A 72089-nucleotide genomic window follows, 5' to 3' on the forward strand; every position below is an offset into this window, starting at 1 on the left:
GAAGGACAGAGAATCTCAAATGGCAAGGAGAGCAAGGGAAGAGATTCCTTGATAGGGGCAACCATTATGGGGTTAATGAGAAATCTGGCACTAGGGAAATTCCTAGGAATCCACAAGGATGGCCCCAACTAAAAATCTAAGCAATAGAGAGAGTACCTTACCTGCCCGTCCCCTATAATGAGATTGGTGACTGCCTTAATTTCCATCTTAGAGCCTTCATCTAGTAACCGACGGAAGCAGAAGCAAAGATCTACAACTAAGCACTGGGCCAAACTCCTGGAGTCTAGTTATAGAGAGGGAGGAGAGGAAATATGAGCAAAGGGGTCAAGACCATGTTGGGAAACCCACAGAAAGAGATGACCTGAGCAAGTGGGAGCTCACTGAATCCAGACTGATAGCTTGGGAACCTGCATTAGATCTAACTAGGCCCCTGAATGTGAGTGACAGTTTGGGGGGCTTGGGCAGTTTAAGGGGCTACTGGAGTGGAAGCAGTAATTATCTCTAGTGCACGAACTGACTTTTTGGAGCCCATTCCCTATGAAGGCATAACTCATCAGCCATACATGGTGGAGGGTCTTGGTCTTGCCGCAAATGATGCAACAGATTTTGATGATTCCCCATGGGAAGCTTCACCCTTCCTAAAGAGTAGATGGGGAGTTTGGTGGGGAGAGGTTGGAGGGAGTCGGAGGATGGGAGGGAAAGGGAACTGGGATTGCTATGTAAAATAACATTGCTTTAAAAATAAAAAATACAGTACTTCTTACCCTGTAAAGAGAAAAGCCTTCCCACCAGCCTGGTTCCAGAGCTGCACCAGTCCCAAATAAACACACAGGAGGCTGTATTAATTATGAAGCTGTTGGCCTTGCTTGTTTCTTACTGTCTAGCTCTGACTTAAGTATTTACCCCATAATTTTTAATCTAAGTATTTCTCTTACCGGAGAAAAGTTTCCGGGCTTCTTATCCCTATGGCAGTTACATCTTGACTTCCTGTGTTTCTCCTACTCAGACAAAAAGAAAGGTCTTAACTTTAACATAGTCAAATTATATATAACAGAACAGTTATCAAGTAAGAACACAGCTACAATATTTGGTCTATCAACATTTAGCAAGATTTAAAGAAAATATCATCCATCCCATCCTTGTGGGTCCAAAGTCCTATATGTAGCTTATCTTGTATCATAACTAAGGAAAATTATAATTATAACTATCTGCCTTCAACTCTATCAAAGACCACAGAAGGATAATATGTAAACACTGCCTGGACAGTCACCAGAAGTTCCTCTGTAACGTTGGGGCATCCATCTTCAGCCCACAGGCCACAGTGTGTCCAGAAGGCTTCTCAGCAAAGCAGGAAATTTCAAACTGTCCGTTTGCATTGGCAGTCTGTCAGTCATTTTTCTGTGTCCTGCAGAAAGTCTCGTAGACTCTTCCATGAAGCAGGAACCCTGAAGGACTGTTGAGTTCAGCAGTCACTTTCTTGTGGGTTCTGCATGTCCAGTTTATACAGCAACAGTCAAGTAGCCTAGGCAAGAGTAGTTTCTTGCCCAAATGGCTAATCTTTCCATGTTGAAAGCAAACTCCACAACAAGTTTCTTGTATGCCCATCTTCCTCTCAGACGTAATTGATGATGCCAGAAGCAGACATTTCTCATTGTCAAGAAAAACCCTAAACTATTTTAAATGCCATTTTCTGAAGGTCTTTGAAAGGTTTGAAGACTATCTATTTCAAATATATCTCTGTATATCTAGAAAACCTAACTTACATAACTATAAGGTCTGACTATTATAAGTAACTATCTATAGTCTGTACTTAATTATGCATTATGTATTAAAAGAACAGTATAAGCACAATACTTAATCAAGAGAAATACACGCATCACAAAATTGACTTTGAATTTGTATCAATAAATGAAAAACCATACCAATACAAACTACTCATTTCCATGCCATAGTCCCCTTTTTCCTTTAAAAAGAGATTAGTTGTGATCATTAACTAATTATAAACAACCCCATTTAAATGAAAACAAATATTTATAAACAAGATGGGAATTAGGACGCCGCTCATTCCAAACGGCATCGTGCTGGAAGGGGGTGCTATTCATACCATGGGGATCATGATAAAACTCAGAAACCTGTATAAGTCCGTATTTTCAGAGTCTGTAAGACTGCATCATCTTAGCTGTTTCAATTGTTGGAACACTTGGCCCACTGCTTCCAGGGGTCTTGGTTCATCAAACCACAGAAGCCTGGAAGGAATCCTTAGCTTTTCATTTTCTGTAGAAACATAAACAATAACTCCTTTCCAAAGTAACATATCCTTATACTTAAATTTTGAAGTCAAGGCATTTTCAAAAGATATAAGTTGAATTAATTCAGCCACTGTTGGGAGCTGCAGAGTACCGTGCCTATAGATGGCGCTGGTTTCCACATTCCGCCAGCCTGACGGCGAGTGCTCTCAGTAAGTAAACAACTCCTTATTAGGAGTAAGGCCACGTACCCTTCTAAATCTGCTTGGTGACAACCTATCCTAGCGTGCCACCTGGGTGTAGTTGATTGGCTATCGCTGAGTATATTAAGCTCCAACTTCCTGTGGTCGGGGCCACTCCCTGTAAGTAAGTTTCCCAAATGAACTGTGAGAAGAAGATTCCTCGTTGCCACGTCATTCTTGTTGGTCGAGGGTGGTCGCGACAAAGTGGTGGCCCGTATGGGGGCGTTGGAACTTCTCACAGTCGGGGCGGTACCAGTAAGTTACCGAGGTAAGCGGGAAAATAAGGACCTCGGTAAAGAGGCGATAAGGTCTCCGGTTAGGAGCAATAAGGTCTCCGGTTAGGAGCAATAAGGTCTCAGGTTAGGAGCAATAAGGTCTCTGGTTAGGAGCAAGACAGTTCACAGCTAAGGCGAACTGAAAGTAAAAGGCCTCGCGTCTGCTTTAGCTTGCAGAGTGAGAGAAAAGTAAATGGACCCCGCTTTTGTGGTGATGATTTGGCTAGTGTTTACTATTGTAGTGTGGGCTCTTGTCTTTTGGTGCTGTTATCCAACTTGCACACCTCGGAGCACAACAACTAAAAGAGTAGACTTTAAAAAGGCATAATGGGATCGTCACAATCACATCCAATTTTTCTGGCTCTTCAGGAGCTGCTTCTTTCAAAAAGTTTAAACTTAAGCAAAGCCACATTGCAGAGGTTTTTGAGTGAATGCAATGCCATTGCACCCTGGTTCGCAGTTTCAGGGAACCTCTCTGTGGCTAGCTGGGATAAGCTGGGAAAAGACCTGGAGTTTGCTTGGAAAGAAGGAACGCTGAAACCATGCATTCGGCCAGTATGGCGGCTGATACGCACTTGTCTGGAGGATCAAGAGGGGAACAAAAAGGCTATAGAAAAAGGACAGGTTGCCCTCCAGATGCTCCAGGAAGAAAGATCAGAACAATCAGAAGGTGAGGTTGCGAAGAAGAGACAGAAAGGGAAAAAGAAACAAATCTATCCCTCCTTAAGGGAGCTGAGGAAAGAACTAGAAGAATCGGGGGAAGATTCAGAAACAGAGGAGGACCTCTCGGAGGATAAGGAAGAAGAGATTGTTGAGCTAATGGGAAAACATTCTTTAAGAACGCCGGAGACGCAGCACCCTAAAATGGCGACTGCAAAGCAAGGGCACCGCCCTACCGCTCCTCCACCCTACTGTTCACCAGAGGAACTACAAGTTCCTGGTTGCAATACTTTCTGCCCGGAAGTGTGGCACACTGTTCGTGCCGAGTTTCGGATTACCCGGCCACTGGCTTATCCAGTTTTCCAGGATGGTAACCAACAGAGATATCATGAGCCGCTTGACTTTAAAATAGTCAAAGCCCTGACAGAGTCGATACACACCTATGGCGTGAGAGCGGATTTTACAATTGCCCAGGTGGAAGCACTTAATCGCTTCTGCATGACACCTGGTGATTGGATGAATTTGGTAAGAGCTTGTCTATCGCCAGGACAATATTTAGATTGGAGAGCTTTCCAAATTGAATTTGCCAATGATCAAGGTGCGGCTAACCGCGCGGCTGGTAACCCTGCCTGGGATGTAGACATGTTACTTGGTCAGGGTCATTTTGCGCAACAACAAACAGGATATCCCCCTCAAGTGTATGATCAGGTTAACCAAATAGCCATTAGGGCTTGGAGGTCTCTGCCCAATAGAGGTGAAGTCAGTGGAAACCTTACAAAGATATTACAAGGCCCTATGGAACCCTTCTCAGATTTTGTGGCTAGGATGGTAGAAGCTGCAGGAAGAGTGTTTGGGGATCCAGATACTGCTATGCCATTGATTAAGCAGTTGGTTTATGAACAGTGCACAAAGGAGTGTAAGGTTGCTATAACCCCATATAAAGGTAAAGGCCTTGAAGTCTGTACAGAGTTAGGAGGTCCACTGACCAATGCAAGCCTAGCAGCTGCGGTGATGCAGCTAACTAAGAAAGGAGGAAATGCAGGGGCCTGTTTCAACTGTGGCAAACAAGGACGCCTCAAAAGGCAATGCCCTGAAAGAGGAAGTAGTAACAGAGGCAGTGGCTCCACCCAGCGGCCTAAGCCGGGGCTGTGCCCTAGGTGCAAGAAAGGAAATCATTGGGCTAGTGCCTGTAGATCAGTGAAAGACATTAACGGACAGCTTTTTGCTCAGGGATATGGAGGAGCTCGTCCAAAAAATGGACAGCGAGGCTCACGACCCCAGGGCCCGCAAATATATGGGGCCATGGAGAATCAAGCCCAAGAACAGAACCCCGAAACATGGCCCTCTCTTCAACATCCGAGGGATTGAGGAGAGCCACTTCAGGCTCCACAGGGCTGGACTTATGCTCCACCAGACTCGTATTAACACCCATTATGGGGGTCCAACTTGTAGACACTGACTTTAAAGGACCCCTTGAGCCTGGTTCAGTAGGCCTGCTTCTAGGAAGATCATCTGCAACCGTAAAAGGGCTATGAGTACATCCAGAAGTGATAGATCCTGATTACACAGGTGTGGTAAAGATTATGGTAGAATCCCTAAAGGGATTACAGCCATTTCTCCTGGAGACAGGATAGCACAGCTGCTGCTTCTGCCAAGCCTACATGATAAATTTCCAGCGCAAACCAGGGAGAGGGGAGAAGGAGGTTTTGGTCCCAGGGGATCAAAATTGACCTTCCTTGCCCTAGATCTCGACCAGCGCCCAACTTTAGAATTACTATTAGATGGTAAGAGAATTCTAGGTTTATTAGATCCTGGAGCTGACAAGAGCATCATAGCCACCAAACATTGGCCTCCTGGCTGGCCTATACAACTCTCTTCCCAAACTTTACAAGGGTTAGGCTATGCTAAGGCCCCTGACATCAGTGCCCGACAGTTGTCTTGGAGAGATCAGGAGGGGCACTCTGGGACATTTCAGGCTTATGTATTAGAGTTACCAATTTCACTGTGGGGTAGAGACTTACTAAAAAACATGGGTTTGAAGCTCACCAATGAATATTCTGAGACATCTCAAAACATCATGAAAGGAATGGGATACGTCCCAGGTCGGGTCTCAGAAAACATCTACAGGGTCACACTAGTCCCATTATTCCACAGCAAAGACCAAAGAACCTAGGTTTGGGTTTTTCCTAGGGGTCGCTGGGGGAGGTATTTCCATTACCTGGAAAACGGAGGAGCCAGTATGGGTTCCCCAGTGACCACTCTCTTCTGAAAAGCTGGAGGCTGCCAGAACTCTAGTGCAAGAACAGCTTAATTTGGGGCATATAAAGTTCTCTGTGTCTCCATGGAATACTCCCATCTTTGTAATTAAGAAAAGTTCTGGCAAGTGGAGATTGCTTCAGGATCTTAGAGCTATTAATCAGCAGATGCAAATTATGGGCCCAGTACAACATGGCCTTCCACTTTTAACCTCTTTGCCCGCAGCCTGGCCTATTATTTCTATAGATATTAAGGATTGTTTCTTTTCTATACCTTTATGTGCCAAAGATTCAAAGCGCTTTGCATTTACATTGCCTTCATGTAATCATGAGCAGCCCGATTTGAGATACGAATGGGTAATGCTGCCACAGGGAATGGCCAATAGTCCAACTATGTGTCAATTGTTTGTTGCAGAGGCTATCGCCCCTTTAAGGGAGGAGTTTCCAAAGATTAGATGTATCCATTATATGGATGACATTCTATTGGCTGCTAAGGATGAAGAAATGCTCAACAAGGCATACTTAGAATTGGTGAAATTACTTGAGATATGTAACTTAGTCATAGCTTCAGAAAAGGTACAAAGAAACACTGTTATTAATTATCTAGGGGCTAAGATTTTCCCTCATACAGTTATTCCACAGAAGATGGAGATTAGAAAAGATAATTTGAGAACCCTTAATGATTTTCGAAAGTTGCTAGGAGATATAAATTGGATCAGGTGTTATTTGAAATTACCTAATTATGAGTTAAAACCATCGTATAACATCCTCAATGGTGACTCAGCTTTAGATTCACCTAGGCAGTTAACCACTGAAGCCTGAGAAGCACTAAAGAAAGTAGAGACAGAATTACAAAATGCCAGCCTTAAACGCCAGCGAGAAAACATGGATATTCTTTTGTGTGTGCTTCCAACATTGTCTCACCTACTGCCTTGCTATGGCAAGATGGCCCATTGCTATGGATTCATTCCCGATCCTCCCCGGGAAAAACTGCTGAGCATTTTCCAACAGGGATTGCAGAATCAGCACAAAAGGGAATACAACAGTGTCTCCAGTACTTTGGGAGGATACCGAGTAAGATCATAATCCCAGATACAGCTCAACAAGTCAGGGTCATTTGTGGGACAGTAGATGAATGGGCCATTATATGCTGTGGATATTCAGGAGAATAGATAATCATTATCCAAAGCACCCTTTAAGGTCATTTTTTTAAGGAACTCCCGGTCATTTTTCCTAAGATGACTGCGACTACTCCTATTCCTGGAACCGTAAACATTTTCACTGATGGGTCGAAGACAGGCTGCGGGGCTTATATGATAGAACATCAGGATCCAATACAAGTTCAGTATCCACCTGGTTCCCCCCAGATTATTGAGTATAAAATTGTTCTTGAAGTATTTAGAAATTGCCCGTTTTCCTTTAATCTGATTTCTGATTCGGCATATGTTGTGAATGCTGTTAGAGCCCTGGAGGTTGCAGGACCTATTAAACCAAACAGTACAGTTTGCAAGCTCCTACAGTAATTGCAGAGGTTGATTTGGCATCGCGATCAGAAATTTTTTATACAGCATATTAGGGCTCATACTAACTTGCTAGGACCTTTATCAAATGGCAATGAAGCTGTAGATTTGTGCACTAGAAGAGAGTATGCCTTTTTCGCTTCCCCCCGTGGAGCCAGCGCAGCAATTTTGAAGATTTGGCAGATGGATGTCACTCATTTTTCTGGGTTTGGGAATCTTAAATACATTCACGTGTCCATGGACACATGTTCAGGCATTATTCACGCTATGCCTATGAGTGGAGAAAAGGCTCGCAATTGTCATTAGGCATTGCCTTGAAGCGTGGGCTGCCTGGGGTAAACCTCAGCAATTGAAAACAATCTCTTGCCTGCTCAGAACAAAAAGAGATTTTGGGATAACGGCGGCCCTAGCCACGGCAATAGCTGTGTCTGCCGCAGCGGCGACGACAGCTGCCGTTGCCATGGTTGCGATAATTCAGACTGCTGAGACAGTTAATGAAATTGTGGAGAAGACGGCCTCCACATTGGCCACTTTGAAATCTATTGATTTCATTTGAAAGCTGGCATCTTGACAGTAAATCAAAGAGTGGACCTTCTGCAAGAACAGGTGGATGACTTGGTAATATTGACCAACTTAGGATGTATTCATTCCCTCTCTTCTTTGTGTATTACCTCCAGGGTGGCTGAGAACTACACAAAAAAATAGTAACCTGAGCTGGCAATTGAGTGAATACCTCCCGGGGAATGGAGTAAGGAGTTTGAGAACCTGACAGATACCCTGATCATTTCCCTGAATGCTACGTGCCTGGATATGTCCACTGTCAATGCTGTTTTAAATATGCTTAAACAAGCTTTTAGTTATATTAAGGAATGGGCTGGCGTGGGTGTTATGCTTTCCATGATGTTGTTAGCCATTTTTGTCTGCCTGTGGTGTCTATGCAGGATTAGGAAGTCACAAAAATCCCAAGCTGCCATGTTGGTACAGGCCTTTGCTGCGCTGGACGCAGGACAATCACCTCAAGCATGGCTATCCATGCTGACAGACAAATAGGCATCTGTCTCGCCTTTGCTGAGTGAGTGATACGTATCCGACTCAGTCATGCTCAATGACGGGCACCTACCCTTCTTGCAAAACGAAAGTGTTCCCTTCAACCTAAGACATGAGCCTGTGAGGGTGACACAGAGACTCTGTGACGGGTAAGATAGGGACACTGGGGTTGAACCTAAGACAGAGATGACTGAAATCTAATAACAGATAGATACGGCTACTCCTCTTATATAAAAACAAAAAAGGGGGAACTGTTGGGAGCTGCAGAGTACCGCGCCTATAGATGGCGCCGGTTTCCACATTCCGCCAGCCCGACGGCGAGTGCTCTCAGTAAGTAAACAACTCCTTATTAGGAGTAAGGCCACGTACCCTTCTAGATCTGCTTGGTGACAACCTATCCTAGCTTGCCACCTGGGTGTAGTTGATTGGCTATTGCTGAGTATATTAAGCTCCGACTTCCTGTGGTCGGGGCCACTCCCTGTAAGCAAGTTTCCCGAATAAACTGTGAGAAGATTCCTCGTTGCTGCGTCATTCTTGTTGGTCGAGGGTGGTCGCAACAAGCCGCATTTATAATCAAGTGTACTTTAGCAGTTGTTCCTTCCTTAGCAATCAAAAAAATGAAAAACACAATAGCATACAGTATCCAGACTTTCTGTGTATTTTCCATCTTTACGTGGCTTATTTATTTATTTATTATTACTTTATTTCTTTTACTTTTATTTATTTTTCTCTGAGACAGGGTTTCTCTTTGGAAATCCGCCTGCCTCTGCCTCTGGAGTAAATCCTACCGGCTTGTGCCACCACAACCGGCTTCTCTATTTACCACTATGCCGTTTTTTTTCTCTCTCAATCCTATGTATATTTTTAAACATACTATACACCTTTAGAGGTTTTTCTTCATCCAAGTCTGACTTTACTGTAAATCTTTATGTTTTTCTGGCCACGTGTCTAATCTGTTAAAACTGAGGCTGTTTAAACTGCCGTTTTTCCAAGATGGCTGGCATAAGCTTGACTCCAGCTGCCAACTTGGAGATGTGGTCACTGCCACTTTCAGCTGTATGTACACACCTTTCAATCCTTAGCAGAGCCTCTTAAAAGAACCTTGGTGGGGTTTTTGTTTGTTTGTTTGTTTGTTTGTTTTTGCTTATGCTGAGCCAGGAAGACTCCCTTGAGCGAATCGCATGAGTCTCTGCTTGTCGCTAGCAAAACAGAGCCCACCTGAGAAAATGCGGCTACCAAAAACCCATACTTTTCTCCGTTCTTTTGTTTCTAAAATTCCTTTAAAGCTTTCGTCATTCTGCGTGCAAATTCATGATTCCACTACTGATCACCAGTATGTAAAGAGAAGCCTTCCCGCCAGCCTGGTTCCAGAGCCGCATCAGTCCCAAAAAAACACACAGGAGGCTGTATTAATTATGAAGCTGTTGGCCTTGCTTGTTTCTTACTGGCTAGCTCTGACTTAAGTATTTACCCCATAATTGTTAATCTAAGTATTTCTCTTACTAGAGCAAAGTTTCCAGGCTTCTTATTCCTATGGCAATTACATCTTGACTTCCTGTGTTTCTCCTACCCAGATTCCTCCTGGACTCCTAGTCCCACCTATCTTGCTTCCCTATTGGCCAACAGTGCTTTATTGACAAATACACAGGATTTCCCGACATTACCCTGCTTGTACATGATATCCAATACTGCTACTTATGCAGGCACATGATAATAAGAAAGTATTAATATGTGATTACATAATATTCATGACTTCTTCCATGCAGGAACACAATATCCAGGACTTCTCAAGTGGGTACCTCCTAAAGGGGACTGATAACCCTGACTGTTCATGATATCCAGTAAGTTTTCTCACGTGAGTAGCAATGTCATGGACTGCTCCCCAAAAGCTACACAGAATCCAGAACTTCTTCCCATGTAAGTACATTATACAAAAAATGTCTATGCGTGCTCATACAAGTTATTCAGTACTTAGTCCCATGAAGGCACAGGACATCTAGGACTTTGTCCCGTCCAGATACATGATATCATGCACTGTTCCTGGCTAGGTACTGCTGGAGTCCTGCTCCAGCAGGCTTCTGAGTGGCAGGAAAAAGGTATGAAGTCAGTGAAGAATGAAGTCTGACCAGCAGTTGTCTTTCTAATAGATGGCCCCAAATAGTTTGAGCTGCCTTTATTTATACAGGGTTCTGATGCATTCAAGCATGAGAAGTGTCCATTCACTTCTCTTTAACCATTTTCTAAGAATCATTAACATTTACCAATTTTAGTTTAATTTCCTCTGCTCCACTCCCTTCATTATCATTAATTTTACATTGCAAGACAAATGATTATACCTAGTCAGGCACATCTTACTCATACTGTGTCCTAGCCAGCAGTAAACATGAAGCTACAAAATAAAAGAAATTCAAGCTCTATGATTAGTCCTATATTTTTGCAATCAGTTGAATGTATGCTGCCATACCTAGGATATTATTTTCAGGGGTAAGTCAATTTATGAATATTTGTATATTGCTTTTATGTGGATGACAGTTGCCATCCTATTCTTTAAACATTCTGAAAATGGTAATGATGACCTAACTCTTTAACTGTTGGAACCAAGTTCTTATCCTTTCTGACAGTTTCTACATGTACTTTTACAGAGAGTTTTAGATTCCTTTATTGATATTTTGGCACTGAAAAAATATCTAACTATGCATGTCCTGGCACCAGGGAGACGTCTGACCTTTCATGCCCTTTATCTTTTCCTTATATGTTCCTATAAGTTTTTAATGTCATCTTTTAGGAAACTGTCTCCCAAGCTCTTACATTCTTTGGAATACACTTATCTTTTAAAAAAAAAGAATAGTTAAATAAGCAAGGATCATTAACCTTAGTAAGTTCCTCCTGCTTTCTCAGGATCACTGCATGTGGGTACATTATATTAAGACATTCATGCATGTGTCCATTATTTTTCAGGACTGCTTGCCAGGCAGGTACATGACATTCATGACTTTTTCTGTGTGGATACAACATTTACAGGACTTTCCCCTTGCGTGCACATGATATCCTCCAAGACTGCTCCACATGAGGTTACATAATATGCAGGGCTGCTTGTGACATCCAGGGTGTGATACCATGCTGATACATGATATCCAGGACTCCAAGTCCTGCTGGTATATGCTATCCAGGATGGCTTCCCATGTGGACACATGATATACAGGACTTCCCATGTGCATGCAAGATATCAAGGACTGATTCCCATGCAGCAGCATGATATCCAGAGCTGTTACTTACATGGATCTGTGAAATCCAGTACTTTGCATCATGTGAATACATGATATCCAGGATTTATTTCAATGCTTGAACAGGATATCAAGGGCTTCTTCCCTAGTGGGCACATATATTAATCAGGACTGTGTGCAATGCCAGTGCATGCTGTCCAGAAGTACTTACTTAGGTCCACTTCTAATCACTATGCATGACTTCCCAGATTTGTCCCATGTAGGTACATGATATTCAGGACTCCTACCCATGAGGGTAAATACACCCAGTACTTCTTCCCATACAATTGCATGATATCAAGAACATCCCACAATCTGGATAGCATGTCTAGAACTGCTTCACATATGGGTGCATGGCATGCAGGATTTCTTTCAACCCAGGACTCTTCACAGGTGGGTATATGATATACACAATTTCTTACCATGTACGTACAACATTTCCAGGACTGCTTCCTATGCAGGTTCATGGTACCAGGGAGTAAATCCCATATGGTAGCATGATATCCAGGACGTCTTACCATGACATATAGCATATTGGACTTCTTACCATGTGGGTAAATGGTACTCAGGATTCCTACCCAAGCGGGTCTATGATATCCAGGACTGCTTGTCATGTGGGGACATGATATACAGGACTTCTTACCATGCAGACATACGCTATCAAGGGCTGCTTCCCAAGGGGTTGTATTGTATATAGAACTGCTTCCCAGGCAGGGACATGACTTCCAGAAATGCTTCACATATGTATATGTGGTATCCCAGACTTCTCCCCATTCAGGTAAATGTGAAGAACTCACGTCTATGCAGAATAGCATATGCAGGGCTGCTTTCCATGTAGGTACATGATATCATGAAAAGTTTCCAATGTCAGTACATAGCATGCAGAACTTCCCACCATGTGGCTACATGACATCCGTAACTGTTTCCTGTGGGTCTTCATGACATCTGAGAGTGCTTCCCAAGTGGGTACATGATGTACAGATTTCTTCTGCTGCTAGAAAAAAAAAGATGAAAAGGACCCCATCCATTCAGGTGCCACACAGACAGGCCTTTGTCCCTGCTGGTGTACATTATTCAGGACTTATTCTTATGCAGGTACATGATATCCAGTGCTTCTTTCCATGTGGATACATAACATGAATTACTCCTTCCCATGAGGGACAATGATGTCCAGGACTTCTTCACACATGTGTTCAGTATTTGCAGGGCTGCTTCCCAGGCGGTGACATAACATTCAGTACTGATTACAGTGGTGGTACATGACACCCAGTGATTCATCTCATGTGGGTTCCACAAATCTAGAAATGATTTGCATACAGGTATATAATCTCCGGCATTTCTTCTGAAACTCCTGCCAACATATCCCTGACTTCTCCTCGGACCCACTGCGTCCCCCTCTTGGTGGCAGAGCTTGGGTGATGAACCTTCCTCACCGAGGCCTCCTGCCTCAACCACTCGAAGCCCAGCGGATGATCTCAGCTTTCCACCCTGTCTCCTGGCCACAACTAGCAAAGGGAATCCCCTGAAAACTCCAAATCACATCCACATTACTTGTTCATCCTAACCCTCAAAAGTGGCCCTTATACTCCCCCACAAACACACAAAAGACCATCTTTACAGTTGGCGGCATACTCCTCTCCTCTGCAATACTTCCCACATCTCCATCCATCTCCTCCCTCTCCCAGACATCCCACGCCTCCACCTGCTCTGCTTGCTTCTCCAAGGCTTCAAATTCCCCCCTGAACTTTCTGTTCTTCTATTGGACACCCAAACCTCTGGTGTAGCTCCAAAGAGACAGTGACTGATAGACAGCTCAGCAATCCTGCCACCCCTCTGGTGTCCACCAGGAGCCACCACCGCCACTGCCACCACCACAAATGCATTCACTGCCCCATCCGTTCAGTCCATTGCCAGAGCTCTGGTAACTCTCCAAAGCCAGCCTCCTCCTCCCACCATGGCTACAACCACAGTCAGCTGCTGCCTCAGCCCAGCCACAGCTCTTAGTGGCAGGGACTCACATGCCAGCCTGGCCTCTGCTTCCGTTTGTACACTCTCAAAACCCCCAGACCTCTCGTATTTTCTCCCCACGTCTTTATCAGCCCCACTGTATGGGATGCCACCTCTGCCTCCCTTGCTGCACAACAAAAGCCCCTCTGTATTAGACTCTAAGATTCTTCCTACATCTCCAAACCCCAAAATCCCTCCCTTAACCAGACCAGAAGTCTCAAACCCTTCCCCTATAATGAGATTGATGACTTCGTTAAGTGTCATCCCACAGCCTTCATCCAGTAGCTGATGGAAGCAGAAGCAGGGATTCACAGCCAAGCACTGAGCCAAACTCCTGGAATCCAGTTGTAGAGAGGGAGGAGTGATGAGTAAAGGTGTCAAGACCAGGCTGGGGAAACCCACAGAAACAGCTGACCTGAACAAGGGGGAGCTCATGGACCCCAATCTGACAGCTGGGGAACCAGCATAGGACCAAACCAAATCCCCTGAACGTGGGTGTCAATTAGGAAGACGGGTTATGGGGCCTCTGGCAGTGGAACCAGTATTTATTTCTAGTGCAAAATGAACTTTGGGAGCCCAATCCCCGCAGAGGGATACTCTCAGCCTAGATACGTGGGGGAGGGCCTAGGTCCTGCCTCAAATGATGTGACAGACTTTGAGGATCCCCCATTGGGGTTTTCACTCTACCTAGGGAGGGATGAGGATGGCATGGGGGGAGGGGGTTGGTGCGGGTATAGGAGAATGGGAGGGAGAGGGAACTGGGATTGATATGTAAAATAAGATTGTTTCCTATTTAAATAAAAATTTATTTTAAAAACCCTCAACTCTCCTCTCCCCAAGTCAGCTATCTTAGATTCTAACTCCAACCCATTAACACCCCACAGTAGACTACCTTTTCCATCTCTACTCCTTATCTCCACCCTCATAACCTAGTCCTACCCCTCTCTCAACGCCTAATTTACAGAACCTCCATCCCTTCTGCCATCTCAGAATCTATCCCTGCAAACTTCTCTCATCAGAGTTCATCGCTTGCACTTACTACCTGTGAGACAACAATCACACCAACATGCCAGCCTGTCAAGCTGCCCTTTCATCCCTTATGGCTTTCCTCACTTCCCCATAATCCAGATAACAACATACCCAACCCTCTTTCAACACAGGACAGTATTCACTATTTAATCAAATATTTCACTCTAATACTAAATCCCTTCTATCATTTCTCAGGACCTACCCAACTCTCACCCCAGCAGATAAGACATACAGAGCCTAACCCAAACATACAATGTGTGTCAGAAAACTAAACCCCTCCACTCTGCAACACCCTGCCTTTCCCACTCACCAAGTTATATAGGTCTGAAGTCATGACAGTCTAAGAAAATACAGGTTATGAAGGCCTGAGCATGTGGAGTCTTAAGTAAGCTGTTACAGTTTGTACGTGCTGGTTATGAAAATGTTAGAAGGTCTGAGCATGTGGAGTCTTAAGTAAGCTGTTACAGTTTGTACATGCTGGTTATGAAAATGTTAGAAGGTCTGAGCATGTGGAGTCTTAAGTAAGCTGTTACAGTTTGTACGTGCTGGTTATGAAAATGTTAGAAGGTCTGAAGATATGAAAGCTTAAGTATGCTGTTAGGGTCTGAGAAAGTAACTTAAGGTATATAAAAAGTTGTTTCAGATTTCTTTCCTTCTCTCTGTGCTATTGCTTGTGTCTCCAAACTTTTACTATGACTCAGAAACATAAATCTTCTCTTTCTACAACGTGTTCCAATACAGATAACAATCAATGGTAATGCTAACATACCTAAAACTTTTATCTCTTTTATAAATTAAATTTTTCTTATAAGCTTCAGGAAATAAACTTGAATCCACCTGCCATAAGTCAAGTGGACTCCAGATAGATAATCCTGTCAACTAACAGCTGAAACCTGACCTGTCTATTCCTGAGAGTGAGGCTCTCCCCTTTCCCTGGTTTTCAGACTCCCCTTCTCCAACTACCAGGATCATAAACCTAAGCATTTCAAATGAACACCCAAGATACAAATTTTCCATAAACTCCTTAACTTTACGTCTGCCCCTCGTCTGTCTGTCCCTACAGATTTCAAGTCAACTGCATCAGCTCTGGTACCAGCCCAAGCTTTCCCTTGGAGTCTACACCCTGGTCCAGTCTCACAGATTGCTCTTAGATGGTCCCACAGAACCGAGACACTGAAAGACACAGCCTGCTTTTCCTGGCCTCGACCAGTATTCCAGCTTCCTTGGGTCCACAACAATGATTCCCCGATGGCATGGCAACAGGGAGCAGCCCGAGAGAATGAGGTCCACCTAATGCAACCCCAACAACGCAATAACAAAACAAAAGGGTGTGAATGATGGTCCTCTAGCAGGCCCAACAAGGTCTATTTCCTGACTTGACCACTGATTCATTACTGAGACAATACCCCAAGGTCCAACAATCAAAACTTTTTATTTGGCTAATATGTCCAATCAGCATTCACCAGCTCACCTTATCACAGACTCCCCCTTTTTACCCTTAGAAACCCAGTCCTGTGGAAACACCATTGTTTCCTTGCTTGCCCTCCTGCTTTTCTTGTTTGTGCTTGCTGCCGCAGCCTCTGCAGCCCCCCACCATGCCCCTCTTGGGTAATAAATCTCCTTTGTGATGAGAGTTTGGTGTCTGGGTAAGTCCTGAATTGACTCTGAAGGGGCCGACTTCACTTATACGTCTTACTATGAGGAACTGTATGTAGAAGACTATGTCTCATGAGGGTCATGGTTTTCATTACCATTCCCCATGTAGGTACATGATATGGTTTTCTGCATCCCATTCACATACATTAAATACAGGCCTGTTTCCCTTGGGGGTATGCTGTATCCAGAACTCCTTCCCACACTCCCATAAGAGAAAAATATAGTATCCCTTCCTATTCTGGTATAAAATAAACAGGACTTTTGCCTGCTGTGGAATAATCTTTTTGTACACCATGAAGATGTGTCTTTGCCACGGTACCTTCTGATTAGTTTAGCAAAGAGTTGAATGGCAATAACTATGCAGAAGAGGGCAGTCAGGACTTCTTGGAAGAGAGAAAGGAAAAAGAATTGAACTGAAGCATGGGAAAGATGACAGAGGACCCAGAGAGGAAACAGGAGGTGTAAGATGGAAAAGTGGTTTTAAAAAGGCCATGAGGCAAAACATAGATTAACATAAATGGGCTAATTTAAGCTATAAGAGCTGGTGGGACAAGTTGAAACTATAGGCTGAGCTTTTGTAATTAATAATAAGTCTCTATGTCACTTTGAGGAGCTGGTGACACAAAGACAGCTCTGCCTATGAATAGCACCCAACGTGGGGCTCAAATATCCAAATGTAGGGCCTGAGAAAGCTAGAAATGGTTCTGGGCAAGGAACTGAATGTAGCTTCCTAGCCCTGTAGTCTCTCTGGTGCACTGGCACTCAGCAACACACAGAGGTATGGCTACTGCCTGTGGGCTGGAGCCGGCAGCCAGTGCTGTGTGCTGAGCTGAGCAATGTGGCACCTAACGTGGCAACTTAAGATTTGTCTCATGAAGTCTGAGAACACTGAAAATGCTCTGTAAAGCCAGGTGCAAATACAGAAAACTTCTAAAAAGGTACAGGATGCTTTAAAATGTGCTTAGATGCTGAAGGAAGAAAAGAAAATGGGTATAGACAGTTACAGAAAATAAAAAGTTTAAAAATAATGAAGTAATTTAAAAGAGAGTAAAGTAATAAAAGAAAGTAATCAATGTAAGAATGGAAAATATTATAACACAGGGAGTCTGGATCTTATATGTTGCTTTGTTAATTTTGAATTTTTTGAATGCTAATGAACAGAGAAAAACAGCTGCTGAGAGACACTGGATTATGGAAGGGACTGACAAATTAAATCAACCTATATACTTTAGGTCTTGGTTTCAAAATGGAAGTCAGAAAATGTATTGCTTTGGGGAAGAGGTTATGCTTTGATTTCCACAGAAAACAAAAGGCTGGTTTCACTCAAGGGTGATAGACATCAGGTTTGATTGGGGAGGACCCCTGAAAATCTTGGCTTCATACACAAAGAAATAAACTTAGAAAAGCTACAAACAAGGTGACACATATTTTACCTGCTCAAAGATAAGACAAAAATCATCTTTGGCTAACATGTGTACAATGCACTGTTCATTCTTATGTTAATGAAGATATGTATTTTACCTTTGAAAGTTTGCATGTTTTCAGATCAGGGGGAACAGATACCAATGAAAAGGGTAACCCAGATGATTCAGCCTCACAGAGAACCACTGTTGCAGTTTCCTCAAAAATATATATCTAAAACAACTTCAAAACTCAAAGCTGAGAGCTGAGATGGTCCATCCTTACAGAATATCCAGCCAGGACTTCAGCTAAGCTCTAGACTTTCCCATCACACAGAGACTAAATAAAAAATAATACAGCTTCATCCCAGAGATGTGGGGATGGTTCAACATACAAAAATCTATCGATGTAATCCACTATATAAACAAAATGAAAAAAAATATGGTCATCTCATTGGATGCTGAAAAAGACTTGGACAAAATTCAACACCCCTTCATGATAAAGGTCTTGGAGAGACCTAGACATAATAAAGGCAGTATACAGCAAGCCAACAGCCAACATAAACTAAATGGAAAGAAACTCAATGCTGTTTCCCTAAAAGCAGGAGCAAGAAAAGGCTGTCCATTCTCTCCATATCTATTCAATATTGTACTTGAAGTTCTAGCTAGAGCAATAAGACAGCAAAAGGAGATCAAGGGCATACAAATTGGAAAGGAAGAAGTCAAACTTTCACTGTTTGCAGATGATATGATATTTTACATAAGTGACCCAAAAAATTCTACTGGTGAACTCCTACAACTGATAAACACCTTCAGTAAAGTGGCAGGATACAAGATTAACTCAAGAAAATCAGTAGTTCTACTATAAACAGATGACAAATAGGCTGAGAAAGAAATCAGAGAAATATCACCCTTTATAAGAGCTACAAATAACATAATTATACCGTGGGGGTAATGCTAACCAAACAAGCGGAAGATCTGTATGACAAGAACTTTGAGTCTTTAAAGAAAGAAATTAAAGAAGATATCAGAAAATGGAAAGAACTCCCATGCTCTTGGATAGGTAGGATCAACATAGTAAAAATGGCAATGTTACCAAAAAGAATATGGAAAAAACAACTTTATATGGAAAAAACAAAAAATCTAGGATAGCTAACAGTCCTGTACAATAAGGGGACTTCTGGAGGTATCACCATCCCTGATTTCAAGCTCCATAACAGAGCTATAGTAATTTTAAAAAAGCTGGGTATTGGCTTAAAAATAGACATATGGATCTATAAAACTAAATCAAAGACGCTGACACAAACCCACACACCTATGAACACCTGATTTTTTACAAAGAAGCCAAAAATATACAATGGAAAATAAGAAAGCATCTTCAAGAAATGCTGGCATCACTGAATGTTGACATGTAGAAGAATTCAGATAGATCCATATTGCCCTGCACAAAACTCAAGTCTGAGTGGATCAAAGACCTCAACATAAATCCAATTATACTGAAGCTGATAGAATAGAAGGTGGGAAGTAGACTTGAATGAATTGGTACAGGAGACTGCTTTCTGAATATAACACCAGTAGCATAGACACTTGAATGCATTGGCACAGGAGACTGCTTCCTGAATATAACACCAGTAGCATAGACACTGATATTGACAATTAATAAATGGGACCTCTTGAACTCTTAACTTTAACCTCAAGCAAACCTTTTGGAAAAGGACAAAAGCAGCTACATCTTTCACTAAAATATCATAAGAGCAATTTCTAGGCAACATACTAAAATTCTTCTTTTCTGAAACCTCTTAAGTGAGCTCCCCTACCCCCTCCCAGTTTATTATCACGACAGGAAGCAAGGCAGCATGCAGGCAGACATGGCGTAGAGAAGGATCTGAGAGCTCTACATCTTGACTTACAGGCAACAGCAAGTGATGTGACTCACTGGGCATGGCCTAGGCACGTATGCAACCTCAAAGCCTAACTCCACAGTGACACACCTACTCCAAGAAGGCCACACCTCTTAATGGTGTCACTTCTTTTGGAGGCCATTTTCTTCCAAACCACTACAAGGGCTTTGTACCATACAAGTAGCACAGACTCAGCACTGTTCCTAATACTGGTACTTGGTGTCCTAAATTGCTTTCCATACAGATACATGATATCCAGGATCATTCCTCATGAAACACAGGACTGTTTCACATAAGGGTCCATGATATCAAAAGCTGCATTCCAAGCAAGTACATAATGTTTAGGACTTCTTCCCATGAGGATACCAATATCCAGGACTACTTCCCTTTAAAAAGGTACATGATATCCAGGATTACTTCCTATGCAGGTGCATTTTACTGAATAGTCATAACCGTGAGGTTACATGCTATCCAAGAATTCTCCATGGAATGCAAGACTTCTTCCCATGAAGGTAAATGATGTCCAGGACTGCTTCCCTGGTGGAACCATGATATCCAGGACTTCTCATGAAATATAGGACTGCTTCACATGCAAGCGTATGATATCCAGGACTTCTTCCTATGTGGGTACATAACCTAGGACTTTGTACCATACATGTAAAACATATCAAGGACTGGTTTTCATGTGGGTATGCGATATTCAAAACTGTTTAGCATGCTGGCACATGATATGGAGGACTTTCCCCATGCTGGTACAAGGTATCCAAGATGTCATGCTATATAGGTACCTAATATCCAGACCTGCTTCAGATGCCGGTGCTTGCTGTTCTAAAATGCTAGTCATGTGGGCACATGATATCCAGGATTGTTTCCCAGGTGATTAAATCCAGGACTCATTTCTATGAGGGTGTAAGATATCCAGGATTTTATCCCATGTGAGCACACCATACACAGGACTGCTTCCCATCCCGGTACATGATATCCTTAATTGCTTTCCTTAGTGCTACATGAGATGCAAGACTTACTCTCATGCAGGTGCAAGATATCAGTACATCTTCCCTTGCAGGTACCAATACACAGGGCTTTGTCCCAGTGGGTACTACACAGACAAGACTATTTCTACTGCTGGTTCACAGGATGCAGGAGCCAATATCCAAGACTCTTTCACATATAGGTACATGATACCCAGGACTTCTTTAAATGTGAGTATATAAAATACAGATTGTCTTCCCATGTGGATATATAATATCCAGGACATCACCATTGTGGGTACAATATTTTCAGAACTATTTCCCTTGTGGTTACATGATTTTGGACTGATTATCATGTAGGTACATGATATACAGGATTTCATCCCATAAGAACACATGATACCCAGGACACCTAACTATGTGGGTATGATATATAGGACTGTTTCCAATGAGGGTTAATGATAGCCAGAACTGCTTTACATGTGGCTACATGTTATATAGGACTTCTTCCTACGTAGGTACATGATATCCAAGACTTCTTCCCATATGAGCACATGGTATCCAGAACTGCTTATGATGTAGGTGTATGACACCCAAGACCCTTTCCCAAGTGGGTACATGACCTCCAGGACTGCCTCCAAGAGTTTTCCCACCTGTGTATTTCCAGGACTTCTTCCAATGCCAACAATTGTCTCTAGGAGTTCACATCATGCAGGTACATGATATTCAGGACTTCTATAAATATGGATAAAAAATATCCAGGACTCTGTCCCATCTGTGTACATGCTATCCACAACTGCTTCCCATGTAGGCGCATTATGTGTAGGAACTCTTTCCACGTGGGTATACAATATCCAGGACATCTTGTCATTCTGGATTAAGGTATATTAGACTTTGTCCTGTATGGGCAGCACAAAGACAGGACTGCTTCATGTGCAGGTCCATGCTATCTGGTACTTCTTCCTATACAGGTGCCAGTATCCATGATTTCTTCCCAAAAGATACATGCTATCTGGGACTTCTTCCCACGTATACATATGATATGCAGGGGTTCTCTCCATTTAATAAAACATTTTCAGGGTGACTTCTCATGGTACATGGTATACTGAACTGTTTCCCATGAGGTTACATAGGTCTGGGATTTCATCTTGTGTGGCTACAAGATATCCAATACTACTTCCCATGCAGGAAGATAATGTACATGACTCCCGCCATATGGGAAAATAATATCCAGGACTTCTTCCCAAATGGTTACCCCAAACACAGAATTGCTATGTTATTCCCAAATTCTTCCCATGTTGGAATTTGTTATGCAGGACTTCTCCCTGTGTTACCCAGGACTTCATTCTTTGTGGGTACTAATGTGGGATGCCCCTCTGTATACTGTGAATATGTTTTATTACCATAGATTAACAAAGAAGCTGTTTTGGCCAATAGCCAGTCAGAATAGAGCCAGGTAGGAAATCCAAACAGAGATACAGAGAAATAAAGCAGAGTGAGGGACAATGCCATGTAGCCACCAGAGGAGTAAGATGCCGGAGCATCACCAGTAAGCTGCTACCACATAGCAATACATAGATTAATAGAAATTGATTAATTTAAAGGAGAGAGCTAATTAGTAATACGCCTGAGCCATCGGCCAAATATTTATAATTAATATGAGCCTCTGAGTGGTTATTCGGGAGCTGGCAGGTGGGAGAGAAACTTCCAGCTGCAGAGTACCACATATCCAAGGCTTCTTTCCATGTGAACACATGATATCCAGGACTGCTTCCCAGGCAGGTACACACCATCCATGACTTTTTTTCCATGCAGGGAAATGATATCCAAGATTTCTTCCCATGTGGGTACATCATATCTAGCACTTCCTTCCATGCCAGGACAGCAGCTCATGCTGGAACATAAAATATAGGACCTCTCCACACTCAGGGACATGGTATTCAGTACAACTTCCCAAGTGGGTACCAATGCCTGAGACTGCTTGCCATACAGACACATGATATCCAATATTTCTTCCAGTACAGGTACATGATATTCAGGACTGTTGCCCATCCAGGTACAACTGCTGTAATTTTTTAAAGTGGCCTAAGAGAGAAAGACTCCAAATAATGGTTTTTTTAAAATTAGGGCCAAGGAAAAGGGAAAGGTGGGTAGAAGAGGGGAGAGACCGGCCTCTGAAGACAGGAGCAGCAGAAGAGAGAGAGGCAGAGAGAGACAGAGACACAGAGAGACAGGCAGAGAAGCAGAGAGAGAGAGAGAGAGATGGGAGGTAGGCAGGGCTCTTTAAAAAGAGAATGTTATTAGTGTGTACAGGTGGTGCTCTTAGTGGCTGCAGCTGAGGGTGTGTCCTGTCAGAACCCCAAGGACAGGGCAGTACAGATAGATACATGAATACTAACAGCAACATTCAGGCAAGCACAGCCAATGATGCCCAGGACTGCTTCCACGCAGGCACATGGTATGTAGGAGTTTCTTCCCATGCACAAACATAGTATCCAGAAATCATTACCAAGAAAGATAAATACACTCAGGACTTATACTACATAGGTATGCCATACTAAAGACTGCTTCCCACATGGGTGCATGATATCAGGGACATCAGCTCATGAAGGTACCACGCGTGGATACCAGGACTGCTTCTCAGGTAGGTACATGAAACTCGTGACTTGTTCCCATTTGGGTGCACGTCTTAGCTAGAGAATGTGAGCATGGGCGATCCAGCCCCACCACTCATCTGCCACATGGTGGTGTGGGCAGGGATGGGATCCCCTCCCCTAAGTCCTCAACCCATGGGGCATGTGGGAGAGTTGGCCCTAAGGTCACAAGAGTGACCTCACCAGCTGCAGCACTCGGGAGAGTGACCACCGCACTCACCTGGGCCGCACAGGAGAGCTGGACTTGATGCTCCAATTGCGGGAGCGCCGACCCGGAGGGTTTGAAAGCAGAAGAGCTGGCCCGCTCCTCGCCCTCTGCAGCACGAGGTGAACCAGCTGGAGAGCTCACCATGGTCGTGAGGATGGGGAAGGCCTGGTGGGCTGACCAGCCCTGCAATGACCGAGACCCAGAACCAGGGCTATGAGTTGACCCATCCCAACACCCAACCCCATCCGTGATCTGTGGGAGCATGTCAAGGGGCCAGTCCTGAAAACCCACAGGCCAACGGCAGGATATCCAAGCGGAGTCCCAGTGAGAGCCCAGCATCAATAGCAGAAACCAGAGGCCTCGAACCAGATCGGAGACTCTTTGTGATGAACACTTGCCTGTAAAACTGCATGGATAGAGGGTTTACTGCATGTCTTATGGTGTCACACTACAGACTCCATGAAGAGTTTTTTCCTTTCCCTTTCTTTTTTTCCCCTTACATTTTATTTTGGTGGAGGGGGTATGCAAGGACAGAAGACAGATATGAAGGGAGAGAGAAGGTGAATGGGATTGAGATGCATGATGTCCAAGACACAAAGAATAATTTTTTTAAGTTTAAAAAAATCTAACAAAAGAAAGAAGCTGACCTTCAAATTTCAAACTAAGTGAAATCGCTCTCAGGTATTCCTCCTCCACATTTTGGGGTTTTAGTTAATGCCACATGTAGTTAAGTTGACAACCAAGACTAGCCATCATATATCCACCCGTTGTTGGCTTGACACCGAATCATATCTCCCTATATTATGATTAATTTCCAGATAAACCCAATTATCAGGTCATGATTATGCCTAAACATAATATAACTATCCCATGTACAATTGTGAAAGCATTATATATTTAACTAGGTCATGATTACAACTATTATGACATGACTCCCCTAGTATGACTACAAATGCATTATAAATTTAGAACAGAAGGTCATGTCATGTTCCTTTAGGAACATTCTTTTAGTGTCTCAAACTTGTAGTAACCATTGATATTCTTTTAACTGATATCACATCACATGAAAAATAAATTGAGGAAGGATAGCAAAAATATCTGTGCAAACACATTCATAACAAAATATGCCAGAAACATTCACCAATCATAATCCATGTTTCCAAAAGTGGTGTCATGGCCTTAGCTGGTATTATAACTACCTTCCTCTACTACCCGTTCTGTATTTCCTCCACCCTTGGCAAGAACCTGGGCAGTCTTGACTCTTTTCCTGGAGGAGTGACCCATACCTTCATTGGTGCATCGGTACCCTTTGTCATCCTGCGTGGATCAAGCTGTTGTAGTTTCCAATTAACATAAACCTAAACATGGTAACACCAAGAGATGCCCTAAAAGGGTCTCCTGCACTCCAGGTACAAACTTTCTTACCTCCATTGTGTAAAAGCAACTCAATTTCCCCGGGTAATCTGGATCAGTTGCCTCTCTTGACACTGTTATTCCTTCATTAGCTAATTGGCTTAAGGATATCAGAAGCCCAAAGTGACCAATGGGAAGTATCCAATTCCAGTTCAATGGAATGTTTATTGTGGCTCATAGCAAGAACACTTCTAATTCCAGAACCAAAACTCCTAGGCCAGTAGAACTTTTGGTCATGGGAACATAAAGAGCAAATGTTCTTAGTATGTTACTAAGGGTGATAGTGAGTGGAAGTATTCCCCTTTCCACCACTTGACTTCTGAACCCATGGATCCTGGCTATGAGAGAAACTATGCCATGTAGTGGATGCTGATTCAAAGCATATACTGCCTTCTGGACAACCCTGCTCCAGCCCTCCATGACTCTGCCACATAACCGACACTGTAACCATGTCTTCAAAAAGTCATTCCATCTTTCAATCAGACCAGTTGCTTCCAGATGGGGGGAAACCTCAATACTATGTGGAATATGATGACAGTGAATCGGATATTTTGTAAGTCCATGGATGGTGATTTGGCAGAAGCATTATATGCAGGAAAGGCAAATTCATAATAAAAATAAGTATCTACTCCAGTAAGGACAAAGTGTTTTCATTTTCCATGGAGGAAGTGGTCCAATATAGTCAACCTGCCACCAGGTCACAGGCTGGTCACCTTGGGGAATTGTGCTACTCCTGGGCCTAAGTTTTGGTCTCTGCTGTTGACCAATCTGGCACCTGGTCAGCACCAGCTCAGCGTTGGTGAGTGAGAGCCCATGCATAACCCCATCACTGTCATCATAGACACTTTGTTCATGGGGCCAATGGACACAGATGGGAATGGTTCGGGAAAGAGCCTGACTGCCCACAACAGGTTATCCTATCTACTTGATTACTGAATTCCTCCTCAGCAGATGTTATCTTTTGATGAGGATTTACAAGGAACATGAGTATCTTCACATCATCTGCCCATTTGAAGAAATCTATCCGCATAGTTCTTCCCTAGGCGACTTTCTCACCAGTTATCCAATCATGCTCTTTCCAAGTCTCTCTACACCCAGCCAACTCTGGCTACAGCCTGTGAATGAATGAACAATCACTCAACTTGCACAGTCACACGAATGAACACATGTGCTGAACAAAGCTCTACTCACAATGGAGATTTCTTTCCATCAGTGTCTTTCATGGTTGTCCCAGAGAGGTTTTGGATGCTGCAGCTGTCCACTTCCAGGTAGTACCTGCATACTATGCAGAGCCATCAGTAAACCAGGCCCTGCTCCTCTCTTCCTCAGTTAAATGGTCATAGGGCACCTCCCACGACACTGTGGGTGCTTGCTTGGCAGCAGATGGCATTGTAACAGGAGTAGAAACCACAGATATTTGGGCAACATCCTCATGTAACTTGCTCGCACCTTCAAGACCTGCTTGGGCCCAATCACATACATACATACATACATACCACTTCCATTTGATAATAGACTGCTGCTGTGCATGTCGTCCATTATGACTTGGTAGGTCAGACAACACACAGCTCATGATGGGCAGCTCAGTCCACATGGTAACTTGGTGGCCCATTGTGGTGATTTCGTGCTTGTACAAACAAAGCCTGTCTGAAGGTCAGAGAATGGAGCTTGCCACTGGCTAACCATAGAGGTCTGGAGGTTTGTATGGACAGACAGGAAGTAAGGTAGCTGGGCAGAAACAGGGTATAAGCAGAGAGAAACAGGAACTTGGTCTGCTAAAAATGGGAAGGAGGTAAGGTGTGGCAATGGCTTGCTCCTTCTCTCTGATCTCTCAGTATTTTTTTCTGTATCTGACTCCAGGATTTTGTTATCTAGACCAATTAAGAACTCCACTTACAGTCCATTGTCAAATGCTCAGTTTCCACTAAGGCTCAACAGCAAGCTGAGCTGTCTTTAAAAAGGAGAACAGCTGTCTGCAGAAGTTGTAAAAACCTTGCTCAAATTCCCAAAGGTCTTTTCCATGATTCACAGAGAGGAGCCTGCTAAAGGCTCCACACACCATTCCTACCTGCCACTAACAGCTCAAGCAACATTAGATCAGCTGGATCAAATTGTCCAAGGGGTAGAACAGCCTGTACAGCAGCCTGAACCTGTTTAAGAGCCATCTATTCCATTTGTATTCTCAGTTATCCAAGTCACTGGGTACATGGGCCGGAGTCACACACACAAAAGTGAAAAATGTGCTATCTCCAGGCTTCAAATGGGTCAATAAAAGCTTCCTGTGCTTCTTTCTTGATGGTGAGAAGTGTGCAATAACTTATCCTTCACGTGAGAAGGAATATCTCTGCATGCCCACACCACTGGATTCCTAAGCATTTCACTGATGAGGTAGCAGTCCCTTGAATTTTGATTGAGTTTATTTCCTGTGCTCTGATATGGACATGAATTACCAATTAGTTCAGGGTGATTACAACCTCCTGCTCACTTAGTCCAATCAGCATAATGTCATCAATATAGTGCACCAATGAATTATTTTGTAGAAGATACAGGTGATCAAGATCCCTTCTAAGTTATGACATGGAGTTAGATATTTAATACATCTCTGAGGTAAAACTGTAAAGGTATACTGCTGGCATTGCCCACTGAAACCAAATTGTTTTTGATAGTCCTTGTGGACAAGTACCAAGAGAAAGGCCATTGCAAGATCAGTAGCTGTATAGCATGTACCAGATGTTTTAAACTGCTCAAATACAAGCAATACAGGCAATAGCAGCTACAATCCAAATCACTGCCTGACTGAGTTTTCAACTGTCAACTGTCAATCTCCACAATCCATCTGTCTGTACTGGCCTAACAGAAAGTTAATGGGAGATGTGGTGGGAATCAGTACCCCTGCCCTCTTCCAAGTCCTTGATGGTGGCACTTATTCTGCAACTCCTCCAGGGATAAAAATACTGTTTCTGCTATTCTCCTTGGCAGAGGAAACTCCAAAGGCTTCCATTTAGCCTTTTTTAAACTGTAATAGCCCTCACTCCACAGATCAGGGACTAATGCAAGAATTCTGCCAACTTCTAAGTATATCTGTGCCAATCATGTTTTCTGTGACTGGAGGAGATCAGGGACCCACTGGAACTACAGTGAGTCAGATTTCAGACAAAAACTCCATTAATCACATGACCTCCATAAGCCCCTACTTTAACTGGAGAGCAACAGTGTTTCCTGAGATCTACTAGAGTAAGTGTCAATTCTGAAGCAGTCTTTAAAATAGTGTACAGTTACTATTGTAAAAGGCTCTGGGTCCCTCTGGAGCAAGGAAAGAGGAAAGGTGAACAGTAAAGCTTGTAGGTATTTTATCAAAGTCTTTTATCAGAGGAACCCGGCCTTCCCTTCATGTGTGGGGTTTGAGGTCTGAAAACTGGCTCACATCTGGAAATTGATAACTAGGCTGAGATTCCTTCTTGCCACAATCCAATGCAGCCTTCCTTCAATTATTTTGAGTATATTTTTCTGCTTATACAAATCAAAAACTCAGCAGGCTTCTTATCCATTTAATGCCTAGAAACACCATGACTGATTAGCCAATGCCAACAGTCCATATGAATCAATCCACCATAAAATCCACCTTGCCTGTACTGACCATTACAGGTTAGTCCAGTATGGTTACTTCTTTGCCTATACTGCCCATTACAATAAATACAGTTACCTTGTCTTTGATGATTTGGTGACACCACCTGACCCCAGCTACCTCAAGACCATATTCAACCCATTGCATTTAATCACCCAAGAGAACAGCAGTGTCTCCAACCCTAAGGTCGGGCAGAAGAAAAAGAATGGCTACCAAATACCGGTGTCCCTCTCACCATTTAATGTCATATAGGATTGGTGAAAGGCACGCCTTCTGGGCCTTCTGTTTGCAGAAGATTAGTTTACACAGTATACCCACTCTAGCATTGCAGCTCCCCCAAGCCTTACAAATCCCTTCATCATCACTAGACCAAAGGCTATCAGGTATCTCCAGTGCCTTTTCAGTAGGCTATTTTTTGACAAATGCTTTGACCAGTCATTAAGACAAACTTCTGGCACCTTTTTTAAACTGTAGGAGCTTCCATTACAAACTTAGAACCTTCACTCAGAGGTTCCATGTCAGTAAACTCAGCCTGACCCAGTTTTATGTTCCTTCCACCATTATCCTACACTCTTAAAGTCCATTCCCACGCATACTCCCCAGACTTCTGCTTGAATAAATTAGCAAACGCACTAAGCTCCTTAGTAGTGTGGCGCACCTCCTCGTGGACTGCACTTTCTACCTCCCCTCTAGGCGCCTGCTTTGCCTTGATTCTGGTTACAGGTCCAAATGCAAGAATTGGAGAACCCCCCAGGCATTGGTGGTGCACACCTTTAATCCCAGCACTCGGTAGGCAGAGGCAGGTAGATCTCTGTGAGTTCGAGGCCAGCCTAGTCTACAGAGCTGATTCCAGGACAGCCTCCAAAACAATACAGAGAAACCCTGTCTCGAAAAACCAAAAAAAAAAATTGGTGAACCCTGAGGGGCATAAATTTTGTATTGTGTTGCCTTCCATTTGCTTGATAGAAAGGCATGGTTGTTTAGCAGGCAATGAAGGATTTTTCCTCAGTCAAAGGTGAAAAAGGCAGTATTTCAAAGGGTGAGGGTATGAGTACAACTTCTGCTGAGTGTGGAAGACTATGTCCTCCAGTAATGAAAACTTTTGTGAATCTGACATTTTAAAGCTTTCATCTTCAATAAGGTCTCCGCACACATTCCCATCCCAAGTCCCACACATTACCAATTAATGCCCTAACCTCCCATCTGGGACTTAAATTTTTACTGTAATTTAACTAAATTTATAGTGATCACTTCAGTTTGATTTTCCACTGCTTGACCTCTGGAAGATTCTCTCCCATGGCATACTTAGAAAACTTTAAACCATTTATGTGCAAACAGAAATTGTCGATTTTTCACTTTCATTGATGATGTTAATTTTATTATAAATCTCAAATATTTCTACATCAATTTATCTGGAGATTCTAGTGGCAACCAACCAGAATTGTTATTCCTTATTTTCCCATAAATTGTCAAAAAGTGTATATTCAATGTCACCAAAATGGTTTCTGCTCACAATTTATGAATCAGGAAAACCAAATAAATTTATCTTCTTATATACCATGAGCTTTCAATACTCTCTGGGCTCCCAGGACAATCTTAAGTAATTGGAGACAGTCTGGTAAATACAGATGTTAGCAAATTGGGAAACCTATTTCAGATACTTAAAAGATTCATCCTCCTAGCTTTGTTGCTCTAGAACAACTTCTAAAACCAGAATCAGTATTACTCAGGGTTCTCTAAAATAATAGAAAAAGTAACAGAAGGTAGCTTGGCAGTGGTGGTGCATGCCTTTAATTCCAGCACTCGGGAAGCAGGAGCAGGAGGATCTCTGTGAGTTCAAGGCCAGTCTGGTCTACAAGACCTAGTTCCAGAACAGCTAGGGTTACACTGAGAAACCCTGTCTCAAAAAAAGTCATAGAACACACACACAAACACACACACAATGTGTGTGTGGATGGATTTATTAGAACGATTTACAGGCTGTGTCCAGTTAATCCAGCAGTGGCTGCCTATGAATAGAAGGCCCAAAGAATCAAGTAGTTGTTGAGTCCATGAGACTGGGTGTCTCATCTGGTCTTCACTATATGCCAAAACCCCGAAACCATAGGCTCTAACGCCAGCGAAGGAGTGGCCTTGCTGGCCAGGCAAGGACAAGCAACTAAAAGGCAAAAGCTACTTTTCTGATGCCCTTGTACAGGAAGCCAGCATAAGGCATCCAGAGGTGGATTTTCCCACCTCATGAGATCTGCATTAATGGTGTGTCTTCCCATTTCAAAGATCTGTACTTGGATCTTCCCACTTCAAGTTAAGCAAAAATCCCACACAGGCCCTCCCCACCATTTTAAAGTCAAGCTGACAGCCAAGAGGAGCCATCGTTACTTGCAGGCAGTAAAGTCGACGATGCCACGTGTCAGCAGTGGTGCATATCGTATACCCACATGGGAATCTGCCCTGGATATCATGTATAAGCATGATAACATACATATACTAAGTCCTGCATGTTACATATTGGCAATGGAAGATGTTCTGAATATCATGTACCCGCATGGGAAGCAGCACTGGATATGATGGATCCAAATGGAATAAGTTCTTGTCATCATGTACCCATATGGGAAATTCTTCATATCACATACCTGCGTGACAAGATATATGGGATATCATTCACCAGCATGGGAAGCAATTTTTTACGAGACAGGGTTTCTCTGTATTGTTTCAGAGGCTAACGGTCCAGCCCGGCCTCAAACTCACAGAGATCTGCCTGCCTCTGCCTCCCGAGTGCTGGGATTAAAGGCGTGCGCCACCACCGCCCAGCGGGAAGCAATTTTTAATATCATGTACCCTCATGAGACGTGACCCTGTACATGTTTGAATTGGAAACAATCCTGAGTACTGGCCCCTGCATGTACCTGAATGGGTATATGTCCTGTATATATTATTCCACAATAAGTACAGGATATCATGTACCTGCATGGGACGATATCCTGAATATCATGTACCAGCAAGATAAGCAATTTTGAATATCATTGACCTGCATGGGGAGAGCTCCTGGATGTAGTACACACGTGGGAAGAAGTTTTGGAGATCATGTACCCACATGAGAAGCAGTCCTGCACATGTAGTGCCTGCCTGGATGAAGTCCTGAATATCTTGTAGCAGAATTAAAATAAATCCTTGATATCATATAGCAGCATCAAAGAAGTCCTAAATGTCATTCATGTGTATTAAAAGCAGTCCTGGGTATTGGTACCCATATGGAAAATACTACTAGATGTCTTATACCCGCTTGCGAAGCAGTTCTTGATACCATATACCTGCATGAGAAACAGTCCAGGAAGTGTCTGAGCATGGGAAGGATTCCTGCATACAATTTACCTACATGGGAAAATGTCCTTGATATGATATACTACGAATACGGGAAGCAGTCTTGAATATAAATACCTAGGTGGGAAGAAGCCACAAATTTCATTTACACAATCCCCTGTGAAAATGCTAGATACCATGCTTATCATATATTCCCAAGGAAGAAGTCCTGCTTATCATGCAATCTTACGGGAAGAAACCCTGTATATCATGTATCTGTATATGAAGGAGTCCTGAATATTGGTACCTGTGGTGGTTTGAATAGGAATGGAACTGATAGACTCATTCGTTTGAGTACTTGACCCATAGAAAGTGGCACTATTAGGAGCTATGGCTTCATTGGAGTAGTTGTGGCCTTGTTGGAAGAAGTGTATCTCTTTGGAGGTTGACTTTGAGGTCTTATATATGCTCAGGCTATGCTCACTATGGAATACATCTCCTTATGCTGACCGCTGATCATACTGTTAGCTCCTTCTCCAGCATGCAACCATGTCCCACCATGTCTCCGATAATGAAATAAACCTTTGAAACTATAAGCCAGCCTCAGTTAAATGGTTTCCTTTATAAAAAATTGTCATGGTCATGTTGTCTCTTCACAATAGTAGAAACCCTAAGACAGTACCCACTCAGGAAGAAGTACTAACATCATGAACCCACATGGGAAGTAATTCTGCACAATGTGTACCAGCATGGAATACAATTTTTAGTATCTTGTAAAAAGCATGGGAAGCAGACCTGCATATGCGGTACTCATGTTATATGAATCTGTGTGACAACAGTCATGGATATCTTGTTCCCACATGGGAAGAAGTTAGGGATATTATGTAACAACATGGTACAATGTCCATTGTAGATGGACTTTTCTTTCCCACCAACCAGTTCCCAAATAACTGACATGGGGACTTAATATTAATTATAAATGCTCAGCCAATAGCTCAGGCTTATTACTACATAGCTCTTATAACTTCTCGTTTCCTCTCTGAGTCTGGATGTCATTCCTCCGACTCTGCCCTCCTTCTTGGTGTCCTTAGTCCAGTCCTCCTGCCTAGCATTATCCTGCCAAGCTATTGGCCAGTCAGCTTCTTTACTAAACCAATCACAGTGACATATATTTACACAGTATAAAGAAATATTCCACTTTCCCCCTATTTGTCTAATTAAAAAGGAAGGTTTTAATTTTAACAAAGTAAAATCATATATAAAAAAAACATTTACTACGTAAGAATTACAATATCCAGTCCTTTTGTATTTGGCAAATTTAGAGAAACTACTCTATTATATATCTATCCTATCTTTGTCAGTCTATAAAGTCTTATACCTAATTCACTTTTTACCAGAACTAAGAAGAACTTTAACAATGACTGTCCAGTCTTCAGCTCCATCAAAGACCCCAGAAGGATGAAGTGTCACCCAACAACAGGGACATCTGGCTGTGTGAACAAAGTTCTTCTGTCACATTGGGGCATCCATGTTTGCACTACAGGCCTAGTATATCTGACAGACTTTCCTGAGAAGCAGGGAATGGTGAAGGCAGTTCTACCTTGTCCTGGCAAAGTTTGGCAGTCTCTTCCTTTTTCATCCTGCTGGTCCAGTTTGGGCAGTATACTGTCAGAAATTGAGGCAAGGGCACTTTTTGCCCAAATGACTAGCTCTTGCCATAAGGAAAGACAACTCCATATGGAGTTTCTTTGATGACCATCATCTCTGAAGTAAATTGGTGCTGCCAGGGGCAGATTAGTCTCATTTTCAAGAAAAGTCTTATGCTGTTAAAACATTTAAAATGTCATATTCTGTTTCTGGCCCACCATCTGGTGCCCTGCGTGCCCAGCTGAGGCCTTGGGACTGAGCACTGAGATTCCTATCCCGACAGGAATCAACCCACCCAGAGACTGCCAACAATCTAGTCCCTTTCTCCGCCCACTAGACTAGGTAAGCCTGGGCCTGTTTCCTGCCCGACTTCCTGTGCTCTGCACGGAACCACCTGTGGACTAGGGACTACACACTGCAGATTCCATCTCAACAGGGTCCAGCCCACCCTGAGGCTGCCAAGGCTCCACTACTAGGATTTGCATTTCCCTGATGGCTAAGGATGTTGAGCACTTTCTCAAGTGTCTCTCAGTCATTTTAGACTCCTCTATTGAGAATTCTCTATTTAGTTCTGTACCCCACTATTTAATTGGATCCTTTGGTGTTTTTGGAGACTTGCTTCTTGAGTTCTTTGTATATTTTGGAAATCAGCCCACTGTCAGATGTGAGGTTAGTGATTATCTTTTCCAAATCTGTGGGCTGTCTTTTTGTCTTGTTGACTGTGTCCTTTGCTTTACAGAAGCTTCTCAGTTTCAGGAGGTCCCATTTGTTAATTGTGGATCTCAGTGTCTGTGCTACTGGTATTATGTTCAGGAAGCAGTCTCCTGTACCAATGCATTCAAGGGTATCTCCCACTTTCTCTTCTAAGAGGTTCAGTGTGGCTAGATTTATGTTGAGGTCTTTGATCCATTTGGACTTAACTTTTATGCATGACGGTAGACATGGATCTATCCGCATTCTTCTATATGCCAGCCTCCAGTTATGCCAGCACCATTTGTTGAAACTGCTTTCTTTTTCCACTGTTTAATTTCAGCTTCTTTGTCAAAAATCAGGTGTTCGTAGGTGTATAGGTTAATATCAGGGTATTAAGTTCGAATTCATTGGTTTACCTGTCTATTTTTGTGCCAATACCAATCTGTTTTCAGGAATATAGTTCTATAATAGAGCTTGAAGTCAAGAATGATGATGCCTCAAGACATTACTTTGTTGTACAGGGTTGTTTTGGCTATCCTGTGTAATGTGCATTCTTACTGCCAGCCTGGTCCCAGAGCAGCATCAGTTCCAAATGTACATGCAGGGACTCTATTACTTACAGTGCTGTCGGCCAATGACCAGGGCTTCTCATTGGCTAGCTCTATCTCTGTGGTTTGACGAACCAAGACCCCCGGAAGCAGTGGACCATGTGTTCCAACAATTGAGACAGCTAAGATGATGCAGTTTTACAGACCCCGAAAATACGGACTTATACAGGTTTCTGAGTTTTGTCATGATCCCCAGTCTTTCACTTGTTTGGTTAGCATTACCCCAAGGTATTTTATGCTGTTTGTGGCTATTATAAAAGGTAATGTTTCTCTGATTTCTTTCTTTTTATCATCTGTATATAGTAGGGCTACTTATTTTCTTGAGTTGATCTTGTATCCTACCACTTTGCTGAAGGTGTTTCTCAGCTGTAGGAGTTCCCTGGTAGAATTTTTCGAGTCACTTATGGAAACTATCATATCATGTGCAAATAGTGAAATTTTCACTTCTTCCTTTCCAATTTGTATCGCCTTGATCTCCTTTTGTTGCCGTATTGCTCTAGCAAGAACTTCAAGTACAATATTGAAGAGGTATGGAGAGAGGGATCAGCCTTGTCTTGTCCCTGGTTTTAGAGTAATCACCTTGTGTTTCTCTCCATTTAGTTTGATTTTGGCTGTTGGTTTGCTGTATATAGCTTTTTTTTTTTTTTTTTTTTTTTGGTTTTTACGAGACAGGGTTTCTCTGTATTGTTTTCGAGGCTGTCAGTCCAGCCCAGCCTCGAACTCACAGAGATCCACCTGCCTCTGCCTCCCGAGTGCTGGGATTAAAGGCGTGCACCACCACCGCCCGGCTGCTGTATATAGCTTTTATTTTGTTTAGGTATGTTCCTGTTATCCCTAATCTCTCCACGACCTTTATCATGAAGGAGTGTTGGATTTTGTTAAGGCTTTTTCAGCATCTAGTGAGATGATCATGTGATTTTTGTTTTCCAGCTTGTTTATACGGTGGATTACATTGATGGATTTCCTTTTGTTGAACCATCCCTGCATCCCTGGGATGAAACCTACTTGATCATGGTGGATGAGTTTTCTGATGTGTTCTTGGATCCGATTTGCCAGTATTTTATTGAGTATTTTTCCATCGATGTTCATGTGTGATATTGGTCTGAAGTTCTCTTTCTTAATTGTGCCTTTGAGTGGCTTGGGCATCAAGGGATATGGAAACAGTGCACCAGCAAAAAGGGAGTCTAGGATACTTTATTAATATAGAGATCACTTACAGGGGAAGCTGGGAAGCACTCTGCTCTCTGAAGCATGGCCAGCATCCAAGAGAGAGATCTTACTTTGTCTTTCTCCTATATGTCTCTTGCCTTTCCCATGTCCCTCTGTCCACACCCCAAATGGGTATGGCAAATATCTGGGGTACTTGAGCTCTTCCCTACAATTTCCCTTTTTGTCTAAGTAAGGGATTTAGACTTGATACTAAACTCAAACATATACAGTATATGTACATAGAAGATGTTAAGCAAATTATAATCAACTTATATCCTATCCTATGTATATCTATCCCATCTAAACCCTAAGCTTATCTGAAAGAGATGCCCAAGTCTGAACACCTCCTTCCAATTCCAACCCTAAATAATTGAAAACTAACCCTATCGGATGTAGAGGGCAACTTACTCGCCCCTTCAGGTCCTTCATCAGTATTGGCTCCCACTGAGAAGTGATGGAATCATTACAGTACCTACTCGCTGTTGGCCTTTCAGTCACAGCTACTAGCAAGGCCATATGAGATGGCCTAACAACCTTAGGATGATCTGCTAGGTGTTTTGTAAGTATATCTCTGTCATGGCCTGCCACTAGAAATGGTAAATCTGATGTATCAGATTGTAAATCATCTAAGACGTGCAGCCTTGTGACCATCATGTCTCTGAGTGATTGAATTTCCTGGGTCAGAAATCATTCTAAGGACATCATAGAATCTGTCCAGTCCTTGGATTGCTCATTTATTGCAATTCCAAGCATCGAATATTCTTATCCTGGAGACCTGAATGGCATGTAAGGTTGCCTTCTAGGAACAGTGTTCTGTCTGCTAGATGGCCATTATTTTCAGACTTGGAATGAATTGTTCTTGACAACTTGATAGCTTCTGCCCGACTGGATTCTATGTGGGCCATAAGGGCAGTAGACATGGAATCAATCAGGTCTTGTAAGTTGTTATGCTTTAGTTCCAAGTTATCTACTCTGTTAGACAGTTCCTCCTTGACCTGAAGATTTTGAATTTTTGACTCTAATTTTTTAGTCATCTGAACAATTTCCCCGTTATCTGTCTCATTATTAATGAATATTTTCCATGTGATTATAAGTATGAGGAAGCTAATCGTGAGCATCAAACATAAGCACATTTGAAACATATCATAATTGTCTCCCAAAATGTAATCCATGACATTGGCAATGAGATCTCTAACGGTCTGTATCATTAGATTATCTGTCATGGTATAAAGCCAGTAATCATACCACCAATGTCAAGGTTGCAACCTTACATCCAAAATCTTTCGGGGTTATGGAGAGGATTTGTACCTGCAGTTAGTGTCCTTGGCCAGCAGTTGGCGCAGGTGTATCGCCAAACATAGTTCCTCTGTGGAAGGTCAGTGTTCCCCAAGAGTTATCTGAAAATTCCAAGAGACTTGTACAGAAAATTGGCAAGCAGGTTTGGAGTGGGAAAAGCCTGTGCAGATTGGGAGATCCTTGGCTAAATAACAGCCGCGAAACCTTACGTGCAGAAAAGGGAACACAAGCCTCGAGGCCCGAGAGCAGAGGAAGCTTCGGGAGGGGTGGGAGAGCCGAGCAGGTGATCTGGGGCAGCAGATGAGTTGGGAAACTCCAGGGGGCTGTGCACAGCTTTCTGGCATTATTAAGTCAGGCTGGTCACAGGTGCCGGCTGCGCAGCTTTCAGGACGACTCCAGGGCGGTGACTGGTGCCAGCATCAGCAGCAGGGAGGGAGGGCGCGGGCTGGGGGGGGGAGGGCCCGGGACAGGTGCTGGGGCCGGCAGTTGCCATACTGGTGAGCTCTAACCTAACTGAGCTCGAGTGTGGGGGGGCTGGGTGAACTTAATTCCCCACAATTCTGACACCAGCTGATGTGGAAACAGTGCACTCGGATACTTTACACTTACAGGGGAAGCTGGGAAGCACTCTGCTCTCCGAAGCACGGCCAGCATCCAAGACAGAGAGAGATTGCTTGCTTTCTCCTCTTATGTATCTCTTGCCTTTGCCACATCACTGTGGCCATGCCCCAACATGGCCAGTATCGCCAGTATCTCGGGTATGTGAGCTCTCCCCTACAATCAAAGTTATTGAAGCCTCATAAAAAGAGTTTGGCAATGACCGTTCTACTTCTATTGCATGGAATACTTTGAAGAGAATTGCTATTAGCTGTTATTTGAATTTCTGGTAGAATTCAGCACTGAGGTCATCTGGGCCTGGGCTTTTTTTTGGTTGGGAGACTTTTGATGACTACTTCCATTTAATTAGGGGTTATAGGTCTATTTAAATTGCTTATCGGTTCTTGATTTAATTTTGGTAAGTGATACCTATCAAGAAAATTGTCCATTTTCTTTAGATTCGAATTTTGAGAAGTACAGGTTTTCAATATGACCTGATGATTCTCTGGATTTCCTCAGTGTCCGTTGTTATGTCCCCCTTTTCATTTCTGATTTTGTTAATTTGCATGTTCACACTCATCAGTTTGGCAAGTTTGAATAAAGAATTACCTATCTTGTTGATTTTCTCGAAGAAACAACTCTTTGTTACATTGATTCTTTGTATTGTTTTCCTAGTTTCTACTTCATTGATCTCAGCCCTCAATTTGATTATTTCCTGGCGTCTACTCCTCTGGGGTGAGTTTGCTTCTTTTTGTTCTAGCGCTTTCAATTGTGCTGTTAATTCTCTAGTGTGACAGTTCTCCATTTTCTTCATGTGGGCACTTAGTGCTATGAACTTTCCTCTTAGCACTGCTTTCAAAGTGTTCCATAAGTTTTGGTTATGTTATGTCTTCATTTTCATTGAATTCTAGGAAGTCTTTTATTTCTTTATTTCTTCCTTGACCAAGGAATGGTGCAATTGTGCATTATTCAATTTCCATGAGTCGGTAGGTTTTCTGCAGTTTGTGTTGTTGTTGAATTCTAACTTTAAAGCATGGTGGTCTGATAAGATACATGGCGTTTTCCAATTTTTTGTGCCTGTTGAATTTTGCTTTGTTGCCTGGTATGTGGCCAATTTTGAGAAGGCTCCATATGGCACTGAGAAGAAGGTATATTCTTTTGTGTTTGAATGGAATGTTCTATAGATGTCTGTTAAACCCAATTGGGTCATAACTTCTATTAGTTCCTTTGTTTCTTTGTTACGTTTCTGTCTGGTAGTCCTGTCTAGTGGTGAGAGTGAGGTATTGAAGTCTCCCACTAGACAGGTGTGAGGTTTTGTGTGTGATTTGAGTTTTAGTAATGTTTCTTTTATGAATGTGGTTGCCTTTGTATTTGGGGGATAGATGTTCAGAACTGAGACTTCATCTTGGTGGATTTCTCCTGTGATGAGTATGAAATGGCCTCTTTCATCTCTTTTGATTGATTTTATTTTAAAGTCTAATTTGTTAGATATTAGGATTGCTACCCCTGCTTGTCTCTTGGGTTCATTTGATAGGAAAATATTTTCCAACCCTTTATTCTGAGATAATGTCTGTCTTTGAGGCTGAGGTGTGTTTCTTGTATGCAGCAGAAGGATGGGTTCTGTCTTTGAATAGGTTCTGTTAGCCTGTGTCTTTTTATGGTCAAGTTAAGACCATTAATATTGTGGGATATTAATGACCATTGATTGCTCATTCTTGTTTTGGAGTTGTTGTTATTCCTGGAATTGTGTGTGGATTTCCACCCCTTTTTTCTTTTGGCTGTTGGTAAAGTGGTATTATCTATTGCCTATGTTTTTCTAGTTGTAGTTAACCTCCTTGGGTTGGAGTTTTCCTTCCAGAACTTTCTGTAGGACTGGATTAGTGGATATATATTGCTTGAATCTAGTTTTGTCATGGAATGTCTTGTTTTCTCCATCTGTAGTGATTGAAAGCTTTGCTGGGTGTAATAATCTGGGCTGGCAACCATGGTCTCAGAGTGTTGGTAGAATATCTATCTAGGACCTTCTGGCTTTCAGAGTTTCCATGAAGAAGTCAGGTTTAATTCTGATAGGTTTGCCTTTATATGTTACTTGACCTTTCTCCTTAGCTGCTCTTAATATTCTTTCTTTATTCTGTATGTTTGGGGTTTTGATTATTATATGTCAAGGGAACTTCCTTTTTGTGGTCCACACTAGTTGGTGTTCTGTAAGCTTCTTGTACTTTCATTGGCATGTCTTTCTTTATGTTGAAAAAGTTTTCTTATATGATTTTGTTGAATATGTTTTCTGCACCTTTGAGCTGGGCTTCTTCACCTTCTTCTATACCTATTATTCTTAGATTTGGTCTTTTCATGGTATACCATATCTCCTGGATATTTTGTATTAGGGATTTGTTGAACTTAAGATTTTCTTTGATCTATGAATCTGTTTCTCCTAGTATATCTTTAATGCTTAAGATTCTCTCTTCCATCTCTTGTATTCTGTTGTTTATGCTTGCATCTGTAGTTCCTGATCTTCTACCCAGCTTTTCTATTTCCAGAATCCCTCCGTTTGTATTTTCTTTATTGTCTTTATTTCAGTTTTCATGTCTTGAACTGTTTGAATTGTTTCATTCATCTGTTTTATTGTTTTTTCTTGGCTTCCCTTGCTTTCTTTAAGAGATTTGTTGATTTCTTGTATTTTTTTGGTTTGTTTTTCTTCCATTTCTCTAAGGGATTTTCTCATATCTGCTTTGAGGGCCTCTATCATTTTCATGAAGTTGTTTTTAAGGTCATTTTCTTCTGCTTCATCTGTGTTGGGATGATCAGGTCTTGCTGGTGTAGACTCTGTAGACTCCAGTGGTGTCATATTGGTTTTTCTGTTTCTCAGTGTGTTTTTGTATTGTCTCCTTCCCATCCCTTCTTCCAGTGGATGCAGGTGGGGTCTCTTCCTCTGCTCGTGGGTATGGGATCAACATTCCCTCCTGGTGCGAGCAAGCAGGTCCAGTACTCTGATGGCTCTCCTCTTCCCATGGAAGAAGTCTGTCCTAGTACAGGGGCCTTGGCAGTCTCAGGGTGGGCTTGACTCCGTCGGGAAAAACGCCATGGCTGACTGTAAAACAGACTGTTTACACCCCGAAACTATGCCCAGATCTCTCATGCTTATATTCTCGGCCTCATCCATGCCCCATCAATGGGGTCAGCTGTACTGTGTTGCCCAGGAGAGGTGCAGGGTTCACTCTCCCAAGTACTGCATCTGGTGAGAGGCAGGGACAGCTGTCTCTCAGCTGCTGCAGGTGAGAAGGGGTCAGGGAGGAAGGCATCTTCCCCTTGACCTCGCCACCACGTGACAGATGAGGGGTGTGGAGCCAGCCCTACTCACCTGTACTCCCGACCAGCAGGCCAGCTCTCCTGTGTCACCCAGGCAAAGTGCAGGGCCTGCTCTCCTGAGTGCTGCAGCCAATGAGGTGTGAGGCCGGCCGTTTCACCAGTTCTCATGACCTCAGGGCCTGCTCTCCCACCTACTACAGGAGGTAAGGGTCAGGGAATGGGGAGGGCATCTCCCCCTGTTCTCACCGCCATGTCAGATGGGGGGCAAGGCCAGATCTCTCAAGCTCATGTCTGGGGCTAGCTCAGCCATCCCGTCAGTGGGTTCAGCTCTACTGTGTGACCAAGGTGAGGGGCATGGCTTGTCCTCCCGTGCTGCGTCTGACGATGGGCAGGGTCAGCTCTCTCATCTGCCTGAGGTGGCAAGGGCCAAGCGGGGAGAGCCTTGGACCAGCATGTGGATCTTTATCACCCACTCAGTCTTCCAAGATGCAATTTCATTGCTACAGATTGAACATAATAAAAGCCAAATTATTAACCATGAAACCAATCTAAAATCATATATCATGTAATGTTTATTTCTAATTACAAATAAATGAAATTTTGTCTCGAAGCATGGGCAACAGTCTTTTTTTATATTTTATTTATTTATTATGTATACAATCTTCTGCCTGCATGCCAGCAGAGGGCACCAGATCTCATTCAAGGTGGTTGTAAGTTACCATGTGGTTTCTGGGAATTGAACTCAGGACCTCTGAAAGAACAGTCAGTGCTCTTAACCTCTGAGCCATCTCTCCATAACAGTCTTAATATAACAACAGTAAACTACATTGCTACATTTTGTGATGGTATGGGTAAAAAGCCAGCATCAGTGGAAGGTTGAGATGCTTCTTTCGCATCAGATCTGAAATGCTAGGGGCAGTCTTTTTGAAAGCACAACGAAGGTCGACTTCCACAACAAGTCTACCTCTGTATTTAGACTTGATAACCAACAAGCAAAAACCCTAATTCACAAAGGTAAGTTGTTGGAAATGGAAGAGAAGGTATAACACAGTCTCAGACAGGGTATGAGTGCAAGGATCTGATCCAGAATTTTGTAACTGGCATTGTAAATAATTCAGTCCTGTTGTGTGGCTGTTAGTAAGTTCAGCTAACTCTGCTTGTGCTGTCTCAAGAGCATCTTCAGCTTTAACTGTGAATGGGCTTCTGGCAAGTGGAAATGGGGTGTCAGGCAAATTTGGAAAATACAAGGAAGCTTCATCTGCCAGCATGTGCAAGTGTTCATTCACAGAAATTGTCACCATAGTCCTTTCATCTGGTTCAAGGTCATGTTCCACAAAATACTGAAAGAAAATAAGAAAACATGTTGCCTACCAAATTTTGTTTTTGCCAAAGCTGAAGTTTCATTTGATATAATTGGCACTTTCAGACAAATCTAGGCGCATTGCAATTGGTCCTCTTGGTTTAATGAATTTAACTCATTAAAGATGGCAGCCAAGTTAGCTGTTTTCTGCAATTCATCTTTATCAATGAAAAATGCTTCAAACTGAGGTCTTGCTTTCTGATTCAAAAATATTTTGAGCTCATCCCAAAGCTCCAAAACACATTTTAAAACTTTCCCTCTCAACAACCATCTCACCTGGGTGTGAAATAGCAGAGCTTTATTCGCCACATACAAAGCTGCAGTGACTGAAACCTTCTGTTTGTGGTACTTCCCCCCAGATGCCAAGTCTGGCCTTCTTGAGTCCATCAGCTTTGTTTTTAGCATAGATGGTGTCCTTGCTGGAAAAGCCCAGATGCTTGCTATTAAAATGGCATTTCAGTTTGTTCAGCTTCACACATTTGAACTTCACAACAAATAACACATAGCAGCTTCTCAATTTCTGCTGTAATTATTGAGGTAAAACCATACAGTAAAAGATCCTCACTGTATTTTCTTTTCTTAATGCTATTCTCTACATGATCCATTGCCACAGGATGCTTTCTAATAAAGACAACATATAACAATAGCTTTAATAATACAAAATAAATACATGGCATAGTTCGGTCAATATAGTTCATTTAGCTTCTTCAGATGTACCATTCTCTGTGGCTTTTTTCATACCTGTTACTATCACAAGCAATATTCACATTAACCACAGCCCAATATAAAAAGACTGACCAGCATCCTAGTTAAATTCCCAAGGTACAGATTTTTTTTGCAGTAATTAATTGATGATTATACAGTATACGATTTTACATTTACACAGTAAATATAATCCATGAAATGTCATTTTGTCCCCAGTAATGCTGCTTTCGGCAGTAGCTGCTCCCTACGCTTGTGTGTGTGGTCCACATAAGTACATCATGGAGCCAAGCCTGTCACATACACCTGTATGTCACCACACTGAGTACTCACATGTAGGCCCATCTGCGTGTGGGTGGAGCCACCTGGAGACAGAGGAATTCAGTTCTTAGGACCATCAGAAATAAGTGGGTCATGGCCCACAGGATGCAAACTGCTGAGATAGGTCATTCTATGGAAACAGATACCCTGCGACAGAGTGAAGATTTAAAGGAAAATGGGAAGCCGGGCGTTGGTGGCACACACCTTTAATCCCAGCACTCGGGAGGCAGAGGCAGGCGGATCTCTGTGAGTTTGAGACCAGCCTGGTCTACAGAGCTAGTTCCAGGACAGCCTCCAAAGCTACACAGAGAAACCCTGTCTGAAAAAAAAAAAAAAAAGGAAAATGGGCTATGATGACCTGTTCATGATGATTTAAAGCCAGTTTTGAAATTCAAACCATTTTATTACTTCAAATTTCATTATAAAGCTGAAACTATATGTGTCAAAACTGGATAAAGTCAGTGGAAATGCATATTAGAAGAATCACATACTTGAAAAAGAATAAAACGTATCTAGCACATCGTACATGTATCTCTGTGTGCATTCCTGTGTATGCAAGCACACATGTATATACAAGTATGTGTGTGTCTGTGTACCTGAATACAGTCTCAGGTGTCATCTTCAAAAACTCCTCCCACCTCCTTTGAGACAGGGTCTCTTGTTGGCCTGGACCTTACCAATTGGGCTAGGTTGGCTGACCAAATAACTCAAGAGGCACCTCTCGCTGCCTCAAAGTACAGGAATTATAAACACATACACAACATTTGGAATTTTAAAGGGATCTGTGGCAAGCTTTGTTGTTTGACTATCTTTAGGCCACCAATCTGCAAATACTGATCAGGAAGCTTATTATCGATTATGAAAGTTTGATCTTAGCTTAAGCTTTTTCTCAACTAGCTCTTACAATTTAATTAACCCATATTTTTTAAAATCTACATTCTGCGATGTGGCTTGGTTACCTCTTCTTAGTATGACACATCTGTCTTACTCTAAATCTGCTGGGGAAATTGAGCACTTAGGTTCCTTCTGCCAGTTTCTGTCTCTCTGCCTGGAGGTCCCACCCATACCTCTATACCTCCTGCCTAGTTATTGGCCATTCAGCTTTTTATTACCCCAATCACAGCAATATAGCTTCACATAGTGTACAAATATCTCACAGCAGGGGGTCTGAACTCAGGGCTCAGGGCTTACAAAGGAAGCTTTACCAACTAAACCTCCAGTACAAATACTTTTTGTGAAATTCCAAGGGTTCAGATGAACTTAAAAGCCATGTAAATATTTGTCTGGGTGCTGGACTGGATGAATCAAATGATTACAAACTCATCATTTGAACAAACTGAAAAGTCTTCAATGTAACTCAGACTCCCTGCTAATGACTCTACAAGAAAACTAAATATTAGGCTTTGACATCCTACTAACTGGCTTTTTGAGGGAATTGTAGTTTTTCTAAGTCAATAATTGGGTAGTTCATCAAATGCCTCCCATAAACATCTCTGTACTTAGTGTGCAATGGAAAAGATACCCTACATCCTCCCAGAAGTGTGCTTTCTGTGTCAGAAGCAAACATGATGATGACCTGTGGGGGACACTCCAAACGACAGTCGCACCAATTTAAAACACAGCATTTACTCACTCTCGTCCCTAGCACTGCAGCAGATCTCCAGCTGCATCCTCCCCTCCCCTCCGCACAGCTCCAGCGAATCACATAGACCATTCCCCTCCCTCCCCCAATGCTTCACTGCAGCCCAGCAACACACACCAGCAGGAATTCCCTGTGGACACACCAGTGGAGCAGGCCAGCCAAGCAGGCAGCACGCAGCCTTCTAAAAACGCAGAGAGGAAACAGAAACCAAGGAACAAAACACCCAAACAACAAATTCAAACCCCGAAATCAGCACCTAAGTCACCCCAAACCCAGATTCTTATATCAATAACAATAAATAACAGCCAGAGAAATATGGTTCCACTAGAGCCCAACTGCTCTGCCACAGCAGGCCCTATTCCCACATAGTTGGAGCATGAGAATAAGACCTTGAAACCAACTATATAATCATGATATGGGTCTTTAAAGAGCAAGTGAATAAATCCCTTAAAGAAGGTGGATAATACAAAGAGTTGAAGGAAATGAATAAAATTGTTCAAGACAATGGAAATAGAATGGAATAAATAAATGAATGAATGAAATGGAAGTAGAAACAGTAAAGAAATCACAAACTGACAGGATTCTGAAAATGAAAAATTTAAGAATTCAAACAGGAACATATACAAGCAAACTGCAACCACAGAATGCAAGAAATGGAAGACAGACTCTGAGGCATTGAATATATGATAGAAGAAATTGATATGTTGCCCAAAGAATATGTTAAATCTAAAAAATTCCTGACACAAAACATCCAGGATATGTGGGACACTATGAAGGACAAAACTGAAGAATAATAGGAATAAAAGAAGAATCCCAGCTAAAAGGACAAGAAAGTATTTTCACAAAATTGTAGGAAAACAATCCTAACTTAAAGAAGAAGATGCCTATTAAGGCGTAAGAAGCAAACAGACACCATTGGGCAAGAAAAAACAGTACCCTCAGCACATAATAGTCAAAACACCAAACATGCAGAACAAAGAATATTAAAAGCTGCAAGATAAGAAGAACAGGAAACACATTAAGAATTTTTAGACTTGCACTAGACTTCTCAAGGGAAACTCTAAAATCCAGAAGGATATGGAAAGATGTCTTGAAGATTCTAAGAGATCACAGATGACAGCCCAGATCACTATACCTAACAAAACTTTCAATCACAACAGATGAGGAAAATAAAATATTCCATGATAAAGTCAAATTTAAACTATATTGATCTACAAATACAACCCTACAGAAGGTGCTAGAAAGATGCAAACCAAGGAAGTTAACTATACCCATGAAAACACAGGGAATAGATAATCTCACACTGGAAGAACACACACACTCACACACACACACACACACACACACACACACACACCACCACCACCACCACCACTACCACCACCACCACCACCACCACCACTACCACCACAACCACCAGCACAACAAAAACAACAAACTAACTAACAGTAATCAACAATCATTGGTGATTGCCATCTCTCAACATCAATGGTCTCGATTCCCCAATGAAAAAAAAAACCATAGATCAATAGAATATTTGTAAAAACAGGATCCCTCCTTTTGATGCACCAAAGAAGCACACTTCATAATCAAGGAAAGGCATTACCTCAGGGTAAGGGGCTGGAAAAACATATTACAAGCAAATGGACCTAAGAAAGTAGCTGATGTAGCCATTTTAATAACTAATAAAATAGACTTCAAACTAAAACTCATCAAATGATGGGGAAGAATATTGCCTACTCATCAAAGGAATGATTGCTGATTACTGTTATTTTGTTGTTGTAGCACTTACCAAAGTTAAATCAAAACCAGATAGACATATTCCTAGTGAAATAGATGCAGTCATGAAAAGTCTCCCAAACCAAAAGCAAACAACCCATCAGGGCTAAACAGTTTACAACAGAATCAATCATACTAGACATTCGAAGAAGCATTAACACCAATATTCCTCAAATTATTACACAAAAAGGAAACAGAAGGAACATTGCTCAATTTGTTTTATGAAACCACAGTTACTCTGATATTCAAACCATATAAAAAATCAACAAAGAAATAAAATTACAGACCAATTTCCTTTATAAACGTAGGTGTATGTAGGAGGAAAACAATGCCGCCATTAACCATGTGACTTACAAGAGGCGCATACAGATGAGGTAATAAAAGAGCAGTTTACCACACCGCTAACCACACCCACTTTAGGCATGACTAAAGACGTATACAGATGGACGTAAAGACGTTTACGGACATAGGTGGTGAACTACGTCACTAGCCAGGCCCACTTTTGGGCATGGCTAGGGGCGTTAAGGGGGGAAGGTATAAAAGACTGAACAACGAAGTCTTGGTCTCTTTTTCCGACTTTCAGCTTCCAGTTCGGCAGCAGAAAACTACTCGGCTCATCTGGGTTACTTGTTTGGTCTCTTGTGGGTAATTTCTACAATAAATATTTAGTTTTACTTTCAGTAAGTGTGCCATTTATCATTGCAGCATCAGGTGCAAAAGTATTCAATAAAATACTTGCAAACTGAATCAAAAAACACATTTAAAAAAAGATCACCCACCATAATCAAGTAGGTTTCATCCCAGAGATGCAAGGATATAGTTCAATATATAAAAATCAGTAACTGCAATTACCCATGTAAACAAGCTGAAAGAAAAAAAACACACGGTCATCTCATTAGATGCTGAAAACGCCTTTTAAAAAATCCAATACTCCTTCATGAGAAAGTCCTGGAGAGATTAGGAATACAAGTAATGCACTTCAATATACCAAAGGTAATTTACAGCAAACACATAGCCAACATCAAATTAAATGGAGAGAAACTCAAAGCAATTCTACTAAAATTAGGAACAAGACAAGGTTGTCCACTCTTTTCATATCTATTCAATATAGTACTTGAAGCTTTAGCTAGAACAATAAGACTACTGGAGATCAAGGGGATACAAATTGGAAAGGAAGAAGTCAAAGTACCATTATTTGCAGATGATATGATAACATACATAAGTGGCCCTAAAAGTTCCAGGGAACTCCTACAGCCGATGAACACTTTCAGTTAAGTGGGTGGATACAAGATTAACTAAAAAAAGTCAGTAGCCCTCTTAGATACAAATGACAAGTGAACTAAGAAAGAAATCAGGGAAGCAACACCTTTCACACTAGCCTCAAACAATATAAAAATACCTTGGGTTAACTATAACCAAGCAAGTGAAAGACCTGTATGATAAAAACTTTAAGACATTAAAAAAGAAATTGAAGCAGATATCAGAAGATAGATCTCCCATGCTCATGGATCAGTAGTAAAAATAGCCATTCTACCAAAAGCAATCTACAGATTCAATGCAATCACCATCAAAACCCTAACACAATTCTTTACAGACCTTAAACGATAATTTATATAAAAACCAAAAAGCCCAGGATATCTAAAACAATTATTAACAATAAGAGAATTACTGGAGGTATCACCATCCCTGATTTCAAGTTTACTGCAGAGCTATAGTAATAAAAACTGCATAGTCTGTCATAAAAACAGACATGTGGATCAATGAAATCAAAGACCTAGGTATAAATCTGAACACATATGGACACCTGTTTTTTGATAAGGAAGCCAGAAATACACACTGGGAAAAAAGACAACATCTTCAATAAATGGTGCTGGTTGAACTGGATGTTTATGTATAGAAGAAAGCAAGAGACCCATATGTATCATCCCATATAAAACTCAAGTCCAAGTGGATCAAAGACCTCAACATAAAACCAGATACACTGAACCTTCTAGAAGAGAAAATGGGGAATAGCTTTAGACACTTTGGCACAGGAAAGACTTTCTGAACAGAAGATCAACATAAGATTAGCATAACAGAAGATTAGCATAAGATCAACAACTAATAAATGGGATGTCATGACACTGGAAAGCTCTGCACAGCAGAGAATATTGTCCATAAAACAACTGTCAGCCTGCAAATCTGATAAAGGCCTAGTATCCTAAATATACAAAGAACTCAAGAGACTAGAAAACAATAAAAGAATCTAATTTAAAAATGGGATAAATATCTAAACAGATAATTCTCAACAGGGGAATTTTAAGTGGCTGAAACACACTTAAGGAAATGTTCCTAATCCTCAGCCATCAGGGAAATGCAAATCAAAATGATTTTGTTTCCATCTATACCTGTCAGAATGTCTAAGATCAGTAAAACAGGTGAGAATGTGAAGCACCAGGAACACTCCTCCACTGCTGGTGGAAACAAACTTGCACAGCCACTGTGACAATCAACAAGGCAGTTTCAGAAAGTTGGGAATCAATCTACCTCAAGAAATATTATATGAAAAATTGCAAAGATAATAAAGAACTAGCTCTTTGCATCCAAAAAAAAACAGCTATACCATTCTTGGCTGCATACCCAAAGAATGTTTCTTTCATCCTTACCACAAGAACACTTACTCAACCATGTTCACTGTGGCTTTATTCATAATAGCCATAAATTGGAAACAACCTATATGTTCCTCAACCAAAACATAGACAAGAAAGAGTGGTACATTTACACAACCGAGTATTGCTCAGCTGCTAAAACAAAATGATATCATGAAATTCACAGGCAAATGAATGGCACTAGAAAAAAAATCATCCTGAGTGAGGTAACCAGACACAGAAATACAAGTACAGCATGTATTCACTTATAAGTGAATAGTAGCCATTAAGAAAATGATAATCAAGCTACAGTCCATAGATCTAGAGAGGTTATGTAAAGAGGACACGTGGATCTTCCTGGGAAAGGTAAATATAATAGACTTTACTAGTGGACTGGGGGCTAATAGGGATGGGAGTGGCAGGGATCAGGTGAGAGGTGGACGAAGAGTGTATGGGGAGAAACATTTTGGGGGTTAGTGTCGAAACCTATTAAAATGGAAACTTCTTGAAATATATGATGTTGATCCTAGTGAGGACTTCTAGTAATGGGTGATACGGAGTCACAACTGGCTTTCAGTGAAGGGACTGGGTTGTATTCAGTTGAGTTGTTGGACAAGGGCGTCCCATAGAAATCCCCAACAAGCCAGGATAATACTAATACAAAAGGTTGCTCTCTGCAAACTGACAGCAGGGCCCCATTGCCAAAGAAGATCCAGACAGCACACTGAACAAGGAGAATTCGAGACAGTGCCTCTATGGAGCACCACTTCTGTATTTAGTCTCCTTGGTGCAGAAAGGTACTCAGCATTCTACCAAAAGAATAAAATGAGTCCTAATGATACACTGCTATACTCACAGATCAGTGCCTTGTCCAGTCATCATCAGAGAGGCTTCCTTCAGCAGAAAATGGGAACAGATGCAGAGCCCCACAGTCAGACGTTATACAGAGAGAGAATCTAAACTGCAGGTCTCCATCAGATCCCTCCCCTCAGAACTCAGGGAACTCTGCAGAAGGGAAAATAGAAAGATTGTAAGAGTCAGAGGGGATGGGGGACACCAGGAAAATAAGGCCCCCTGAGTCAGCTAGGCAAGGCACATGTGAGCTCAGAGAGACTGAAGCAGCAAACACAGGGGTCTCCACGGGTCTACAGGAGACACTCTGTGCATATGTCACAGATTTCAGCTCATCCTGAGTGAGGTAACCAGACACAGAAATACAAGTACAGCATGTATTCACTTATAAGTGAATAGTAGCCATTAAGAAAATGATAATCAAGCTACAGTCAATAGATCTAGAGAGGTTATGTAAAGAGTATTTTATATTGTGTCCTATGAAATATTGAAATTAGTGATTTCAAAATGGTAAACATTAATAGCAAACAAACATTTGTCTATTTTTGGATGATTTATTTTTATTTTATGCACACTGGTGTTTTGCCTGCACGTATGTCTATGTGAGGATGTCAGACAATCTGGAAGTGAAATAGCAGACAGTTGTGAGCTGCTGTGTAGGTTCTGAGAATTGTTCCCTGCTCCTCCGGAAGAGCAGCCAGTGCTCTTAATCACTGAGTCATCTCTACAGCCCTTTGTTTAATTTTTTAAGGAACTGTGCACTACAGGTTTTTTGGCAAAAGCCACTAGACAAATTTTAAAACTTGTAAACCATGCATGATGATGTCCACACTGATTCTGTAACTGACTTTAGCTTTTTGTTTTTGTTTTTGTTTTTTTGTTTTTCGAGACAGGGTTTCTCTGTGGCTTTGGAGGCTGTCCTGGAACTAGCTCTTGTAGACCAGGCTGGTCTCGAACTCACAGAGATCCACCTACCTCTGCCTCCCGAGTGCTGGGTGTAAAGGCATGCGCCATCACCTCCTGGCTAACTTTAGTCTTTTTTAAATCTAGAATAATTGAATTTAATCTTCCACTAATGAAATAGTTCAATTACAACTGACCCCTTTTCTGCACCTTGGTAAGTTTTAGCTGTCAAGACCATTGTCCTAAAATATTCAGTAGAAATATATTTTAAGTATGCCCACTCATTTTTCTATAGGTAGCAATAGGTGTATTTTCATAGCTACTCTGTTGTATACTTGGGTCAAACAACTAGAAAAACTTAAACATATCTCCTTCATATCCACACATGATTATTTAAATAACCCCTTAATGGAATGTTCTCATCAGCATGTAAGAAAAGTCAGGTGCTAAAATAACATCAAATAATTTTAGATCCATTGTGTTTTGATTTTTGTTTTTTGAGACAGGGTTTCTCTGTGTAACAGCTCTAGTTGTCCTGGAACTTGCTTTGTAAACCAGGCTAGCCTCAAACTCACAGAGATCCACCTGCCTCTGTCTCCTGGAATAAAAGGTAAGTACCACCACTGCCAAGCTAGTTTCAGCCCTAAAAAATATTTTATTAGTTATTCAAAAAAATTATATATTTTGGTCATATTCCTCTTCTCTGCAACACCTCATCCCAGATCCACCCCGCCTTCCCACCCACCTAATCTTCTGTTCTCCATAATTTTTATTTTTCAACCCATGGAGTCCAATCTGTGTTGCTCAAATACTCTTGGCTGTGGTTGACATTCTAGGAGGTCACACCCTTAAAGCAAACCGACTCTCCCCTTCCTAGCAGCCATCAAATACTAATAGCCTCTCAGTTAGAGGTGGGACTTCATTTCCAACTCCCCTCTTCATGCTGAGACTTTTCTCTAGCTTGTGATTACACGGGTCTTATGCATGCTTTCACGATAACTGGGAGTTCATATGTGAAACTGTCCCACTGTATCTCGAAATCACTGAAGATCACTGAGCTTTGATGAGACAGAGGGATATTCAGTTTCTTAGTTTGCAAATAAAATATATTTAATTTTTAAGACAACTCCACTTTTTGAATGCGCCACTGTTCCTAGTGATGTTTTATAAAGAATTCTCAAGAAAGAGTCTCTCTTCTAAGAAAGCTTAAGATCTAAACTAAAGGCCAAGTTCTTGGTGCCTCTGCTGTATCTAGTAATCTGAGAATAATAATAAAGAAGGCGTTTCCAACAATTATTCCCTTTGATCCTGACTTTTGCTGGTCACTGCCTTTGGAGACTGTCCTAACTGAATTACTTCAAGCCTTCCCTGAAAAGTTCCATGCTGAATTTCTTCAGAGCAGTGAACTTTGAGAATTCTGCCACTTAATGTCACCATTTCAAAACCCTAAGGTAATTTTCTCGTTGCATACGTGGTAATGGAGAGCAGAGCAGCTCCAGATGCTGAGGGCTCATTTCTTCTCTGTCTTGGGAAGTGAGCTAGCAGCTGAGTGGCAGAGAGACACAAGCCAGCTGGGCCCTTAATTCAGTCTACATTCCAGGATGTGGAGGCTTGTATCTAGTATCAGACCATTAAAAAAGGAAGGGGTGAAAAAAGAAAGGAAAGAGAGACAGATGAAAGAGAGACAGAGAGTGAGAACTCTTTTATAGCTGCCTTGGATGTCCTCATAGGGAGCTAAACCAGGAGCCAAAATGAGAAGAAACCACTAAGACTGATGCCACCTTTCCCCAGCCTCTGACCCTAACGCCAGACAGATCTTACTCTAAGATCCCTCCTGGATCAGGGAGGACCTCACTCCAGGAGGAAAACATAAATTACACCAAAACTAAACTAAATTACACCAGTCAGAAAAGGCCTCACGATAGGTCTTAAATTCCTCATTGTTAGTATTCAGGCATCTGTACTGGCCTGCCCTTAGGGTCCTGACAAGTTACATCCTCAACTGCAGCCACTAAGAGCACTGCCTGGGCACACTCACTTCATTCCCCTTTAAAAAGTGACCTTGCCCCCCCTCCTCCTCCCCTCCTCCCTCTCCTCCTCTTCTCTCCCTCCCTCTCTTTCTTTTCTGCTACTTTTCCCCAGGGACCAGACTCTTCCCACCTCTCTACCCCTTCTCTCTCCTCTTCAAATAAGCCTCCTATGTGAGCCATGTTGCATGGTGTGACTTTTCTTCACACCTGAAGTTCCTTTATTGTACAGGGTTGTTTTGGCTACCCTGGGTCTTGTGTTTTTCCATATAAATTTGAAGATTGTCCTTTTGAGGTCTATGAAAAATTGTGCTGATATTTTGATTGGGGTTGCACTGGATCTGCAGAATTCTTTTGGTAAGATTGCCATTTTTACTATGTTGATCCTATCTATCCAAGAGCATATGAGATCTTTCCATTTTCTGGTATCTTCTTTAATTTCTTTCTTCAAAGACTCAAAGTTCTTGTTATACAGCTCTTTCACCTGTTTCATTAGAGTTACCCCAAGGTAATTTATGTTATTTGTGTCTGCTGTAAAGGGTGATGTTTCTCTGATTTCTTTCTCATCCCCTTTATTGTCTACATTATAGTAGGGCTATGTTTTGTTTTGTTTTTTAGTTAATTTTGTATCCTGCCACTTTGCTGAAGGTGTTTATCAGCTCTAGGAGTTCCCTAGTAGAATTCTTTGGGTTGCTTACATAGACTATCATATCATCTGCAAACAGTGAAAGTTTGACTTCTTGCTTTCCAATTTGTATCCTCTTGATCTCCTTTTGTTGTCTTATTGCTCTAGTAAGAACTTCAAGTACAATATTGAAGAGATATGGAGAGAGTGTATACCCTTGTCTTGTTCCTGATTTTAGAGGAAATGCATTGAATTTCTCTCCATTTAGTTTGATGTTGACTGTCAGTTTGTTGTATATTGCTTTTATTATGCTTAGGTATGTTCTTGATGTCACTGATCTCTCCAGGACCTTTATCATGAAAGGATGCTGGATTTTGTCAAAGTCTTTTTCAGCATCTAGTGAGATGATAATGTGGTTTTTCTTTTTCAGATTGTTTATATGGTGGATTACATTGATGGATTTCTGTATGTTGAACCATCACTGCGTACCTAGGATGATCATGGTGCATGATTTTTCTGATGTGTTCTTGGATTGATTTGCAAGTAGTTTATTGAGTATTTTTGCATCAATGTTTATGAGGAAGATTGGTCTGTAATTCCCTATCTTACTTGTGTCTTTGTGTGGTTTGGGTGCTAAGGTAATTGTAGCCCCATAAAAAGAATTTGACAATGGTCCTTCTGCTTCTATTGTGTGGAACAATTTGAAGAGTATTGGTATTAACTCTTCCTTGGATTTTTGGTAGAAATCTGCACTGAAGCCATCTGGCCCTGGACTTTTTTTTATTGGAAGGCTTTTTATAGCTGTTTATAGTTCTTTAGGGTTTAAACATCTGCTGAAATTGTTCATCTGTTCTAGATTTAATTTTGGAAAGTGATATCTATCCAGAAAATCATCCATTTCCTTTAAATTTTCCAATTTGGTGGAGTACAGGTTTTCCAAGTATGACCTGATGATTCTTTGGATTTCCCCATTGTCTGTTGTCATGTACCCCTTTTCATTTCTGATTTTGTTAATTAGCAAGTTCTCCCTCTGTTTTTTGGTGAGTTTGGATAAAGGTTTGTCTATCTTGTTGATTTTCTCAAAGAACCAACTCTTTGTTTTGTTGATTCTTTGTTTCTATTTTATTGATTTCAGCCCTCAATTTGATTATTTCCTGGCATCTTCTCCTTTTGGGTGAGTTTGCTTCTTTTTATTCTAGAGCTTTCAGGTGTTCTGTTAATTCTCTAGTGTGGCAATTCTCCAGTTTCTTCATGTGGGCACTTAGTGCTATGAACTTTCCTCTTAGATCTGCTTTCAGAGTATCCCATAGGTTTGGTTATGCTGTGCCTTCATTTTCATTGAATTCTAGGAAGTCTTTGATTTCTTTATTTTTTCCTTTACCCAGGGGTGATACAATTGAGCACTGTTCAATTTCCACGAGTTTGTGGGGTTTCTGAAATTTGTGTTGACGTTGAATTCTAATTTTAAGCCATGGTGATCCAACAAGATACAGGGGGCTATCCCGATTTTTTTGTATCTGTTGAGGTTTGCTTTATTGCCAAGTATGTGGTCAATTTTAGAGAAGGTTCCATGTGCTGCTGAGAAGAAGGTATATTCTTTTTTGTTTTGGATGGAATGTTCTATAGATGTCTGTTAAACCCAGTTGGGTCATAACTTCTGTTAGTTCCATTGTTTCTTTGTTAAGTTTCTGTCTGGTGGTCCTGTCCAGTGGGGAGAGTGGGGTGTTGAAGTCTCCCACTATAAGTGTATGGGGTTTATTGTGTGATTTGAGTTCTAGTAATGTTTCTTTTATGAATGTGGGTGCCTTTATATTTGGGGTATTTTTGTTCAGAATTGAGACTTCTTCCTGATGGATTTTTCCTATGATGAATATGAAATGACCTTCTTCATCTCTTTTGATTAATTTTAGTTTGAAGTCTATTTTGTTAGATAGTAGGATAGCTACACCCATTTGCTTCTTATGTCCATTTGATTGGAAAATCTTTTTCCAACCCTTAACCTTGAGGTAACATCTGTCTTTGAAATTGAGGTGTGTTTCTTGTATGCAGCAGAAGGATGGATTCTGTCTTCTTATCTATTCTGTTAGCCTGTGTCTTTTTATAGGTGAGTTAAGACCATTGATATTCAGGGATATTAATGACCATTGATTGTTGATTCTTGTTTACTTTGGATCCATTTTTGGTGGTGGTTTTGTTTTTGAGTTTTACCCCTCTTTCTGACTTCTGGTAAAGTAAGATTATCTATTGCCCATGTTATTTTAAGTGTAGTTAACTTCCTTGGGTTGGAGTTTTCCTTCTAGAACTTTCTGTAGGGCTGGATTTGTGGATATATATTGTGTAAATCTGGTTTTGTCATGGAATATCTTGTTTTCTCCATCTATAGTGATTGAGAGTTTTGCTGGGAATAGTACTCTGGGCTGGAATCTGTGGTCTCTTAGTGTTGGTAAAATATCTATCCAAGACTTTCTGACTTTCAGAGTTTCCATGAAGTCGGGTGTAATTCTGATAGGTTTGCCTTTATATGTTACTTGGCCTTTTTCCTTTGCTGCTCTTAATATTATTTCTTAATTCTGTATCTTTGGTGTTTTGATTATTATGTGGGGAGGGGCCTTTTTGTTTTGGTCCAGTCTATTTGGTGTTCGGTAAGCTTCTTGTATTTTCAGAGGCATCTCCTTCTTCAGGTTGGGAAAGTTTTCTTCTATGATTTTGTTGAATATGTTTTCTGTACCATTGAGCTGGGCTCTTTGCCTTCTTCTATACGTATTATTCTTAGGTTTGGTCTTTTCACAGTGTCCCATATTTCCTGGATATTTTGTGTTAAGGATTTGTTGGATTTAAGACTTTCTTTTGTCAATGAATCTATTTCCTCTAGTTTATCTTCAGCACCTGAGATTCTGTCCTCCATTTCTTGTATTCTGTTGGTTATGCTTGCATCTGTAGTTCCTGGTTGTTTATTCAACTTTTCTATTTCCAGCATTACCTCAGTTTATGTGTTGTTGGGTTTTTTTTTGTCTCCATTTCAGTTTTCATGTCTTGAACTGTTTGAACTATTTCCTTCATCTGTTTGATTCTTTTTTCTTGGCTTTCTCTTAGAGATTTGTTGATTTCTTGCATTTTCTTGGTTTGTTTTTTCTTTTATTTCTTTAAGGGATTTTCTCATATACTCTTTGAGGACCTCTATGATTTTCATGAGATTGTTTTGAAGGTCATTATTTTCTGTTTCATCTGTATTGGGATATTTGGGTCTTGCTGGTGTAGAGAGTCTAGACTCTGGTGGTGTCATACTGGTTCTTCTGTTGTTGGCTGTGTTTCTATATTGCCATCTTCCCTTTCTTCTTTCAGTGGGAGCTTTCAGGATCTCTTCCTCTCCAGGTGTGCTTGGGTCTAATGATCTCTTCCAGTGCGTTCAAGCAGGTCTACTACTCTGATGGGTCTCATGATGGGTACAGGTGGGTCTGAGACATGCTCAAGCACAGGCAGAGACCAGAGGGGACTGAAGACTCAGGCTCAGGGCAGAGACCAGAGGGGACTGAAGACTCAGGCTCAGGGCAGGGGCCAGGGGGGACTGAAGACTCAGGCTCAGGGCAGGGGCCAGGGGGGACTGAAGACTCAGGCTCAGGGCAGAGACCAGGGGGGACTGAAGACTCAGGCTCAGGGCAGAGACCAGAGGGGACTGAAGACTCAGGCTCAGGGCAGGGGCCAGGGGGGATTGCAGACTCAGGCTCAGGGCAGAGACCAGAGGGGACTGAAGACTCAGGCTCAGGGCAGGGGCCAGGGGGGATTGCAGACTCAGGCTCAGGGCAGAGACCAGGGGGGACTGAAGACTCAGGCTCAGGGCAGGGGCCGGGGGGACTGAAGACTCAGGCTCAGGGCAGAGACCAGAGGGGACTGAAGACTCAGGCTCAGGGCAGAGACCAGAGGGGACTGAAGACTCAGGCTCAGGGCAGAGACCAGAGGGGACTGAAGACTCAGGCTCAGGGCAGAGACCAGGGGGGACTGAAGACTCAGGCTCAGGGCAGAGACCAGGGGGGACTGAAGACTCAGGCTCAGGGCAGAGACCAGGGGGGACTGAAGACTCAGGCTCAGGGCAGGGGCCAGGGGGGACTGAAGACTCAGGCTCAGGGCAGGGGCCAGGGGGGACTGAAGACTCAGGCTCAGGGCAGAGACCAGGGGGGACTGAAGACTCAGGCTCAGGGCAGAGACCAGGGGGGACTGAAGCCTGAGATGTGGCAAAATTCCAGGTGACCCTTTCCCATGGGACAGGTCCTCTCTAGGCCCAGAGCACACCCATGGAGATGCAAGCAGGGGTATGTTGGGAGTTGGGGCCCAGAGCAGAAACCCCACTCACCTCAAGCACAGGGCAGGGGCTGGAGCAGTTTTTTCTTTCAGTTTGTTTATATGGTGGATTACATTGATGGATTTTCATATGTTGAACCATCCCTGCACCTCTGGGATGAATCCTTCTTGGTCATGGTGGATTATTTTCCTAATGGGTTCTTGAATTCAGTTTGCCAGCATTTTATTGAGCACTTTTTAAAATAATAATTATTATTTTTTATTTAGGTTAGAAACAACCTTGTTTCACATGTCAATCCCAACTCCTTCTCCCTCCCCACCTCCCCTGCCCTCCCCACAAGGTCCCCCAGTCCCCCACCCAATCTCCACTCCAATCCCCAGGGAGGGTGAAGCCCTCCATGGTGGAACTCCAGTGACTGTCATTTCATCCAGGGCAGGGCCTAGACCCTCCCCCAAGAGTCCCGGCTGAGAGAGAGAGCCTCCCATATTGTGGCATGGGCACTCAAAGTCTATTTGTACACCAGGGATAAATACTACCCAAGGCCCCATAGATTACCTAGGCCTCCTCACTGACACCCACATTCAGGGGGTTTGGGTCAGTCCCATGCTTTCCACATAGCCATCAATCTGGGGTCCAAGAGCTCCCCCTTGTTCAGGTCAACTGTTTCTGTGGGTTAAACCAGCCCAGTCTTAACTCTTTTGCCCATCAGTTCTCCCTTTCTGACACTGGATTCCAGGAGTTCAGTTCAGTGTTTGTCTGTGGGTATCTGCCTCTGCTTTCATCAGTCGCTGGATGAAGGGTATGTTTCCTAGACTCTCTGGCAGTGGGATTGTATGCTGGCACTCTCCTGATTCATGTCTAAAATCCATATGTGAGAGAGTACATACCATGTTTCTCTTTTTGCGACTGGGTTACCTCACTCAGGATGGTTGCTTCTAGTGCCATCCATTTGCCTGCAAATTTCAAGATTCCATTGATTTTTTTTCCACTGAATAGTACTCCATTATGTAAATGTACCACATTTTCTCTTATCCACTCTTCAGCTGAGGGCCATCTAGGTTGCTTCCAGGTTCTGGCTATTGCAAATAATGCTGCTATGAAAATAATTGAACAAGCGCCCTTGTTGTATGAATGTGCATCTTTGGGGTATATGCCTAAGAGTAGGATTTCTGGGTCTTGTGGTAGACTGATTCCCGTTTTCCTGAGGAATCTCTATACTGATTTCCAAAGTGGCTGTACAAGTCTGCACTCCCACCAGCAGTGGAGGAGTGTTCCCCTTTCTCCACATCCTCTCCAGTATAAACTGTTGTTGGAGTTTTTGTTTTTAGTTATTCTGACAGGAGTAAGATGGTATCTCAGAGTTGTTTTGATTTGCATTTCCCAGATAGCTAGGGATGTTGAGTACTAGTGTCTCTCAACCATTTTAGTCTCCTCTACTGAGAATTCTCTATTTAGTTTTGTACCCCATTTTTTGATTGGATCCTTTGGTGTTTTGGAGACTTGCTTCTTGAGTTCTTTGTAAATTTTGGAGATCAGTCCTCTTTCAGATGTGGGGTTAGTGAATATCTTTTCCCATTCTGTGGCTTGCCTTTTTGTCTTGCTGACTGTGTCCTTTGCCTTACAGAAGCTTCTCAGTTTCAGGAGGTCCCATTTATTAATTGTCAATCTTAGTGTCTGTGCTACTGGAGTTGTATTCAGGAAGCTGTCTCCTGTACCAATTCGTTCAAGGGTGCCTCCCACTGTCTCTTCTAAGAGATTCAGTGTGGCTGGATTAATGTTAAGGTCTTTGATTCATTTGGTCCTGAGTTTTGTGCACAGCAATGGACATGGATCTATCCGCGTTCTTCTACATGCCAGGATCCAGTTATGCCAGCACCATTTGTTGAAGATGCTTTCTTTTTTCCATTGTATTTTTTTTTTAGCTTTTTTTTGTCAAAAATCAGATGTTCATATCAGGGTGTTCAGTTCAATTCCATTGGTCTACCTGTCTATTTTTGTGCCAATACCAAGCTGTTTTCAGGACTATAGCTCTATAATGATGCTTGAAGTTAGGGATGGTGATGCCTCCAGATGTTGCTTTGTTAAATAAGGTTGTTTTGGCTATCCTGGGTCTTCTGTTTTTCCATACAAAATTGATTCTTGTTCTTTCAAAGTCTGTGAAGAATTGTGCTGGGATTTTAATAGGGATTGCATTAAATCTGTATATTGCTTTTGGTAAGATCGCCATTTTTACTATGTTGATCCTACCTATCCAAGAGCATGGGAGATCTTTCCACCTTCTGGTATCTTCTTTAATTTCTTTCTTTAAAGACTCAAAGTTCTTTCTATATAGGTGTTTCACTTGCATAAATTACAATTTCTCCAGTTGCCCCAGTTTCAGTGAGAGACCCTGTCTCAAAGGAATAAGGAATAAGGAAGACAGAGATAGATAAGGGCTCTAACAGTTTTGTGGAAGACCTTTTTCCATAGCACCTGTAAACACTTTATATTCCCCTCAGCAATGCCCAGGGGATCCAGCTTTTCCCACAGCCTCACTGGCGTCTAGGTCACCACTGTACTTGTTCCATCTGTTTTGACAGATGTATAGGAATGCATTGCTGTCACTTCTCCTTTCATTTCTTCACCAGCTGTAATGTGCCTAGTTGCGATCAGTACATCTTCCTCAGTAAAATACCTGTCACATCGTTTGTCATCCCATCAATTGGTTTTATTGTTTTCCTGGATTTCCTTCCTTTTTGCGTTCCTTCCTTCCTTTCTTTCACTATTGTTATGGTACTAAGGATCAAGCCACTCAATATGCAAATAATCTGTCACTGAGTTACACTCGTGGCTCCAATTGTGTGTGTGTGTGTTAGTGCGTGTGTGAGTGTGTGTTACTGAGTGTGTGTCCTATGTATGTGCACGTGTGAGTGTGTGTTAGTGCGTGTAGGTGTTAGTGTGTGAGTGTGTGTGTGCCGTATGTGGGGGGGGTGTACATGCATGTGTGCAGGTGCATGTATTTGTTCATGAACTGAGGCTGGAACATGCTGTTACAGCCCTTATCTATCTCTGTCTTCCTTATTCCTTTAAGACAGGGTCTCTCACTGAAACTGGGGCAACGTTGTGACCAGAAAATCCCAGCAATCTTCCTGTCTACACATACACAGAGAGAGAGAGAGAGAGAGGGAGAGAGAGAGAGAGAGAGAGAGAGAGAGAGAGAGAGAGAGAGAGAGAGAGAGAGAGGTGGTGAGGAGGAACAAGAGGAAGTTGGAGCACACCAGGCTTACAGTGGCACACACAGCCACTCCAAACTTTTTATAAGGATGCTAAGATCTAGACTAAGGTGTAGTGAGCTGGTTGTGGTTACAGGGCTACAACACTTCACAATGATCCGAGCGAAGGGCTAAGGATGTAAATGAAGACAAAGACAGCGGCTCATTCTTACAAGGAGAATGGCATTTATTTTAACAAGAGCAGAGCCTTATATACCAATGGCAGGCAAGGTGGAAAATCACTAAGGTCAGAAGCCTACATTCCCAGGGCCCTCCAGCAAAGGATGGGCCAATAACAGGAATTAGCATTTAGACAATAAGGATGGACAGAAAACAGGAACTTGCATGTAGGCCTTACTGGGAGGAGGGGACAAGAAGTGTTTTTCTAGAAGCTCCTAGTCACAAGCTGGTCAGCAGACCCCCATGGGGGAAGAGTGCAACACTAAAGTTGTAGTGATTGTTTGAGAGACATACTTACCCACGGAACACCTCTACAGTCTCTCACTTTGATTTTTAAATGTTGAGCTGTATGACTCTCCTCTTAGGAGCTATATGGAATACATGGTTTGGAGTCCTGCCCCCCACCCCCATCCCCATCCTCCCCTCACTCCCCCCCTCACATCCCTCCCCCCCATGCCCCCCCCTGGCTTTGACTGCCTCTTCACCTCTTCAGGAATTCTCAAAGCAACTTATTAGTTTTGATCAGGTCCCATTTCCTAAGTTTTGTTTATGTGGATCATACTTTAGCTGTCAGTTAGGTTTTCTTCTGTGTTCTTATAGTAGTTTCGCAGTTTCAGTTTAAGTCCCCGACCCAATGTATTTGTAAAGTGTGGCATTGGGGTTGCAGCTCATACTTTTGCCTAGGGATGTCTCACTTTTCTGGTAGCATGTACGCAAAAGTTCAATCAAGTTGCATTTGCCCATGGGAGTTAGTAGGCCATATTAATTTATTTCTGGTTCTACATCTGTTCCACTGACTTAAGAGTACAATACCTATTCCGACTACAGCCATAAGACAAGACTTATTGTCAGAAAGGATAAGTCATTTCCCTTTTTCTATTTTTGATCTTTGAACCATTCGAAGTTCTTCCATCTAGAGAACTGGAGTTTCTTTCTTAGCACTCACATCATGCAACTCCTCAAAACCATCCAGGACTCCAGTTTCAGAGGAATCCAATACACCTGGCCTCCACAGGTACCTGGATTCATATGCACAGGCCTGCATATATACAAAACTTAAAATGAAATGAAAGCATTTTAAATTTAAAAAGCAAATTGTTAACATTCAGCACAATGGGTTGATTTCTGAAGCCATGAACTATCCTGGGGCCATCTACCTTCTTCATAGTGGTTTCTGATGTATCCAAGGCTGGCTCTTGAGAAGCCAAGATGAGTGCAGCAGGTGTCTGTCATCCTGCTCCTGGAAATGTACTTGTGGGACACAGTACACACTGATAGCATCTTCTACGTGTGGACTACTTGTAGAGCTCAGAAATTCTGCATCCTTGACTACCTGGAGTGGGTTGATTTCTGGTTTACATGTGGTATTATTGAATCAATCATATAAAATGTTTTTCTATATATCTGGGACTACTCAGCCAAAAGTACAAGAGAAATTGCTGCTCCCTTAACCAACAAAAGGCAATGGGACTCAAAGACTCAGAAACACTGTCCACTTAAAAAATGTGGACATCTGCCCAATTTCTATTTTCTGCAACCTTTATAATTAGACAGGAAAGTCATTTGGGTTCAGTCTTTGAAGGGAATAACTATAAAATTTACTGGTCAACTTTGCTACCCGGGTCACTATCAGAGAATGAGCATAATTGATTCCTTTGGTGGAGATAAAAGTTGCCTTAAGGTCTCAATATGATACACCAAGGCCCAGCCACTCTGTTTTATCACACAGAAAGGAGTACAGAACTTTGAACAGATTGTACACCAACCTCATACCACTTAAAGCCTACACTACCAAAACACCATAGATTATCTTATGAAATTATTTTTGTATTTTTCCCCATAAAGATACTTTTCTTAAAAGTTTTTCAGTGGGCCGGGCAGTGGTGGGGCACGCCTTTAATCCCAGCACTCGGGAGGCAGAGGCAAGCGGATCTCTGTGAGTTCGAGGCCAGGCTGGACCGATAACCTCCAAAACAATACAGAGAAACCCTGTCTCATAAAAACCAAAAAAAAAGTTTTTCAGTGGTCTTCCTCCCCATAGACCAGCAGCAGAATAAGCTCAAAGATTATCTGAGCATTATACCTGCCGAAAACCCTGAGGCCAGCCGGGCGTTGGTGGCGCACGCCTTTAATCCCAGCACTCGGGAGGCAGAGGCAGGCGGATCTCTGTGAGTTCGAGACCAGCCTGGTCTACAGAGCTAGTTCCAGGACAGCCTCCAAAACAGTACAGAGAAACCCTGTCTCGAAAAACCAAAAAAAAAAAAAAAAAAAAAAGAAAACCCTGAGGCCATCATGTCCACCCTTTAAAGGGGAGGATGTACAGGAAGGAAGTTGCATGCAAGCCTGATGTTAGGGCCAGAGTTTTTCCATGTACTATTTATTTAAAGCACTTTGTTTGGGTTCCTGGGAAACACATTGTTTTCTAATTGAGCTCTTTATAGTATAAGATAATATTCAGTTGCTTAGCACTGTTCCAAGTTTGGGAAGCACTTTGTAAAAAAAATGAATTCTCTACAGGCCCAAGGAAATTACATGGGGGAAACTTTGCTCAGTTGTGGGCCATGTGAGATGGGTGACCTTTCAACAGACTTTGCTAAGTCCAGGGCCTGGAGACAGAGAAAGAGTTCTCCCTAACACTACCGTTGCTGTCTCCTAACACTACCGTTGCTGTCCCCTAACACTACCGTTGCTGTCCCCTAACACTACCGTTGCTGTCCCCTAACACTACCGTTGCTGTCCCCTAACACTACCGTTGCTGTCTCCTAACACTACCGTTGCTGTCTCCTGGCCCAGGCCGTGTTACTGTTCTCATGCTCTGGTAATACTGACATGCTCAAGGTTGTATCGCCAAAGTGGGCATGAGTAAGAAAACTAAAAATAAGAGCTCAGAAATCTTAGGATGTTTACGGCTGAGAGCAAGGAAAACCTCAACATAATTCAGACTGACAATTATGATAAATTGAACTGCAGTTATTAGTCTAAGTAACCACTTGTATGACTTACAGAGTGGCCCTCTCAACAGTTGCCCAAAAAAGAGACACTGAGCTAGGCATGTTGTCCATCAAGGCAGACATGTGACTCACCCACTGTGAGACCCCATTGTGGGATTCATTGGATATGACAACAAACTATGCCTCTTTGTAGGCTTGATGTCTTTTGTTGGGAATCACAGTACTCCTGCTGCTCCTCTTGGACAGATCTAGGACAAGTTAACTTATATGTGGAATTGATCTAGCATCCACCAAGCTGTAGTATTAAACAAGACATTTTTTATTTCTTGTAAGACATTGAAGCAAGACACTGAAGCATGCTACTCAAAACTAAGCTGATTATACAGCCCTCTTACAGGGTTGGTTTACTTTGCAGACTCTATCTGAAACGTTCATCAATATCATCACTTATTTCACTCAACAGATTTTTTTGAGCAGCTACAATAGTAAAGACATTATTTGGGGTAATAGAGAATAGAGATGTAGCAGTAAATAAACTCCTTGTTAAGCTTAAATTCTAACTGTGGAGATGACAGTTGAACTCCTGTATAACATGGCCTCAGGTAGTGATAAAGGTTTAAGAAACACGGCAGGGTACTTGGCCAGCACCGACAAAGCCCTGGGTTTAAGTCTCGGTGTAACCCCCGATACACACACAAAAGATTTAGAAAATGTGTATAATAAGGTGAAGTACTGTGGCAAAGGCCATGGGGTTATCGAGGTGTCATCATCTTAGACTCTTTAAGGGGTTAATTTTAAATGGGAACATGAAAGAAAGATAAGCAAGAGAAAGGAGAGAGATTGAGGTGAATAGCAGCTTGTGCCAAGACTCCAGGGCAGAAAAAGTCTGTACTTGAAGAACTAGAAGCCAGTGTGGCTGGAGCCCAGGGAAGCCATGGCAGGTGGGAATGAAGGCGAAGTGACCCCGTATTGGAAACAGAAGGCCCTAAGGACCAGTTTACATTTAAACACGGCGCTTACGTGAATATCTGGCATGAGTCAGCAAAAATATGGCTGACAGCAGATATGGGCAGGGTGAGGTCAGACAGGGAATCTATGAGTCAGCACAAAATGACTGATCTGTTATAGAACTACTTTTGGTAGAGTGCCGCTTTTGTGTAATTCTACACGAGTATGGTCTTACTGTTGGAGGCCAGAGCCTTTGCCTTTGCTGGTGTGTTTGTCTGTAGGTTTGTAGGCCCGTCATTGTACAGCCTGTGGATCACCTGGCCCTGTGCAACCCACATGAGCTGACATGCATCTGGATGCTTGCCAGTGGCTGCCTGTTTAGCAGCCTTGATCTGGAGTGGGTAAGGTGTCCTTGAATTCTCTTTAACCATCTAACCTCCCATGACTCTTCGTTTCCTAGCATCTGAGCATGGACTTCACACCCTGGCCAGACCGTGCCTGGGCCTGGGAACCACAGTTAGAACATAAAATCAATGTTTACTGAGTACTCACCCTAGGGCAGTGCTATAGTACATGTTTTCTGGCACAGAGGATTTCAGCAAACAGTCATTCTTAGAGGCTTTACGGAAAGCTGTGTCTTCCCGGTGCTAGTCAGCAGCTATCAGTCCATCAATGTGTGCTTGGAAAATCTTGCAAAGCAGTTGGAGGATTTGAGAAAAACCACAACTGCACAAATTCATTAAGCAAGCCCAAATGGTAGGCTTAGCTCTTAGCACCTTTAAAGACCTGGCTTAACCAATATTCCTTCCAGTTGACCGATAGGACCTCCTTAGACTGCAGGGCAGAAGACTGAGCCTCGCTGGTGTGACACGGACAAATGCTTTCCCTAAGTTTACAAGCATGGGATAAAGACATTTGTCAGGGAAGCTTTCCTACCAAATAAAACTGTAAAATCTGAGAGGAAAGGGAAAATAGTAGCAGATAAGGCAGGCCCCAAGTAGTTCATTGATTTCTTGCCAAATACCCCTTTCATTGTCTAAGGGAAATGATCCTAACCCAAAAAGAATGCCCCATAGTGTCTGTTTCTTAGATAAGAGAAAATTAGTTCAATGTGAATTTGAGGATGCTTTTAAATTCATGAAATTTCTAATTGTCTTTTACTTTGCTATTGTATTTAAGAACCTATTGATGGAAAAGGTGATATCCTGCTATTTCCTCTGCTTTTTTATTTTTAGCCAGACTGAAAGAGTAAGTGTAGTGGGGATAGCTGGTTTTTCAATTCAAATCAGCTCTGATTGTTTTTTATTTTAATGATGTTTTCCAGGAGAAATAGAACTGCTTCATCTCGTGACTCCCTAAGCCCTTGCCAGGCAGTCACACCACTGAGAAGGGTATTACAAGCTTCAAACCAGGAAGAGAAAAGGAATGGTGGCAATCCGGAAGCAGTATTTCTTTCTGGGTTTTCACACCTTCATATTTTAGTAAGAGTCCTTTCTTCTTGTGTGGCTTCAGTGATGTCACAGCAGGAGGTTATCCATCCAAACTGGGAAGCTACATCTAGGAACAAATTGTGTTTTCACATTAGAAAAGATTATTTCCCTTCAGAGAAATCAGAGTATATCTTAACCATATAATTCAGAATGCTATGATCTTTCCATGCAGAACAAGAAAATAGCTCTGTGTCCTTGGTTCTTTGTGTAAAAATGAAGGGGCATCTATAAAGTATTGGCGACTTGAGCCTGATGTGGAATGCATTGGCACACACTAAAGGCTGGGCGGCCCAGAATGAGCACGGGGCTCCCTTCTGGTCAGCACAGGACATAGACAGATGGGACAGTGTACTCCTATGTGCAAGCTAAAGATTAGAACAAATTTTGAGTTGGAAAGAAAACTGACAGTAGGCTGAAGCACTTTCCTTGCTGGATTCATGCCTTCTGTTATGAAAGGCAGTGATGCTGAGCCCAGGCTGACCCTGGCCTTTCATATTTATTAGTCTGACTGTAAGTGTCACGCTGACAAGGCAGCCTTCTCATCCCACGGCAGCCGGCAGCCTCGAGGCCCTGGCATGCCTCCTTCCACAGGGACCCTTTGTGCTGAGGCTTCCCTACTCCTATCAGTCTCTGCTCAACACAGGTCCGTTTCCCTTGACCACCATTTACCACATCTATGTGACACTTTGGACTCCAGTATCTCTGTTCCCTCCAGGCTTGTAAATATGCTTTCTTTAGAAGACCCTAATTAGAGCAATTTCGGGGGTAATCATACCACATGAGATGGTGTAGGCATGGGTATCATGAAGCCTTTTCCTACGGCATCCCTTCACAAATGTGTGATTGGGGTCTGCCGCCATCTCATTTAGCAGGTCCTCCCGCACCCCCGTTCTTACTGTTGGCCCACCTTCAGTGAGGAATGGTGGCATTTTTGTCCAGTAATGATTGTGTCTCAGTGTTCAGCGTTTGTTCCACTCCTCACAACAGGAACGCCTCTCTGATAGAGCTGATTGTGCCAAAGGCAGATTCTCCACAACACACTTAGGGAATGGAAACAGACCTCCTAGTGTGGGGGCTAAAACCCCACCTGAAGTGTGGCTGTGACGTGAAACGCTCCCAAGCTACCCACTTGGAGCTCTACCCACCATCAACTCACAACAGTCCAATCACTGTTTTCCAGAGACATGCAGCCCAGAGTAGCTATGACTCCAAGTTGGAGGAGCCACTGAGCATTTAAGATCCTTACAGACATACAGTGAGTGTAGAAATATCCTAGTGTCTAAGATAGAATTGGAGAAGGAGTCATATAATAAAGCGTTAGTAGCTTTTTTTAATTGAAATAATATTTTATATGGTTTGACATATTATTAAAATCAATCTACCAGCCAGACATTGGTGGCCCACGACTTTAATCCCAACACTCGGGAGGCAGAGGCAGGCAGATCTCTGTGAGTTCAAAGCCAGCCTGTTATACAGCGCAAGTTCCAGGACAGGCTCCAAAACAATACAGAGAAACCCTGTCTCGAAAAACAAAACAAAAAAATCAATCTACCTATTTTCCTTTATTAAGTATAACTGCTAGACATTCTTAAATTATGCACCTGACTCATTGTTTGTTTGTTTGTTTGTTTACTTTGGAGCAGTGACGTTCTAGAGAGCTCTGGGCCTCCATGGAACTGGAAAAGGGCAGATGTTTCAGGTCTGTGCTAGAGCTGATTAACTACCAAGTCCTAGAAGGATTTTGTCACCTCCACAGTCACAGAAAGGACCACAAATTACCAATCCACAGGGGATCAACCCAATTCATGTTTTATGTCAAGTGACAAAAATGTAGCTCCAATGACTGCCAGCTGTTGTTAAGAAAAGGATGTGTTGTTTTCAATATATTCTGACTTGCTACTCCAGGTCATGTGCACTCTAGGTATTTGTGTAAGAAAATGAACCCCCTTTGCACCTACTGGAAGTGGCCAGGAACTCCTTGGGGAGTGTGTGGCATGACCTCACAGTGGTCATGGAGGCTGCCAACAAACCAAGCATCTGAAGTATATCTCCATCTACTGGGCATTTTCAGCTGTGAATTGTCAAGAAGATGATTCCTGCTGAAACTGTACTGTCTGCAGGGAAAAGGGACCAGTCAAAGAAACACACTTTGGCCCTGCAACCAGAACCAAAGAAATGTACCCTGACCCTGAAACCAGTGTCAAAGGAACACACTGAGTCAGTGAAAGAAATGTACCCTGGCCCTAAAATTGGAGCCAAAAGGCTAAAAAGAACCAGAGAAAGAAACACACTTTGACCCTGAAACCAGAGCCAAATCTGAACCTAATCCTGTGCAGAAAACTAACAAATCCTTGGGCAGGGGCTCTAGCCAATCTGATCTCAGCATTAAAATCAGACCAATCCCTACCCTGGAAAAACTTCCTCCACCCCCAAGAATCCCTGTATAAACCCTGTGTATGTTCAGCTTGGCCTGTCCAGCTGCTTCCTTCTAATAAACCCCTTCCATTGATGCAGCAGAGCAGAGGCAACCCTGGGGAGAGCAGAGCAGAGTGAGCAGGGCTGTAACACTTTTGCTGGGGAAACATTGTTACACTCCGCTCTCAGCTCTCCCCTCTCCTGGTAGCAGGGCTGAACTGTAGCAACTTCACCCAAGAAACCTCCTGCAGGAGCAAAGCTGCTACCCTGGGCAAACATCCCCAGCTGGAAGACCCTGTCCTGCCAGAGTGGAGCCGATACACTGGGGAAGCCTTTCCCTGAGGCAAGGCTGTAAGCTTACTACAACCTGTGGTAGTCCTTGGCTCCCAAGCTCCAGGATACCTTTCCATCTGAGCTGTGTATTCTGTCCCATCCCGATCGGCCCAAAACGCTTACACTGTCTAATTGATATTAATAATGTTAGTACAAGGAAATTCTATGCAGGCAGGAAATTCTACACAGCCAGTTCCCGCTAGGAGCTGCTTTAGATCACAGCTCAGGTTCACGATGAGGACAATAGTTGGATTTCCCCAGCTGCCAGGTTGGCTGTGTACGGTTAGCTGACTCAGAGCTTTAAAATAGCTTTAAGTTACACCATATGCCTTGCAAATGGTTCTTAAGATTAAATCACCTAGAAGAGTGATCTAAAGTTTACAAGGACACATAGCTGAGCTGACTGATTTTTTGGACTAAGGTAGGGAGTACAAAACAAACTAATTGCTGTGCACACTTTCTTCACTAGGTCAGGTTGATAACCTAGGACTTTATAGCCCAAAGGAAGATTAACAGTTTTCTTTTTTTATGGTCAAGAGGTACACATAGGGCAGAAAGTACATTCTGAGATTTAAGCTGTATGGTGTCACAGTTTCTTGGGAGTGCCCACTTGAGCTAATGCTAAAGATTTTGGAATTTACAACTCTTGATTAGAGAGTGCTGGTTTAAAATGCTTACTTAGTCATGAGTCAGTTTAAATTGCCTTTTCCATGCCTGGGAGAATGCAGGGGAAAAGGTCAAACGGCTGTTACAACCAGAAGTGTATGCTACAAAAGCACGCTTTTCTCCTTTTCTTGGCCTCTCCAGCAGTTTAAGTTTGGGATTTCTTTAAAATTCCTAATATGATTACTTCTCAAGATAGATAATGAAGTAATTGTTTCTTTCTGTATAACCACAATTTACAGCCTGTCAACAAAAGGGCTGGTTGAGTAATGTACTGTTTGCTTAGGTGTGACCAGCTACTTAGATATGGCGCATGTGAGTTGTCGAATGACTCTGGTCTTTCTGTTTGTTTGTTTGTTTGTTTGTTTGTTTTTTACGAGACAGGGTTTCTCTGTATTGTCTTGGAGGCTGTCGGTCCAGCCCGGCCTCGAACTCACAGAGATCCGCCTGCCTCTGCCTCCCGAGTGCTGGGATTAAAGGCGTGCGCCACCACCGCCCAGCTTTCTTTTTCTTTTCTTTTCTTTTTTTTTTTTTTTTTGATGACTCTGTTTTTAATCTTGTCTTTACCTATAAATCTTTCACTTATGAGGTGGAATGAAGCCTCTTTGTGACTCCTGTGTTGCCTGAAAGATTTTGTTGGAGGTATTTAAGCAGTGGAGAGAGAGACCAGCATGAGAATAAAGAATCATCAGTGGGATGTGAGAATGTCTTTTTCCCCTAACCCTTCAGATAAAAAAGTCTCGGTTCCTGTCAATGGCTGAGCATCTTCCCTTTGAGCCCTGTGCAGTCTTGAAGCTGGTCTCAGTAGACAGTCAGGGTGGAACTTATCCTGCCCTCACGTGGATGTCCTAAGCATGCACCAGCGTGTGAATGCACCGGGCTTTAATCACACAGGGCACCAGCCGTGTGAATGCACCGGGCTTTAATCGCACAGGCCACTAGCAGGGCTGAACCTAATAAGCAGGACACTTGCATCACTTACATTCTGCTCGCTCGGTTTTTCTTTAAGTACAGATCATGTCAGCACCAAACTGGACCTGCTGGCCCTCTTCCACTTCAGCCACGCACTCTGACCGTCAAGGCACAGAGGACAAGCCTGCCGCCCCCCTTACGGCCAGAAATGTACCATATCGACCCAAATCGACCCAACATTTGCCTCCAAACATGGCTCTGACAGACCTTGCCCCTCCTCCATTCCCTGTGTCTTGACAAACAGTTAGATTACATTCCTAGAGCTAGCCACCAAGGTCTGTTCCTTTATTTGACAACTTCCTCCCCCTGAGGCTGGCCACTAAGGTCCAGCTATAAAAATACTGAAGCTCAGCAATCAAAAAATCCCCTTTTGGTTCACCTAATTAACACACTCAATTAAAATTAACACCCCATCCAACAAGGGGTTTCCCTTTTCCCTTTATAAACAGCTGTTTGCCTTTGGGCCACACCTGTTTCCTCTCTAGAGACCCCTCCCCCTGTTTTTCCCTTCTCTCCTGTCCTCTATCTCCTGTCTCTGTATCTTATTCCCTGCCCTCATTCCCTCTGGGGCAAATTAGTCTCCTCTGTGTTGAGAACTCAGTCTTGGGCCTTGCACTGTCCTTTCAGTAGGCTGATAAGCCTGTGAGCCCCAGGGATCCACGAATGTCTACTTTCCTGGTGCTCAGACACGATGTTCGTGCGGAGTAAACTCAGGTACTTGTG

The 72089-nt window shown here is 42.4% G+C and overlaps 1 long non-coding RNA gene across 1 annotated transcript; it reads left to right on the plus strand.

Annotated features, from left to right (window-relative positions):
• Positions 1-2590: 2590 nt before the first annotated feature.
• Positions 2591-16422, plus strand: LOC110342045. The gene is made up of 3 exons (XR_005876365.1): positions 2591-2756; positions 10012-10162; positions 15608-16422. It is a non-coding gene; the product is annotated as an uncharacterized LOC110342045 (long non-coding RNA).
• Positions 16423-72089: the final 55667 nt, after the last annotated feature.

The sequence above is a fragment of the Mesocricetus auratus genome, unplaced genomic scaffold (assembly GCF_017639785.1).
Source record: "Mesocricetus auratus isolate SY011 unplaced genomic scaffold, BCM_Maur_2.0 Super-Scaffold_15014, whole genome shotgun sequence".
In the NCBI taxonomy this organism is placed as follows: Eukaryota; Metazoa; Chordata; class Mammalia; order Rodentia; family Cricetidae; genus Mesocricetus; species Mesocricetus auratus.